This window comes from Oryza brachyantha, chromosome 2 (genome assembly GCF_000231095.2).
Source record: "Oryza brachyantha chromosome 2, ObraRS2, whole genome shotgun sequence".
Lineage (NCBI taxonomy): Eukaryota > Viridiplantae > Streptophyta > Magnoliopsida > Poales > Poaceae > Oryza > Oryza brachyantha.
The window spans coordinates 18,284,307-18,344,485 of NC_023164.2; the positions used below are offsets into that span (position 1 = coordinate 18,284,307).

Genomic DNA, 60,179 nt, shown 5'->3' on the forward strand with positions numbered 1-60,179 from the left:
CAATCTAAAATATATAATGCATGAATACAAGGGTACACCACCCTGAAACGCACGCGGCTTATACCATTACCGGTGGACGAACTCACGATGATGGCGGGAAGAAACTGATGAGCACTAATCTAATTACTACCTCCGTCCTTGCTTCAATAAAGTCCTTCATGTCGCGCGCAATATAATTACTACCTCCATCCTTGGTTGCCATTGACTTTTTAATACACGTTTAACCATTCGTCTTATTTAAAAAATTTACATAATTACTAATTATTTTTATATCATTTTATTTATTGTTAAGTATACTTTTATGCGTATATATAACTCTACATTATTTTACAAAATTTTTTAAATAAGACGAATGGTCAGGTATATATAAAAAAATTAACGGCGTCAAAACGGGGGAGTATACCCCAGCGCATCTAGGACTACATCCATGACTACTGTCATCGGTGGTGTTGCATTCTCTGCGTCCATGTGTCTAAGCCCATCGCAGTCACGGCGTCCTCCAGATCCATTGCTTCGATGGCTTTTCTTTAGTTCACGAGTAATCTCATCAAATCCTAGAGCATTTAGGACGATCGTCTCATCTACGTCTACTCTCACCGCCACCGCGACCAACTCGCCCTGCACGTAAACCAATAAGTCGTTGCTGTCGTCGGGCGGCACTGCCGTCTTTTCGCTTTTGTATGCTAAAAATTCTACATACTTCATTCATCATTCTTAATCCGACGATAGAAATCATCTCCGGATGGCTATTACAGACTCAATTACGTTGTTCAATTACGTTGTGCAACACTGGTTGCATGAATCTATATTACATGAATAAAAAGATATCTAAATCATTTGTCCATAGAGTAAAACTTTGGGAAATTACCATAAGCGCGCTTTCAACTCCGGGTAAGGGCATATCCAAGTGAACACAAGAGTACACCACCCTGGCACGCACGTGGCTTATACCGGTGGACAAACTCATGAACGAAGGCGGGAAGAAACTGACGAGCACTATGCGTCCTTCGGATCCATTGCTTCGATGAAGTCCTTCAGGTCGCGAGTAATATCATTAAATCCCAGAGCATCTAGGACTTCGTCCATGTCTACTGTTGCCAGTGCTGCATTCTCTGCATCCATGTCCATGGCCATCGCAGTCATGGCGTCCTCCCGATCCATTGCTTCGATGAAGTCCTTCAGGTCGCAAGCAATCTCATCAAATGCATTCAGGAATTCGTCTATGTCTGCAGTCGCCGGTGCTGCGTCCATGTCCAAGGCCATCTCCGTCACGGCGTCCTCTAGATCCATTTCTTCGATGGCTTCCTTTAGGTCGTGAGCAATCTCGTTAAACCCCATAGCATTCACCGCGATCTCGACGTCTACATCTACTGTCGCCGCCGCCGCGGCGACCAACTCGCCCTGCGTGTAAACCTCCGGTAGGTTGCTGCCGTCGTTGGGCGACGCTGGCTGCTGATCAGCTTCGTCGACGCCGCCGGCCGTCGCAGCCGTCGCGTGCGTGTAGTAACAGTCGCAGTCACAGAGCATGTCGAGGTGCTCCCGGAAGCTGCCGCCACATTGCTTCGGGTCCAGGGTGGACATGCGCGGGGTGACGCAGCCAGGGGGGAACTCCTCCTCCTCGGAGTCGGAGCTATCCGGACACTGCGGCACATCGAAGGTTGGCGCCTCTTCCCTGTCTCCTTCGGCCATGTTGGCGATCAGGATGTCGGCGAGGAGTTCCTCCGCGGTGAGCGAGTAGTCGGTGTCAAAGTACGCCTGGAGCGTGTCGCGCAGGAGGCCAAAGTAGTCGCAGCGGCTCTCGCCGGCCGCCGAGCCGTGCGCCGGCTCCTGATCGGGTTTCTCCGACGACATGGAGTACGTACAAGGGAGGGTGCGTCTCGATCAGCCTCTCCGGTTGAGCGCGGTGGTAGCACGATCGAGCGGTGTCAGGACTGGAGAGGGCGGGCGCACGGCATGGCAATATATAGCGGGAGACTGGAGGCTGTCAGAAGCGGAGTCGGTGTCCGTCTCCGACTCCGTCACGTAGGGGTACGCAGCCAGAGTCCAGAGACAAGACGAGGCGGTCCGTCTCGTTTCCTGATGGGGAACCAGACAGGGGAGGGGGGCCCAGGCTACAGCCTACAGGAAGCCCGTACCGCCAATTCGACAAAACATCGAAGCGTACGTACCTGGCCGCCTCCTACTAATTCCTCCTCGCGCCCTAGTCACTCCCATCCCCTCGCCCCCTCGGCTTCCACTCCCGTCTCCTCGCCCGCGTGCCGCCGCCGGCGCCGATCTCCACTCCATCCCAGCCGAGCAGGGGGCGGCCGCCGGCCTACGTCCTCGCCCGCCCGGTGAGCCACCCATACGCACATCCCTCCTTCTCATCCCTCTCTACGCACACCTTTTTTTTCTCTCTAAAAAAATTTGGGGTTTTTAAAAGCCCACTCCATGCACCACGTTAGGTCCCGTCCGGGTGCGGGGTTCCATGGCGAGGGTTTATTCGGGCGAATTTCTGCGAATTTTGATGTCCCGTGTTGCCTGATTGCGAATGTGATCGCTCCGAGTTTGAGGAGCTTACTCGTATTTTGGGCGCATGTTGTTCGGTCGCTTTGAGCTGGTCGACTGTTGCTGGGTGATCACAATAACCTAGGGCGGAGCTAGAACGACATACAGAGAGATGCTACTCACTTGTTCTTTTTAGTGTTTTGAATTAGGTTTAGACTACCATGGGTGCCTGAATTTGGATTGAGGGGTGCATATCCGGTAAAAATAAAAATTTTCTGAACTAGGTTCCCGGAACCCCCTTAGCTTCATGTAGCTCCACCCCTGACAATAGCGTTGCTTCTCCTGCTTAGTTTTCTTGTGATAGAACTTGTGAAATCCGGGCTTACCTTTGGCACTGTTGCCCCAAATTTGTGTACATTTCCATGAGCTGGTTGTGCTTGGACTTGTGAGCTGCATGTTATTAGGAGTTGGACTATTGGAGGCGTTCTCCGTAAAGGAATTAAATGCGTCCAACATTGAGTATGTTACAGACAACATTAGTATTTGTTCAAAACATAGGAATATATCATAATGCAACCTTGGGTATTTATTCAAAGGCTAGATCCTGTCTTTGATATAAGAAAAGAAAAGAAAACTTGCTGTGCTGTAGCTTTGGTTGTACTGTGCAAATCTAAGTAGAAGAAAGGTAAGAAATGGAAATAAAATTAGACCCTCTACATTTAAAAAAAAAAATTAGAAGTGCCCGTACTTTTCTTATGCTGCCTTGCACATAAAAGAAAAACTTTCAAATTTTGCTGAAGCCTTTTTGAGCAACTGTTTGGATTAATGCCGTCAAATGCAGAAGGATACAATATATCTAGGAAAGAATTGGCATTCTTATGTTTCGGAACCACAATAGACTTGGTGATGTTAGTGATCTGATTTGAGTACAAATCAATTGACTGTAAGATCATCCTTACATGGCAATTGTAAGGGGACGTTCTAGTATCAACTGGGTGGATTCACCCAGTAGACCGGATTGGATTTCAATATATATCAAATAAGACTGCAATTTTTCTGTGTTTGTTATTTTTTATGAATTAAAAATGATTTTACTTTGTTTGTATTCAAGATTTTAATTGCAAAATGACATTTTTATAATTTTTTGTAGGAAATCCCATCCTCTACAAACCAGATTCATGTGTTTTTGAACTTGCACATTCATTGTTAACAAGGTAACCACATACGGCATACCCATTTTATTGGTTGTTATTAACTCGACGCTAAGGCTTACATTATACTTATATCTAGTAAAATGATCATACCTATTTATGGGCTACTGCAATTCAAACATAGAGATGATTTACTGTAGCTTGAAAATTTATCTGAACAGAAAGTGCTGCTCATTTAACCTAAATTGAAATTTCTGACACAAAAGATCTTATAGCATGACTTCTTAATTTCTTATGATTTTTGTTTCTGTTACTGCATGCTGTTGGCAGAGAAACATGAACAATTGAGCTAAGGTTTTATGTATTCTGCTTCTGTTTATTTATACTCTTGTATTTGCAGGGTCAGAAACTTCCACATCTCAGCTAAGGATTGGAATGGCCAAATCCAATGGCAATGAGGAAAATGATGACACGGGATTGTCGTAAGAGTTGCTTTTTTACCCAACATTTTGGAAGATGATCAATTGTTTTTTTTGGTATCCAAATTGATGATATGATCCAATTCTATACTCTGTTGTACTCAGCAACAATATTATTCACGAATTTATTACATGTCTTACACAAACCTCAGAATTCTTGTTCTAAACCATACAAACATCTTACAGAACATTAGCACCTCATGTAACAAGGAAAAATTGCTTTTTTACTCAGCATTTTGGAAGATGATCAATTGCTGTTCCTTGTTATTTCGCTTCTTTGTATCATGAAAACTAATCGCTTCCCCTGACATATATAACCAATCTGGTTATAGTGCTTACTGGTTTTAAGTTGGAGCAGCAAGATTAGACAGAAAGGTGGGTTCATCGTCTTCTTAGTTGTTATTATGGAGCGAAGTGTGCAAATTCAGTGAGTTCTGCGCTGTTAAGTGGGGTATCGCGAGGGTGGATTTTGGTCTGATGACTTAATTTGGTATTTAGTGTGAGTGTGTGACCTGTCCAAGTTTGGGGAACTTGTTTGTGTAGGTAGTGCTCAGACTAGTTGCTATCACATTTAGTGAGGCCTGCATGGTTACCTTAGTATGCAGCAACATTGTAGTGCTTGGTACTGTCCACAAAAATGTGGGAAGATACAGCACAAAAAGCCTTCTTGTCATCCAAATTGTATGGTTTTGTAAGTATCTTATTCAACTCCTAGGCTAAGTATTAGCCCTTGGAGGACTGGAGGAGTATGGATTTTCTTAGCACAGGTCAAGCTATACCAAAGTTTTGGACTTTGCACTTCTGCGCTCTAGAAATTTTTCAATGTACAGTCCTCTCTCTAGAGATCATATATCCTTACTCCTTATGTTTCTCTTCAAGCTGTACATTCCCTATTTTCACCAGTCACCACACTACTTTTATCACTACGAATCATGATTCACAACATGAATTTTGTAGCCATGATAACCAGATTATCTCCCCTGAAGTTGGATTTCTTCAAAATGCATATACAATGTTTATTTTTTTTCGTATTTTTATTCAATTTGGTGCAATTACATGATTGGTTGTGCTTTGGCATGCCAATTTTGAGTTTGTAGTATCAAGTGCTGCTGGAGTTCATGGAACAGTTGTTTTCTACTTATGTGTTATAACTTATATCTTACAGTTTAGGTATGGCACATCACTTCAATTAGTTGGAAAGTAAAAGAAAAATGGTGAGATAAGATATATTTACATGAAAATTGGTGTAACAACTTGCTTATTCTGTGCAAACCAGGGCCAAAATACGTCATGCAACCAAATTAGCTATATTCTATGCTGATCGAATGCCACATCAGCATACAAGTGAGGATTCTGCACGTAGATATCACTTTTCACACCCGTCTCAATGATCTTTCCTCTGTTGACTCACTACTACACATGTCCTATGACAAACCACTTTGTTGACAACTGCGCCAGCTGAGGGGTAGATCAGTTCATGATGCAATGGGTCATGAATTACTATTATCCGGGTTACAGATTTGAATTGCTGGTGCATAAAACGAAATAGTTTAGTTCAATAACAGTGCTAATTTGATGGTGTGGTCATTTTGGTCTTGGTTTGCACGGACTAAACAATTTGTTGCATCGGAACAAGCGATTTCCATGTTGTTGCACCCACCACACATCCTTTTCATCTTATTCACTGGATTATTGCAGCAGATTATTTGCTCCACGCTTCTAAAAATATGTTTTCTCAAAAAACATTTTTCTATTTCATTGCTTAGTAAGCTACTACTCCCTCCGTTCCAAAATGTAAACATTTATATGATTCGAATCTTGTACCACAATGTAAACTTTTCTAGGATTTGAATCTTGTACCATAATGTAAACATTTCTGGCACAATTTGCAGTACTACATGTCTCATTAATCACTTCCATTCAAAATTCTTTCCATCTTATCCTCCCCTACCCTCCCACACTCATTCATGTCTTTTCTTCTCAACCTTAATCCTTGCTTCCTTGGTAAACAACCTAGAAATGCTTATATTTTAGAACGGATGGAGTATTTCTTAAGTTTATTTCTCAAAATATTTAATTTATCCTTATAATCAAGTAGATAATCCATGGCAATAATTTGGTGAATAATCTGTTTAAATGCTACCTTATGGACAGAATTAGATATCAACATTGATAATAATAGATTGAAAGTTCAAGCGCAGCCCTTCTCCTAGGTTATATAAGTTGCTTGCAAGTTGCAACTGGAGTACTCTTGTGGTTGGTCCCTGTAGCCTATCTTATGTGCTTAGTCCAGAACTTCTCATAATGTATCACAATCTTAAATACATTGTACATTTACAAGATGTTTGTCATACATGCTTAGTATGTGTATGATTTTTATCACTTGCTTTCTGAAGTGATATCATGTGTTGATGTGCCATGCTAATTTGTTCGTTTGCAATCAGGATGGTACCTCCAATTTCCAAGGGAAGATTTGATGCTGCTATCAGAGCCATGGCTGGTATTGGTGTCCTAAAGGAAACTGCTGAGCCCGTGTTGCATAATCTGCTAAAATTATTTCGTTACAATTGGGTGCATATAGAAGCTGATAATTATCTGGCTCTTGCTGATGCTATATTTAATGATTCAGATCCCAAAGTAATCCTTTTACTTTATTCTGGTCTATAATTAAACATTTAGTGCTTTATGTCAGTAGTGTTGATTTATCCTTTATTATATGAGCATCATATATCTTATTATTTCATTAGTTTGCCGTTTTGATTTGATCCAAGTTTTGTTGATGTATCAGGACGGACAGAAAAGGCAAGCTAATGAGACAAATCTTGGTGCAGACCAATGTAACAAGAAGCTTAAGGCAAAACAGTGTTGTCAAAATACTGCATCCAAGATGCATGGCAATGACAAGAGAGAGTTGGTTGAAGCTCCACCACAGCCAGGACGAGGCACACTGAGAGTCGCCAGGGCACACTCACAATTACTGATCAAGGAACCGCATACATGCCCTAGTACTGCAGAGGATACAACATTTGTTGAAAATAATTCTTCTGTATTATGTCATGGTCAAGACCGCCAAACTTTTGAGGCTCCACTAGCAACTAAGCGTCCACAAGTTGTAAGCCCCAGTACTCGCAAAGGTAATAATATCTTTGTAGGCGACATAATGTTGTTAATAGTACATATGAAAATGCGGACCTTTTAATGCTTTCTTAATGGATTCCCACAAACTAATGTTGTTTTATACTTTTTACTGTATAAACTGTTGTGTTGTTTACCTGAGTCTGCTAATCCAATGGTGTTTTTTTTTCACTCCATCCTTTCCAAAACATAGGTCAAATAGGGGAAACGTGCAGTGCATTAAAAACATTTTGAAATGTTGAATGTGTCTAAATTGGCCACATAAAAGCAATATTAGTGTATCCATCATCAAATTACTTTCATAATGCTGTTAGGACTTCAAAAATCAATGATTTTTTTAGCCAGGCTGGCCCAAGGTAGACTAGCCTGATTTCATTAAGCTTTAAAGGAAGGAAAGTTTACAAAGAGGATGTCTACAAAAATCAATGATGACTTATTGTTGGGTATGCATGGGTTAAGTTTAATAAATGCTGGGTTGTATTGTTGTCAACTCAGTGCCATTTTGTCGATATGTTAATACAGCCTTCATCTGATATTAATATTATATACAGCCATCTTCTACATCCATGTCACTGTAGCATGGTCTTTTACTTTTTAAAATTGAATTGCTTATGGTTTAGAGTTGTAAGGAAGACTTTATATAAATACCAGTTAATGGGATGTTGAGGCCTTGAGACCAAGCATGTCCTGTAAAGCGTTTTGCTAGACAGGAGAACAATATTATTTAAAGATATTTTTTCACTGCTACCTTCACAAACAAAAAACATGATCCTCAAACATGAATTTGAAAAGGAACTGCCTATTTAAGTAATATATTGTTGTGGGATTTTTATTAAGTCACTCATTTTGAATTAGGGTTGTCAATATGCAAAACTGTATCAATATAATGTTGTTGCTAGTATATTGCGATCAGAAAAGAAAATCCGGTGTTGTCTATCAAGTTAAATACCATTTATATTTGGACAGATTATTTTGAATTATGCTGTCAATTTTGGTCAGAGTGGATGTACCATTATGATGGTATATATAGAGAGTAAGTTCCAAAGCTATCAGAAGTTGTTGCTTAGAAGTTTGATCTTTTATAGTTTTACGAAAGTTAATGTAGTTTTCATGAAATTTATTCACGTATTATGTACACTTTTGAAAAAAAAGGAAATAATTTTGGCTATCTTTTGCATTTATATACTTTTATGTGTGGATGCCTGAGGTGTTATGTGCTTATCTCTTGTTTTGGGGGATGGGGCAGGTAGATCTAGAGCTCTAGATGCTGATATCTCCTGTCAAATAATTGCTCTAGCATTTGATCTGAAATAACTGTATGAATGCTAGTCCTGTAAAAACCCTGTTTTACTTTGTTACTGATACATGTATCAAAGTATTGTACAGGTTTCCTTTGCTTCCTGCAGAAAGTGTCACCTTGTTGTTGCTGTCACATTAATATCCTATCTCCCTTTTCTTTTGGCTTGTTGTTTGTTGCTAGCTCTGATACTTCATTTCTAAGATTTTTTATTTTTCACGCTCATGAAGATGCACATAGGACTTCTGGTGCTCTCTATGCTGTTGATCAGAAGTATGAAGGTGACTCTGGTGCGCATGAAGGAAACTGGGCTGTTGCATGTAGCAAGGATTCTCCATCCAACACTGAGGTAGTTTTGTCAAATACTGGGGCAGGGAAATTATCATTCATTTACAACTCCTCCCTGGCAAATCATTCTGGTTTTCATCTGCCTGACATTAAATTAATATGCAAGAAAATGGAGGCTAGATGTCTTAGGAAATACAAGAGCCTAGAACGCAATTTCTCTTTTATGAATCTTTTAAAAGATACTTGCCAGTGTATTGTTGACTTGGGTTTTGGATCTAGTGGACCTAGACATGAAGGCATCATGCAAACTCTTCTTGCCCAGGACATTATGTCCAAACCTTCAGTGCCACCAATATTGCAGTCAAAGCAAGCTAATTCCTCTTTTATTCGACCTAATAATCTCATGAGCCTTGGTGGTACTTGCTCCTCTCATGCTGTTGCTGGTGTTGGCCACAATTCTAGTAATATGCCAGTTATTCTGCATAAACTACATATTGGTGCCAACAGACCACCTCATGATGTCAATGACATCACAAAAGGTGAAGAACGTTTAACGATTCCAATTATTAATGAAATCGGCAATGGGATTCTTCCTCCTCCATTTCACTACATACCACACAATATCACACTCCAAGAAGCCTATGTAAACCCCTCCCTTGCTAGAATCGGAGATGACAATTGCTGTTCTGATTGTTTTGGAGATTGTCTGGCACAATCACTTCCTTGTGCATGTGCTGCAGAAACAGGAGGAGAGTTTGCTTATACAACAGATGGCCTTCTTAAGGGAGCATTTCTAGATAGTTGTATCTCGATGCTTCAAGAACCACATAAACATCCACAGTTCTACTGCAAGATTTGCCCAAATGAACGAATGAAGATGGAAGTAAATTCTGATTCACCAAACACAGAAATGAATCCTGGTCCTTGTAAAGGACACCTTACAAGGAAATTCATTAAGGAATGCTGGAAAAAATGTGGCTGCACCAGAAATTGTGGAAACCGTGTGGTGCAGCAAGGCATCACACACCATTTACAGGTTAGTTATAAATCATTTTTTTTACTAGCATGACTATAATCTGTCTATTGCTAAATATGGTTGAATTGTGGTGGTAACTGCAGCAGTTGTTTGTTGTGATAGTACATTCTGTGTATGATCATGTACTCTCACAGCAAACATCTCATTATGTACGTGTCTTTAATTTTTTTCTTGTTCTTTCTAAAAATATTCGAGGTGTTCTTAACCCCCGGAAAAAAGGGATGGGGATTGCGCAGTACTGAAGAACTTCCTCGAGGTGCTTTTGTGTGCGAGTATGTTGGTGAAATATTAACGAACATTGAGCTGTATGACCGTACAATTCAAAAGACTGGTAAAGCAAAACACACATACCCGTTGTTACTTGATGCGGACTGGGGCACTGAAGGTGTTCTTAAGGACGAGGAAGCCCTTTGTCTGGATGCCACGTTTTATGGGAACATCGCAAGATTTATAAACCACAGGTATCCAGTTATATTTTATTGTAATGGATTCTGTTTTTACTAGAACGTGTAATGGTTCTTATGCAGTCCTGTGTAATACATGAAGTTGTTGCTTCTATGCAATAGGTAAAAAAAAGGGACCAGCTGGTTCTTGCCACTTTCTGGTTTTCTCAGTGAGAACCTGGTGATGCATCATTATGGCTTTCTTGCTTGACTTAACGAGGACTCAACAATAGATCTGTTTGAAGTTGAAAGTGTAGGAAATTTCAGTCAAAATTGGCAATTGGTGTTGCCTGGTAAATGGCTACCAGTGGGGTCCCAGCGTAAACCTCCTGGACCAGAAAGTTTAACCCTGGTTTTGTGTACTAGCGAACTAACTTAATGTATGCTTTTTAAGTGTTGTCATTATATATATATTAAAAAAAAGCTGGATATGAAAAGGACTTTCATATCAATGGAATTAAGTAGAAAGTGAGTCTCGAACCCAGCCCGGCTAGCCCGCCAACTTGTGGTGCTAGCCAGTAAGACTACAGGTTCTTTCTCTGTGTTGTCATTATATGATATTTCTCCTTACAATCTTCATGTGAACAAGATCGTGGAGTGGTGATTATTTGGCTGCAGCTTAATATTTTTGTCTTATGTCAGCAGTTAATCAAGATAGCTAAGTGATGATACTCTTGTTTGAGTAAAGTCTTGTCCAAAGTTTGAATTATTAGTACTTTTAGACAATACTGTTTTCGTGCTCTGCTGAATGTACATTTCTTGCTGACTTGGCATATCATTGTGATATGCAGGTGCATTGACGCTAATATTATAGGAATACCTGTTGAGATCGAGACGCCTGACCACCATTATTATCATGTATTTTCAACTCTAGCTTGTTACTGATGTTATATATTAATCCCAGTTAAAACCCACTGAGCTTTATTCTCTGCTTTCCTTTGTTTTTGGTTAGCTGGCGTTCTTCACAACAAGGGTAATAGAGCCTTTTGAGGAACTCACATGGGTAGGATGTACTTTGCAATTTAAGTTTAGCTTCGTTTCCTGTAGACTATAACCAATTTCTGACATTACGGTGGAATTTGGTTTCATCTCATGTTTTGTTCTTTCAGACCTTTTGATGGCCACCTTATGATTTAAGTACTTTCATAGATATCATTCACCCTTTGGTTGGTTGAATCATGCGTGCCATGATCTTGTGTTTACCTGCAGGACTATGGGATTGACTTCGATGATGTCGATCATCCTGTCAAGGCATTCAAATGTCGTTGCGGAAGTGAGTTTTGCCGAGATAAAGCGCGCATATTAAGTAAGTGTCTGATGGCTTATATAACAGTAGCTAGAAATGAGTTTTGCCGAGATAGTGCATTTAACAGTAGCTAGAAGTCGAGGCTCTCCCCTAAGAAAAGATTATCTTAATGCTGATTTTGTACCTTAAGGCTTTCACCTTGCGACATATCTTACTTCTGCACTCGTATGGTTTATCAATGAAGTTACATTAGCTGACAGTAAAAGTTTATATACCGACACAGGATCTAAATCGAGGACTCCGGTGGTACGATGAATTCTCGACTCTGCTGCAAGTATTCAAGGGATATAAATGAGGTCCCCGGTGTTACAGTGAATTCTCTACTGTGCTAGTACTCAAGAAATACAAGTCAATGCATGCTCCAGAGCCTCTTGAAGGTATCGTCCAGAAATATGATATATTTTTTTCTCTGGAATAGGATAAACAATCCATGCAGCTGGTTCAGCAAATATGACATTTTTTCCCCCTCTGGAATAGGATAAACAATCCAGGCAGCTGGTTGAGCATTTAAAATTCCGACAGCTCATTCATGACGTGGCTGCCCTTTTTCCAAGCTTACACAAAGCAGTATGCTTGGTTGCCAGTTCTTCTGTTCCTTTTACCGATACCAACAGATGTAAAGAAATCTGGAATGTGAATTCTCTGCTACGGTATAAGTATTAACTCTCTATAATAATGTATGAGCAATTTTTCCATCCTGAAGAAGTTACTAAGAAATACTACTGTTTTCTATATAAAATTTGTTACTTTAAGGTATCAAGAAATAAAAATACTGTTTTCTATATAAAATTTGTTACCTTAGGGTATCAAAAAATAAAAAGCTCCTGCTGTATTCTATTGGTCAATCACTAATCACTTGTGGTTGGAGCATTCCTGTTTTCGTGAGGTTAAATTACTCTTTATTTTCCGCATGGAAGAAAAAAAATAATGCAATGTATATCGATACATGACTATGAGTTGATAGCCGGGGAATCCACATGCGGATTATTTTCCGCATACAAGAAAGAAATACTACCTACCTCTGTCTGTTTGACGCCGCTATTTTTTCATATGTATTTGACTATTCGTCCTATTTAAAAAAATATCAAATATATAAAACTATATATATGCATAAAAATATATTTAACACTATACAAAATGATATAAAAATAATTAATAATTAAGTAATTTTTAAATAAAACGAATGGTTAAACGTGTATAAAAAGGTTAACGGCGTTAAACTGATGCAACGTAGATCAATACATGACTTGGGAGTTAGTGCAGTGAAAAACGGGTGGTACGGACGATTAATTGTCCGATTATTGTGATTGAATTTGGTTACCAAACTGTTTCGGCTCCGTGAATCGGAGCGTTGTCTACGTCTGTGAATGCTTAATCAATGAAATAGCTGATTAATGGGCCGTATTACGAGCATTCAACCGTAAGTATATGTAGCAGTGAAAATAATACTAGATGTTCTTTGGATTAATCTCTTCGGTTGCTTTACGTAAGAACATAGCGTTTCAATTTTACCATTACTACTATTACTACTGTTCTGCAAAGCTTTGATCATACATATGTCCACGCTAGTTAAAATTTTGAGTTTTTCAGAGTTCATTTTATTAGTTGCACCAAGCAAATGGTGCAAACTCTTACATACACACGTATGTACTTCTTCTGTTTCATATTATAAGATTTTTTAGTTTTGTTTAAATTTATTTTTATTTATGTGCTAATGAATCTAGACATATATACTAAACATATACGTAGATAAATCTAGACAAATCTAAAAAGTGGAACAGAGGGAGTATATGTATCAGCAAAATACCTGTGTGTTGTAGCCCGCTATATATATATATTAAAATTGTTTTATCAATTATATTTATCAAACATCACTTGAAATCAAACTAAATTGTTTTATATAATTCGTATTCACTGTAATACAATGCATACAAAATGTTAAAATAATTAAATTGTATGTACCACTAAATAAACATTGTTAAAAACTGCAGCACTCTTTTACGAAAAGTCTACTCTGCACCAGGCAATGCTGTAGTGCAGCCCCCAATAGGCCATGTTGGTGGCCCACAACGACTAGAAGAGAATGAATTTAGGTTAGGGTTAATTGATTCCATGTCAATTTAAAAAAATACTACTATAATTTAGTTGGATGTCAAAATCAGATTCATGCCACTACCGTAACTTTTCTGTCCATCTGACACTTCCTTCCGTTTTCTTCCGTCGGACTCGTCACCACCTCCGGTAAGACGGCAACTGCGGAGGCACGGCAGCTGCGGAGGCGAAGACGACGACGGAGCCGACGGCTCCAGCAGCGGGGTCGGTGACCGACGGAATGGGCGGGGGGCTTGGACAGGAGCACGAAGAGCGTCGTGAGCGCGGATATCCCGGCCGGCGAGGAGGAAGCTGACGACGATGTCGCGAAGGAACTTGTCCTCCGCGGCGCCATGCGCGTCTCCGGCCGAGGCCATGAACCGGGACAGGAGGTCGTGGCTGCTCCCGACGCCCAGCTTCTGGTGCTCCTGGATCATCGCCGCCGCGAGCCCATTGATGAGCCTGATGGCCTTCTTGATCTCTGTCTCGGACCCGATGTTAAGCAGGCGCTTCATCTTCCACAGCAACGGCGACGCCGCGGCGCCCCGCATGGCGGAGAGCCGCGAGGTGGTCTCGAACGCGTCGGCTAGCTAGCTCCTACACGGGCATGTCCCGGTCAAGGCAGCCCGAGTCCAGGCCAAAGGAGATCTTGCAGATGGTGTCGAAGACGAACCTGTTGGAATCACTCCCTCTCTTCCGTAGTGTTTATCACAAACACTCACGTATTTTTTACTTGAGTCACACACACGAGTGAACAGATGGCACAAGCTAGGAATGCTTTTGGTTGATGCAGCCACCGTGCTCTTGTCGTTTTCCAGTCATTATATAGACTGATGTACATGCAAGAAGTTACAACCAACTAGCCAATCACCTGGCCAAAACTCACGCACCACGATTCCCACTAAGTGCTAATGACCAGGTAAACTAATTACATACATGCAAAATTAACTACCAACTTCTAGCATGCAGCCATGCACACACGTGAAACTTTGCTTGCAAGTTTCTACTCCTCCTGGGCGTTGGACAGCACCGGCATGAGCCGCGTCTCCACCTCCTGGGCGATGATCTTGAACGCGTAGGACCGCACGGAGACGCTGCCGAGCTCGAGGCTGGCCATCTTCCGCTGGTGGCGCCACATGTCGCCGCAGCCGTTGAAGATGCCGCCGCCGAGCAGGTCGCCGAGGAGCGCGGCGAAGGGCTTACCCTTGGGAAGTTGTCGAAGCCTTGAGCATGTACTCGACGTTGGCCGTGACGGTGCAGCCGAGGACGTGGACATCGACGGTGCCCGTCGGCGAGCGGCGGAGCAGGTGAGCGTACCAGTCGCCGAGGTTGGTGAAGTCCCTCCTCCACGGCCCGATCAGGTAGGCCGGCACACATGGCAGCTGCACCACGGCCACCGCCGGAGCAGCAGGAGCACGACGCCGAGCGCCGCCATGCACAGCGCGCACCCAAAGAACGCGAGCCCCGCGCACCGCGCGCCCGACGGCAGCTCCACCAGGGCGTCCATGGTGGATCAGTTACACACATTCCCAGATGGATGGAAAAGCGACGGTAGTGGCATGGATCAAATTTCGAAAAATTGTGGTGGCACCCATCCAAATACCGGATTGTAATGACATTTTTATAAATAGTCATATTTACAATGTCATAGAACTAATTAACCCTTTAGGTTATGTCATCCATATTGCAAAAGAAAAAAAGAACACTGCACCAGCCGGGAATCGAACCCGGGTCTGTACCGTGGCAGGGTACTATTCTACCACTAGACCACTGGTGCTCTACAATTTTTTGGTCGTTTCTTTCCTTTCTGAACGAGAGAATTTCAAACTCATCACATTATGTGCAGAACGTGCTGGACGATTAACAGGGTCGAATCAATCTAGGAAGGCTGAAATGGTAGCGAGTTGAGTCTGCTTGCCTGGTTTTTGTCTCTCCCGTTTCGACGTCAGGTTTTATTTGTGAAGTCTGAACATTGCCTGTTACTGTAATTATTCCCCCACATAATTCAAATTAGAGATAAGCGTAATTTTACAAGACCTGACATAGATTATGAATATTAAACTCGTTCACACTGTGCCACCTCCACGACTCATCAGGACTCTCAGCATTACAACATAGCAAGTAAGATAAGTGATAAAAAGTCTATTTGGTTCACATACTAGACGACGAACTTTGGATAAAGCCCGTTGATCAACATCATCTACCAGCCCCATCCATGGATGCTCCCAAACCTGTCAAGCTTTACTGAGAGGAAGGAACCCATGCCTGATGGCAGCTGACCATGATTTCTCGGCATCCATCATGTCATCCCCACACTCGTGCGTGTTCCATCCTTCTAGGGCGTGAAGTATTCCAGCGATGTGCCAAGCACTCATCACCCTCCTTGGAAGCCAATTCTGACCACAGAGTATTGCTGTCAGGAAGAGGTTCTTGAACGTTTCATATCTTCAGATTAACAGAGCAGATAGCATATCTGTGTTACCTCGCAGGAGTGGACGTTCTTCATTTCCTCCGGGATCCTCATTGCTGGTGTGCTCGCGTAAGTGCAGTCCCTGCGAACTTTCTTAAGGGGAAATTGTGATATAGGAATGAATGTTGTTCCTTTTGGCGCCATCTTTTGCTCGTCGTCGTCGATATTGTCTACTATCCACAGCTGCAATAGTATTATAAATATTAGCATGATTCATGAACATAAGCTACTCTTAAGATTACTAGTAGGTGCATCATGTTGCTTGAGAGTTTGTCATCACTGATTGCAACATTTACCTTTACCTGAGGTATGTCATCGCTGGAGAGTTTCAAATAGATTGCCCTATTCTCTGGAATCTGTAACTTGAGCATGTCGTATTCCTTCTTTTCATTCATGATCACCTGATGCAGGTTAATGTAATTCCATTTAGGGAAAAATTATTAAAAAACGAAATTATATAAGACAACAACGATTTGCAGGTTGATATAGATATACCTGGACACCTCTGCTACATAGTGCCATGGCAATGGCACGAGCTATCTTAGAAGAGCCAGTATGAAGAAAAACTTTCTTTGCATCTGAAGGAATACTTTTCAGTACCACTGCAGTAGCTAAGCCACTTCCGTCAACAATTCGAACTCCTAATTTTGGATACTTCTGTCTAAATAGTTCACCATTTCCATTGAGTTGTTTTGTCTGAAAAGGAAAGAGGAAAACATGGTTCAGTTCTCATGATCCAAAAGGGATTCAAGATTTTGCACACACTAAAATCCAATCTGACTAGTGCAATTTTAGGAGGTACCACTGTTTTCTATATAAAATTTGGTATCTTTTGGTACTAGAAGGTACCAAATTTTACATAGAAAAGAGTGATAACTCATGGTACCTCTTTAAGGATGGGAAAAAGGCTCATCTGACTATTCCTACAGACTTAAGTTTTTGAATTGTTTCACTCCCGCTGTGCGCCTAACTTTTATGAAACTTATTGGGTTCAAAAGTTCGTAGTTTCTTCTTCAATTAATCACATCTTTAACATGGAACAACGGAAAAAAAATATAACAGATCATAAAATTATCGATAGATTTCTTACGATGTATCTCTTCAATATGACATATAAATGAGCATTTCTTGTTACTGTTTATTTTTGGCGTGTTTTCTTATGCTATAATCAACCTTTACCATGTCAACAAAACCATTACTCGATTCTCATTACGGAGCTTTAAAGTAAGAATACCACACCTGATTTAGTAGTCCTAGACTAACCACTTTAACCCCTCTCATATCAGCATCTAATATTGCTTTTTCAATCAAGTCATTGATTGGTTCCCTCTCCCATGTAAGGCCATACTGCAGAGTGCAGAAAGAAAACAGTTAGTATCTTAATTATTAAAAAAAGAAAAAACAGTTAGTATCTTCCAAATCGTTAGATTTAGGAATGTGTAAGCAAGGGGAAGTGATTACTTGGAAGTTGTATCTTGGTATTGCCCATGTTTGCATCTTCATCTTGTTCAGTTTAATTCTCTCAACGACAAATGCTGAGGACCCATAAATCCACGCAAGTACCATCGACAGCCATGCCAAGGGCCATAACGCCCACATATACCACGCAGAGTTGCTGTACGGTTTGGAGGCTATGGAGGCAATTCCTATCCTTAGATGATAAGCTGATTCCAAGCTGGTCATATGCGTGAGATGAACAAGGTCAGGTGTTTCTTCCGTTCCTTTCAGTGAGCTCTCATACAACTCGTCAGACGACTTGTCCATGGTGTTGTATATGTAGTCATAAAATGGCATGAACAGCGAGTAGTTTGTGCGGAACTGCGTATGATGAAGAGAATGAAACCTGCAGGAGAAAATATCACAGTGAACTCATGAGGCTGGACTTCAAGTTATGTGAATTCAGGGACCCCATCTGTCATAATTTTGTGGTTAACACATTTCAATGATAGACACATGAGAGAAGAGCGTCCCACTTACGACGGGGTGTAGATCATATACTTGAGGGGTGGAAAGATTTGGAAAATCCAGCTTGGCACCAACTCAAAATTGCAGTGTCCCATGTTGTTCATGAAGTCAATGTAGGCAATGTACGCCACAATGCCCATTGCCGAAACATTTCCCACGTATATTGTTGACAGTATGGGGATTGCAAACAGTATGAAATAGACCACATGTTCAGCAAAAGGATGGATAACAGCTGCAATGCATAAATTGCTTTAGTGCCAAGAGTAATTGTGCATTAACAGGGTAGATATATACTCTTACCTACATGCTTTCTAAAAAAAATAACAGTACCTACGGATGAAAAGAGCACTGATATTTTTATTGGGATGAATGTAGTACTTAGAGAGCAACTATAGTAATCATCAGTCATTTTTCAATTGCTCTACTTGTAGAACCAGAATAGATGAAGCATAATGGAATGCCTGTCAGATTACCTCTATTTGTCATCCTTCCATAGAAACTACTCCTTCCGTCTCAAACGAGTTTATCTTTCGAGTTCAAATTTTAACACAGAAAGATAACTTATTTTGGGACAGAGGAATTAGTACCCCATATTCAGTACTCCAATTGATGTATCACACCGCCCCTTGTATCTTTGAACCTAGCTCTAGTTTGCCTATGCTAATTTGTTTGTTTTCAGGTTTGCATTAAGTATCAGTGATAGCAACAGGAAAATCTAAACAGTTGAGCAGAAGATTGCCGCAGGTGGTCCAAACTGCATTTTCTGCATGCCGCAATATTTATGTTGCGTTTTATTGGGCACTCTCTGTACTGTAAAACTGCAGGCTCTGTGCTGTAAACTGCAGACTGTTCACCCTCTCTCTCTCTCTCTCTCTCTCTCTCTCTCTCTCTCTCTCTCATCACTGAAGCTCTGCAAGTGCCATGTGAAATGTCAATTGGAGTCTCTAGCTACCTTCCTTTCCAGCATTTATCGGTCAAATTGGTAAGGAAATACTACTAACTATGGGTTTACACCGGTGGTGGTCCTAAACTGAACCGAACACATCAGCACTGAGATTCAGGCAGTCACATGCATTTCTCATTTCTTGCAGGTACAGCCAATTTATTCCGTTTACTCTACGACAGTGTGAATCTCAGGCTGGACATATCAAGTCATGTACGTGTTCTTTTTTTTTTCTTCTTTTGTTCTGAAAAAGGGTTCATTGCCAACCAAAGAAAAAAAGATACTGTGGCCCTATTTAGTTCACGAAAAGAATTTTTTTTTATTACATCGGACGTTTGATCTGATGTCGGAAGAGATTTTCGGACACGAATGAAAAAACGAATTGCATAGTTCAGCTGGAAAATGTGAGATGGATCTTTTGAGCCTAATTAATTTATCATTAGTACGTGTGAGTTACTGTAGCACTTATAGCTAATCATAGACTAGTTAGGCTCAAAAGTTTCGTCTCACGATTTCTTCTATAACTATGCAATTAGTATTTTATTCCATCTACGTTTAATGCTCCATTTAGATGTCCAAAGATTCGATCGGATGTTTTTGGAAAAGAAAAAGGAACTAAACAGGGCCTGCATGTTCGTAGATCAGTGAACATAAATGTTGTTGGCGGGACATTTCTGATCTTTCTGGTAGTAGATGAGCTGTTCATCTGAAATTAATACTGAAGGGTTGTAAAAGGGCCATACTCCGTACAGCGTCTTTAAGTTGATTCCTGCTGGTCATTCTTTACTTTCATGTGTTGTTGTTGTTAGCTACTATACCGAATTCTTTATCTAAGAATGCGTTATCATGAGAAGTGCAACTTTATTTAACTCGAGAACATACTAGGAATGTAGGGCATGGCGTTTCTGGCAAGTGGCAAAACTTTTTTCATGGAATTAACAAGCCAGGGGTGCCCATGTTGGGCAATTTATGCTTACTACTTATGATTTGTACTTCATAGACTGGTTTATTATTGATCTAAGAACGCAACCATCAACTTAATTATCATAAGTAGTAAGACATGGTACTTTCAACTTAATTGAACACCCACGAGTGGTGCATGACCTCGAACGGGAAAAAAAGACGTGACATGAGCTGCAAGCCTGCAACTATCGTGGCCACTTGTAATGCCACTCTATTCCTTTCATATGGGCGATAGACGTTGCAATGGAAATTTATTAAAAAAAATCATTATCATGTTATCAGAGTAGAGTTAAAAAAGTGTTTTGATACATAGATCTAATTTATTTTTTCTTTCAAAAAATAGAAATAAGCTTATGGTAGAGTAGGCGGCAAATTCACCACCTCTCACCATAACCACTATTTATAGGAGCATGGATAAATTACTTTAGATTTATTGTAAATTAAATATTTTTAAGTTTGATCAAGTTTATAAAAAAGATAGTAACGTCTTAACACAAAATAAATATGTTATAAACATATATTAAATGAAACTAATTTCGTGTTTTGGATGTTAGTATAGTTTTTATAAACTTAGTCAAATCTAAAAAGGTTTACTTATAACAATGATTTTTTAAGGTACTCTTAAATGATTAAAGACGTCCATTGCTTTGGATCTGACAGATCTGATTTTGTTATACTACACCGCTAGTATGTGTAGTAGAAATTCTATTTAAACTAAAAAATATAACTCTACAATAAAATTGTGTGTCATATATTATTTTAAAATAGATAAATTGGTAAAATATATCTTATCCAAATAAAATATTTAATATACTTAAAAAATATATAATTAGATATAAATTTACTACATTACTATAAAAGGTACGGTAGTATTGCCCAACAAAAAAATTATACCAAATCCAAAGCAACTTTTGGAGCGACAAAAAAGTTATACCAAATCACATTAAATCACATTAAAAAGATTTAATGTGATGTTTTCGTGAAAAAAAATTAGGAACTAAACTGACCCTAAATATTTTTAAGTTTGATCAAATTTTAAAAAAACATAGTAACATCTTTTAACACAAAATAAATATGATATAAAAACATATTAAATGAAACTAATTTCGTGTGTTACGGATGTTAGTATAGTTTTTTATATAAACTTAGTAAAATCTAAAAAGGTTTACTTATACAGCAAAGTTATAACAAATCCAAAGTAACTTTTGGAGCGAGCAGCGGTACTGGCTTACAGGTGATGGGCTCGGTGACGATGGAGGCGTGGTGGTGCGAGTGGTAGCGCGAGTAGAGGAAGTGGTGGTGCAGCGCGCGGTGGAACCAGTAGTAGAGGAACTCGACGGGGCCCGTGTGCACCAGCGCCGTCATCACCGCGCCGTCCGTCCTCCACAGCGGCATCCGCCTCACGCTCGGCATCGCCAGGTACCCCACGTAGAACAGCAGCCCGTTGAACAGGATCTGGTCGTCCCTGCATCCATGTCAATTCACCCAGACGCCATGAACAAACGCAAAGATGCATGCATGGTGGTGGTGGTGGCAGTTTGATTGTTTGTTTGTTTGTTGCAGTGACCGAGACTGACCAGCCTCGCTCGCGGTCGACCTGGTCGAACTCGATGCCGCGGTCGACGATGCGGTGCTTGCTGCGGGCCGTCTGGTAGCGGGACAGGCTGATCCAGATCTGGTTGTGGATCATCCGCAGCAGCAGCGACGGCAGGATGAGCGAGTAGGCCAGGTCGATGTCGCCCCACCCCTTGCTCACCACCCGGTGCGCCCCGTGCACCACCACGGGGGCCATCACCACGTACTGCGTGCAGTCATTCACAAACCCCCCCCCCCCCCCCCCCCCCCGAATGCATGTCAAACAAGCTGATGCACTATTATATGTTTGTAAACTCTACTGTATTCAGCAAATGAAGAGAAAACGAACGGGCAGTAAAGCAGAGAGAGCTCGCAAGGAAATAAGGATGAACATGGTATATTTCACTCATCAGAGGTCAGAATTAGGATGATGAGCATTGGTTGCGCACCTTGAAGTTTCCCAGCCTTTGCCACGGCCACTCGGTCAAAGGGCCCGGCCTAGTTGCCATGGCTACGCAGCGCTTGCTGCCTCACCACGCTCTTTCTACTCTCGACTCGAGCAATACTGCTACTGTGCCAAGCCAAGCATCCCCACACACCAGCGCCTAGATGAACTGCTACCCCTGCTTCGCCTTTTATACAACCCGTGGGGGAGGGAGATGAGACGCATACGGCATACTACTAGTACTGTAATACACAGTACCGTCGCTCTCTCTCTCTCTCGATGTGTGCGAGTCAGTGAGTGGGTGTCTGTGTCGAGTTGTCAATGAATCGGCACAGTCAGAACCAGCCCCAGCACAGGGTCATCGTCTGTGCCACTGCCACTACTGAAGCCAGAGCTGGCAGAGGACGCATTGAAGATGGGCCAAAAAAAACACACAGAGAGAAAAAAAAAAGCAGGGTGACTCTACACGGTCACCACGGTTGTTGTTCTTCCATGCAGCATACTATGCGCAACGCAAGCGCGGGTGCGGTTACGCAATAATAATGCTGGCGGGGCGCGGCGGCGGCGGCATGCGGGGGTGAGCGGTTGCAACAAGAAGGAAAGGTTGGTTTCGGTTCATGCGGGAAATGCCTTTGCCGCCGCCCGGTGCCTTGTCCGGTGTACACGGCGTCGGCGAGAGCAAGACGCACGGGCGTTTTAGTGCGTGTTGGCATCAATGGCATGGGACTCGGGACTCGGGACCGAGCAGCGGATATCAGGTTCGTCTGCTGCGCGGCTGCGCCTGATAAAATCGATGAATCTTGTAGTAGTCAAGCTCACGGTGCGCCGATACACCGGCCAGTAGCCGCAACCAACCGGCAAGTGGGGGCAGCAAACGGACATGCTGGGCTGGTTGTGATGCCATAGAGTGGAAGAGAGATGCGTTAGACGTTGGTATGGTTGCGGCTCAAATATCATGCTAGCGTATAAACTTGGACCGATGAAAAGGCCGCTGCTCCTTCAGTTTCCTTTCGTATTATTACATATTTTGATCGGATATACGTTTATCTATAAATTAATCAATATGTTTACGATGTGTCCAGATTCATTACCTTACATAAATGAACAAAATATTTTATAATATAAAACAAAAATAATATAAAAAGCATTTTCTTCCAAACCACCACACTTATATCAAGTCGACTTGATTTTAAACCGTGCATATTAAATTTAGCCTACCCACCTAAAAAAACAACAATTACATATGTGCTTCCAAATGTTATAACCTCCATCCTATAATAAAAAAAGTACTTGACACTCAAATATTATTATTTATATTGTGTGCTTTGACTACTCATCTCCTTTTTTAAAAAAATAGTTTGTATTATTGTATACAATTAAAACAGCACCGTGTTGTCAAAGTTTGTTGCACGCTAGAATGACCAAACAAAACTTTTCCTGGGTCATCACTTCACTTTTTCGTGGAAAAAATACGAAATTGCATATTGACAAACAAAAAATAATTTATAAATAAAACTTCATATATATATATATATATATATATATATATATATATATATTCTTGGCGATCTAACAAAGTGTGAAAAATAAAATATAATAAAAAATTTGAAGCAACTCTAAATTTAATGCCGAAAACTTAAATGGCTTATAACTAAGCAAAAAGATAGGGACCAAGGGCCAACATTTTAAAATTACTATCGAAATTATAGACAAACATAGATTCTATTGCGCTGTTCTGGTTTCAGACTCAGTACATCACCATTTTTTTAAATTGTTTTGGGTTCTGTTTTTTTAATTGTTTTGGGTTCCGTTATTCTCAGTCCATAGGAGAAACCAGGGTTAAAAATTTTACGGAAAATCCTAACCGTACCGGTTACCGTTTCCGCTTTCTTATGATCGTTTTAGCCGGTAATGAAAATTCCTAGAAACGGAAATGGTAAAGTTGTCCGGAAACAATAATACATTTTTTGACCGTTTTATTCGAACTCTGTACTAGGCTGAAAATTTTTGACATTTTCTAGAAAATTTCTGAAATCCCAAAAAACTTCAAGCCAGCCCAAGTTGACAAGAAAATTTCCAAAAGTACATGTACAATCCATAACTCTCTTACCGTAACATTTCCTCGGCCCCTCTCCCATCGACTGTCCACTGTAAAGAATCCATGCCGCTGCGGCACCACGTGTGTATGTCGATACGGTCACACACTATCACTGGCTATGGATAAACATTTTTTATATTGATTGATAAATTTATTGTCAATTTGTTATATAATTGTCTATACTTTAGTATTGTATTGATTAATAAGATATGAGTATAAAGTGGTACAATCAATTTGTCATGCCATTATATTTATTACGTAATGCTATATATTGTTGATTTTAACATGTATTTCCGTATACCGACCGATATCGATGAATTTCCGTTCTGATGGTCCCGTTCTTGGAATTCTGACGATGTTAATATCATTTTCGTTTCTACCTCTGCCGTTTTGTTCTTGTTTATTTTAAAAAATATATGAAAATGAAAATGGAAGAGATGTTTTTTCGACGTTTTCATTTCAATAGAAACAGAGTGGCAGATCTCCGGATCTCCCCGGCGCGGTGACATCACCCGCGGGCCGCAGTAACGGGCCGGTCGGCCGGCCAATCTGCCTCTCCCCTCCATCAATTCCATATTCCAGTCCTAAAAACTGGCGCAACCGCCGGAGAAAGTTGCAGGCGGCTGCGTCCCGTTAACGCTCTCTCTCCCCGACTCTCCCCCGGCGGCCCGGCCTCATCATTCACCCACTTCGCGTGCACACCTCCATCCACGCGCCGCGGTCGCGGACGCCGAGCGAATTGCAGGCACCGAGAGAGCGGAGCTACGGGAAGGCCACCACGAGCTTCACCTTTGGGCTTATTTTAGCAATAAACCAAACGGTATATTTATAAATAAAAAATAAATAATATGTATGTATTCTTATCCATGTGTATGTCAAAGTCAATCAAAAAAATAAACTACGATAAGAAAATATTAAAATTACCTCTAAATTTAAATTGAAAAATTATTTTTTTGATTATAACGAGCGGGACTTCTACGCGCTCGACAGCTTTCCCACCAGCGTGGCGCGAGTCGACCAGCTGAGCTGACGGGCTGGAGCAAAACCCGCCCAAGCTTAGGATTTCTCCTGAAATCCAAACACGATCCGATTAAGTTCTAACCGTGCCCCCAACAGCATTGATCTAGAGAAACCCCGTGTCATGCAGCCGGAGACGGAGACGGAGTCGGAGTCGGAGTCTCGCGCACCAGCACGCGCAGATGGCGTAGGCTCCTTCCTGTGTATAAAGCTCGGGGCTCGCGCGTTCTCGACGACTCGCCGTACGTCTCAGCGTCTGCGAGATCGGTGAGCGCGCGCGGTGGATCACCATGAAGGCCAGCGGCGGAAAGTCGAAGCGGCTCCAGCTCCAAGAAGCCGCGGCCGGCGGCCACTTGGGCCACGCGGCTCCGTGCCGCCACCACGACGCGGCGGCGCAGGGGGTCAAGGGGTGCGCGGCGTTCCTGGTGGGCGAGGAGGGGGAGGTGCTGCAGCAGCACTTCGCCGTGCCGGTGGCGCTCCTGGGTCACCCCGCGATCCTGGAGCTGCTGGCGGAGGCGAGGGAGGAGTACGGGTACACGCACGACGGCGCCGTCGCCGTCCCCTGCAGCGCCGAGCGGTTCCGGAGGGCGGTGGACGCCGCGAGACGCGAGGACGGGCGGCGCCATCACCACCACCACTTCCGCCTGCCTGGCCTTGCCGGGTGCTTCAGGCCTTCGCATGCCGTTGCTTAGCATTCTGGATTGAAAAAATCGAAGATTCTCTATCTGTTGTTGATACTAGCCAGTATTTTGTAGCCAAAATTAGTTCATTCATCGATATAAATGCACTGACAAAGCATCAGCCACCTCCATCTTTATTAGAAGCTAAAATTTAAATTTTTAATTTTAAATTCAAAGTTAATTTTAGTTTTTTTTATCGTAATTTGCTTTTCAGTATTGGCTTTTATATTATTAAGAACATGTATAAAGTTATATTCATAAATTATTTTTTATTTGTAAATATGATATTTGATTTTTTTCTCCTTCCAAAAAGGAAAAGATGGCCAGTTGAAGTTCAGGTGCACCGTGCACGGGGATTTAAACCCCTTTGCCGGAAAAATTGTCACTTCGGCAGGAAAGGAACGAAATCACAATAATGTTCAATAGCAGATACACGGAAGGACCTTCCCCATCTGGCGGGCACACGAGAGGGGCCATGTGTTCTGTAAACGTTGATCAGCGCAGTGCGCGTTACGCGATCAGCAGCAGCACATTGACCTACCCCCATGTTTGCCGTAATTGATCGCTTCTACCACATCAGACGTCACCCCATGCGGTAAAAGAAATTGGGCCTGCGCAATTGGAATGATGCCCTCGAATTACTTCTCAGTTCTCACTGACTAGTTGTTGGCTTATTAACCGTAATCAAAGCTTAAATTAGACCATTGGATTTTAAAACAACAAACAAAACATACATAGAAGTTTTACATAAAGTGTACCTGCTCTGCTCCTTTTGACAACGTCTATCTGTTCAGCCTCCTCGAAGCTTGAATTAGCACATAGTGCCCATAACTATGCCTTCCAATGGACTAAAATCCAATCCATATCCAACCCACCACTCCACAGCTTTTAGAAGTAGCAATCAGTCCAACCCAGGCCATCCTGTCATCTCTAAGATCCAAACTGAACCAATTCGCAGAAATTTTAGACCAAACAAATTCAACCCATTCTTTTCAAGTGGACTCAAATGCACGTAGGCTTCCGGTGTTAGGCCACCATCTCTACAGCTTTGCTTCGCACAGGGCTAGGGCTATCTACTGCCGGAGCAGGAAATTCATCTATTCCTGCAGTGATTGGAGCTAATAATGCTACTCCTAGGCTTGAGATGGAAATATTAGAGGCAGACAAGAATTGAAACGAGTAGTGCTATACGTATGATCGTCGTAAGTACGATCAAACGGCAGCTGTTATGGCGTATCGAATCTGTGCTAGCGGCGCGTATCGGTGCTAGCGGCGTGGCAAACAATCGCAGCGACGGCAGCAGAAAATCGTAGGAGAATCATACAATTTTGTCTTACGTAAAGCAGTTTCCAATTGAAACGACAGAAGTTCATCAAATCGAACAACAGGGTCTTCACAAATTGTGACCCTGTCGTGTTGATGTTCAGAACCAGAGCCTATCATTGGTTCAGACTGCAGAAGCAGGGTCTATTCCCAGTTTTTGTCTCAAGAATCCATCAAATCAACCAAAGAACAAATAAATTCAGAAATCAAATTCTCGGTACCACAACAACCAAGGGAATCAATCCAATAAACTCCTAAAAATAAAAAAAAATGATATGCATTTTTCTCTCCCGTCCATGCAAAGGCAAACTTAGAATGAAAAGAATCAGGTCTGAAACCCATAGCTTCCAACTTGTTTGCTCAGTTTGTTTAGGACCTCAGAAGAGACTTTAGAGAAATCAACAAAGCACCGAATCAGACAGGTAAGAGAAGGGGAATCATAGGGCTTGTTAAGAAAATAAAGGCACAACCGAGACATATACATATTTAACAGGGTAAAAGTGGTGGCACGAACCATAAGAGCTCTGATTCACTACCTAGAAGAGCAGATCTCAACACCTCACCATGGAGAGGCATTGGAGCTGATTCACCATGAAGTTGGTAGTGGAGGAAATCGGAGAGCGCGCGGGTGGGGGGTGGGGGTGGAAGTAGGATAAACTTGATAATTTAATATTTTCTTCATTGTCAAATTATTTATACTGATATTGCTGAGTATAACATATATGACCATTTGAGCAAGTGACAGTGGGACATGATGTCAAATAATCAACATCAATATTAGGAGTGTCAAGAAACCAAATCTCAATGTGGAAGTTGGCAGCCCATTTTAACCCAAAAATTATCTACCCTTTTCAACCCCAACCAATCCCCCATCTTAGTAAAAACAAACCAATCCAACCTGATAGTCAGTAGAATCAGTTCCCAGTTCCCACCCGCCCAAACCAAATCCAAATGACAATCCAACCCAACATATCCATTTGAACCCACCTAATAACAAATTAACAAGCATACCCATAACATATGCTTTGCACACAATGACATGAAATAGGTTGTGTTTTCTTCTCTTCACCTAAATCATTGAACTTGCTTAGCACTTAATTTCATTAGTGTCTACGATCTATCCCTACTTTGGCACGTACCTAGTACCTACTCATATCATCGAGGTGTGAAATTGTCAAATAGGCGTAAAATTTAATTCTAGGTGGATAGTCGTTCATGGCAACGACTGTTGGATGAAGGTGGTGACAATAAGTGGTGGGGAGGCTATAGGCTTTAGGGATGGATAGCTAAACGTTGGGGTGAAGAAAAAGATCTAGGGAGTGTTAGAATTGATCTCCAGTCTTTTAGCCCAACGGCTAAAGGGGCCTTGATCGCGCCTTGATCGAGCCCAATAGGCTGGTGGGCCCCTGTCACACTGCGCCATATAAAAGGGGGTGGAGGCTGGCATGGCACAACAACACACGAAGTGCGTCGCCGCCGCACTCCACCCCACAAACCCTAACCCTAACCGATCGAGGGGGCGCAGCTAGTGACGGGATCGCCACCGCCGCGCCACTGCCTCCCCTGGACTACACGGACCGTCACTGCGACCTCGCCGGAAGCTGCCCCGACCACATTCATCGCCGTCGGCCAAAAGCCGAACACTGTCACGTCCAGAAATTTCTCACACGAATTTCTGAACTTAATTGTGTATTAAATCCCTGTTCAGGACCAGCCAGGGTACAAAAAAGACAATGTTGATTACATAACCATCGTTCTTAGAAACAACTGAAAATAACACTTATTCTAACGAAAATGCAGCGGAAAGAAAGGTAGACTAGCTCCAGCGGGTACGGCTCCAGTCCATAGGCAAAGCTTCGACGGTAGACCAGCTCACTCCTGAGAGTCTTCTCCACCAGACTCAACTTCTAACTCTGAAGAGGGAAATTGAGCAAGACAGAGTACAAACCACCGTACTCAACAAGTAACATGGAAAAGAGGGTAATAAATGATGCATAGGGATTATCAAGGGCAGGCTAGGGTTAGTTGCAATAAAGCAGCGGTTAAACAAATAACAGAGATCAAAATGAATAAAGGTAATTGAATACATTAAAGGATAAGTAAATAACAGTTGTAAAATACCACAACACTGTCCAACGTTACACCACGTTGCAACAGGCCCAACCACTACTCAACGTTACACCACGTTGCAGTAGTCCCGAGTGAAAACCAGTTTACTCAAGTTATTAAAGGTTCATTAATCACAGTGAAGCTGAGAGTTCGCCCGTAACCGTGGGCACGGCTATTCGAATAGATTATACTCTGATCAGAGGTATACTACTGTACCCACAAGACACGATTCCACTACAATTGAACGTGCGTCGACATACCACCATGGTATACAGGAAAGGAGACCGTGATAGGACTCGTCACATAACCCTCCCTATTTAATCGCACCGTACTTCAGGTTTCACCCCCTCCTTTACACCAAGTCGGGCAGTCCCCTCTTGTGCCTTGGTAGATCCGAAAGCAGCAGAGGCTTTCGTTACACCACGATTGCCCGTCCATACTCCATCACGCCTGCCCTTGCCTTGGTACGTCAAATAGTTCGAAGCCAAGCTTCAAATCCCACCTTACCCATTTCGGCATGTGGTTAGCACTTAATTACTTCCAGGGTTTCCCGTGAACCGGTCCTTAATTGCCATGGGTGCGACTCTCAAAACCATGCACCCACAGCCCATCATTATCAATATTTTAGTTGACATTAACCCGAACCGGGTGATGAATCATTATTACAGCTATTCAGAACTAAGCATGATTAAATGTGATCCCATGAGCTACTTGTTCTAAGCACGGCTAAGCATTAACCTAGGCCTAACTCTAATCAAGTTACCCCTGGTCCAGCAATGAATAAAGTTGGATAATCAACGGCATAATAATAAGGATTACCCGAAGAAAATAAATACAATAAATACTTTAATTAAAACAATGCATATTTGAATAAAGAAAGCGGGGAATTTGCAATAATGGGTTCAATATGATCAAAGATGAGTGCCACTTGCCTTGCTCTGGCCCCTGGGGAACTTCGGCGACGATCTCGAAGTAAACCGGCTCTTCGGTGGGGTCCGAATCTAAGCGACAAAGCACAAAAATAAATAAAACAGGCACAAACTCTACTAAAACAGCAAAAGAAAGTATTTTTAATGGATTCTTGACAATTTTATGAATTTAATGAAATTTGAATGGACCAAAACGGAGACTAGATGAATTACTTATGAATTTTAGAAATTTTCTAGGTTTTTTAACTAAACAGAAAAGTCCTAAATCAATAATTGCGCAATCAATGGGACTGCTGACGTCAACGAGGAGAGAGGAGGCGCTGACGGGTGGGGGCCACCTGTCGGTGGGAGAGAGGGGAGAGGAGAGGCTGACAGGTGGGTCCCATGGGAGGAGAAAGGGAGGAGGGCCGGCGGGCGGCTGACGGGTGGGACCCGTCGGTCAGAGGGAGAGAGAACAGGGGAGCGGGGAGATCAGCTCGGCCGACGGCGGCAGCCGGCGGCGCACGGCGACGGCGTGCGGCACGGTGGCGACGGCGCGACGGCGACGACCGGTGTCACGCCCAGAAATTTCTCACACGAATTTCTGAACTTAATTGTGTATTAAATCCCTGTCCAGGACCAGCCAGGGTACACAAAAAGACAATGTTGATTACATAACCATCGTTCTTAGAAACAACTGAAAATTACACTTATTCTAGCGGAAATGCAGCGGAAAAAAAACAAAGGGGTAGACTAGCTCCAGCGGGTACGGCTCCAGTCCACAGGCAACACTTCGACGGCGGAACAGCTCACTCCTGAGAGGCACCTCCATCGGACTCTGCTTCTAGCTCTGGGTTGGGAAAGTTAAGCAAGGCTGAGTACAAACCACCGTACTCAACAAGTAACACGGACAAGGGGGAAACAAATGATGCATAGGGATTAACAAGGACAGGCTCGGGTTAGTTGCGACAAAGCAGCAATTTAAATAAATAACAGAGATTGAAAGAATAAAGGTAATTTAAATACAGTGAAGCATAAATAAATAAACAGTTGTAAAATACCACAACACTGTCCAAGGTTACACCACGTTGTAACAGGCCCAACCACTACTCAACGTTACACCACGTTGCAGTAGTCCCGAGTGATACCAGATTTTACTCAAGTTATTAGGGTTCACTAATCACAGTGAAGCTGGGAGTTCGCCCGTAACCGTGGGCACGGCTATTCGAATAGTTTATACTCTGATCAGAGGTGTACTACTGTACCCACAAGACACGACTCCACTACACTTGAACGTGCGCCGACATACCACCACGGCATACCGGAAAGGAGACCGTGATAGGACCCGTTACACAACCCTCCCTATTTAATCGTACCACACTTCAGGTTTCACCCCCTCCTTTACACCAAGTCGGGCAGTCCCCTCTTGTGCCTCGGTAGATCCGGAAGCAGGAGAAGCTTTCGTTACACCACGATTGCCCGTCCATACTCCATCACGCCTACCCTTGCCTGGGTACGTCAAATAGTTTGAAGTCATGCTCCAAATCCCACCTTACCCATTTCGGCATGTGGTTAGCACTTAACGACTTCCAGGGTTTCCCGTGAACCGGTCCTTAATCGCCATGGGTGCGACTCTCAAAACCATGCACCCATAGCCCACCATTATTAATGTTTTAGTTGACATTAACCCGAACCGGGTAGTGAATCATTATCTCGGCTATTCAGAATTAAGCATAATTATATGTGATCCCATGAGCTATTTGTTCTAAGCATGGCTAAGCATTAACCTAGGCCTGACTCTAATCAAGTTACCCCTGGTCCAGCAACGAATAAAGTTAGATAAACAACGGCATACTAATAAGGTTTACCCGAAAATAGCATAAAGTAAGTACTTTAATTAAAACGATGCATATTTGAAGTAATAAAGTGGGGAATTTGCAATAATGGGTTCAATATGTTCAAGGATGAGTGTCACTTGCCTTGCTCTGGCCCTTGGGGAACTTCGGCGACGATCTCGAAGTAAACCGGCTCTTCGGCGGGGTCCGAATCTAAGCGACAAAGCACAAAAATAAATAAAACAGGCACAAACTCTACTGAAACAGCAAAAGAAACTATTTTTAATGGATTCTTGATAATTTTATGAATTTAATGAAATTTGAATGGACCTAAACGGAGACTAGATGAATTACTTATGAATTTTAGAAGTTTTGTGGGTTTTTTAACTAAACAGAAAAGTCCTAAATCAATTATTGCGCAATTAATGGGGCTGCTGACGTCAGCGAGGAGAGAGGAAGCTGACGGCTGACAGGTGGGGACCACCTGTCGGTGAGAGAGAGAGGGAGAGAGGCGCTGACAGCTGGGCCCGGGAGGAGAGAGAAGGCGGGCGCGGGGAGCGACTGACGAGTGGGACCCACTCGTCAGCGAGAGGGAACAGAGAGCTGGGGACCGAACGCGCGGCTCGGCGGACGGCGGCGACCGGCGGGAGCGGCGGGCGACGCGGCGGCGGCGGCGCTCGGCGACGGCGACGCGACGGCGACGGCGCGACGGCGACGACCGGCGAGCGGCGACGGCGCGATGGCGACGACGGCCGGGGCGGCGACGCACGGGCGCAACCCGGCAGAACAGCGGCGACGGCGACTGGCGAGCGGCGGCAGCGCGGCACGCGCGGGCGCTAGAGACGGCGGCCAGACGTCGGCGACGCGGAGGCGACGACGACCACGGTGGCCGACGGGAGCGGCGGACTTCAGCCTCGTCCGGCGACGGCACGCGACTCGGCGGCGGTCGACCGGAAAGGGGGAGAAAGAGGGGAGGTGGGTGCGGAGGCTCACCGGCGGCGGCGAGGGCGCGGACGGGTCGGCGAGACCGAGGCGAAGGTGGCGACGCGGGCGGGTGCGGGAGATCGGCGGTGGCGGCGGAGATCGCTCGACGGCGGCGAGGCGACCGAGCGCGACGGCGACGACGCGACGGAGGAAAGCGCGGCGCGGGGACGCTCACTAGCGGCGACGAGGGTGGCAACCGGTCGGCGACAGCGGGACGGAGGTGGTGACGCAACAAAGCGGCGGCGACTGGCGCCCGACGGCGAAGTTGCGCGGCGGCGGCGAGAGGCGGCAGCGCGGCGGCGACGACGGAAAGCGAGCGACGGCGCGCGGCGGCTCGGGATTTATAGGGTGGCGGCACCGGCTAGGGCGGGCGGACGTTGGAGACCGAGTCGGCGACGGCGCGGTCTCGGCGGCGGCGGTTGCGGCGGCGGCGGTTGCGGCGCGGCGGCGGAGTTCGGCTCGGACGCGGCGCGGCGCGGGCGCGGGCGCGAAACAGTCACTGACAGGTGGGCCCCACCTGTCAGTGGCGCGGGAGAGAGGAGGGAGGCGACGCGGACTCGCGGCGCGGGCGAGCGGCTAGCTGGGCCGAGCGGCGGCCCAGGCGGAGCGCGCGGCGGCGGGCGGAGGGAGGCCGGTCGGCTGGGCCGGCCGAGGAGGAGGATGGGCCGGCTCGGCTGGGCCGGCCCGGGAAGGAAAAGAAAAAGAAAAAGAAAAAGGAAAAAGAGAGAGGGAGGAAAATTGGACTTCGGCCCAATTTGAGATGGAAGGGAAAAAGAGAGGAAAAAGGAGGGAAAAAGGAAAACCCCACTTTTGCCGAGTTTTAAATTAATTTGTTTGGCCAAATTTTATACTTCTGCAATTTGAATTTAAATCCTGTTAGTCGATTTGCGAGCCTCGATTTAATTGAATTAATTCCTTTTAGAGGGATTTTTCCTGAGTTAATTAAGCCAATTGTTATTTACGAATTCCTTTTTACGATTTAGGCTTAGGACGAAACTCCGGGTGTGACAACCGGCGTCCGGCGACGGCGCGCGGCGCACGACCGAGACGACGGCGCACGCGGCGCAGCCGGGCAAAGCGGCGGCGACGGACTGGCGCGGCGACGACGACCGGGCGACGAGCGTGAGCGCGTACGGGCGCGGGTGGCGGCGGCTTGATGACGGCGTCGCGAAGGCGACGACCACAGCGGCGGGCGGCGGCGACGACGAGCACCGCACACGTCCGGCGACGGCGTGCGGCTCGATGGCAGTCGGCAGGGAAGGAAAAGAGAGAGGGGAGGAGGAAGGAGACGCTCACCGGCGGCGGCGACCGTGCGGGTGAGTCGACGAGGTCGAGGCGGAGGTGGTGACGCAGGTAGGCGCGGTCGATCGGCGATGGCGGCGGAGATCAATCGGCTGCGGTGAGGAGGTCGGGCGCAGCGGCGACCGGGCGGCGAGAGGATGCGCGGGCGCTGGGGATGCTCACCGGCGACGACAGGGGCGGCAACCAGTCGGCGACGGCGGGGCGAAGGTGTTGACAGCGCTCCGCGGTGGCAACCGGCGACGAGACGCGAGATCGATCGGCGGCGGAGGAGGACAGCGTGGTGGCGGCGAGAGCTTCGGGCGGAGAGGGAAAAGATGAGCGGCGGCGCGGCGGCGGTGGGGATTTATAACGCGGGGAGGCCGGCTAGGGCGGGGTGGCAGGTGGAGACCGAGTCGGGCGCAGCGAGGACTCGGCGGCGGAGGTTGCGACGCGACGGCAGGGCGGCACGACGCGGGCTCGGACTCGGCCGGCGCGAGCGCAGTCGCTGGCGCGGCCGCTGACAGGTGGGCCCCGCCTGTCAGCGGCGCAAAGGCGGAGGGAGGCGGCGCGGACTTCGCGGGCGAGCGCGGGCGCGTGAGCTGGGCCGGCGACGGCGGCCCAGGCGGAGAAAGGAGGCGCGGGAAGAGGCCGGCTCGGCTAGGCCGGCCTGGAGGGGAAGATGGGCAGGCTCGGCTGGGCCGGCCCGGGAAGGAGGAGAGGAGAAAGGAAAAAGAAAAGGAAGGGGGAGGAAAATTGGACTTCGGTCCAATTTGAGAAGGAAGGAAAAAAGAGAGGAAAAAGGAGGGAAAAAAGAAAGCCCCACTTTTGCCGAGTTTTAAATTAATTTGTTTGGCCAAATTTTATACTTCTGCAATTTGAGTTTAAATCCAGTTAGTCGATTTGCGAGCCTTGATTTAATTAAATTAATTTCTTTTAGAGGAATTTTTCTTGAGTTAATTAAGCCAATTGTTATTTACGGATTTCTTTTTACGATTTTAGGCTTAGGACAAAACTCCGGGTGTGACAAACACCAACGAAGATGACGGGATCATCTTCTTCCTCCGCGAGCGGCTCTACCGGTCGGTAACACCGAACCCTAGTCCATGTTTACTACTCCTGCAATCCATTTCATCCATACAATAGAATACCCCGATCAATGCTAGACCTAGGTGATCCCAAACAAAATGCTAACAATGGTAGCAGAGCCATCTAGGGTTCTAGATTGGTTCGGGGAGAAATCACAAGGGGATTCGATCCCAAAAGAAAAACAAAAAAAGAAAAACAAAGAAAAGAGATGGATGGGAGGGGCGAAGCCCTAACCTCCATCGTTCACCGCCGGTCGTCGTCGACGCCGCGTGGGAAGTCCCCTCCATGGCCACCATCGGGTGTCGTCGCCGTCGCGCGAGGCTTGCCGTCCGGGGAGGGGGAAAAGGGCTCGGGCCGCGCCGAGCTCCGGTCGGGAGTCACCGTGAGGCCGCTCGACGGCGGCGCGTTCACCCATAGGCGAGCGCGCGCGCCGGCGAGAGGGCCCGCGGCGGCGCCGCCTTCACCATCACCGTCGGTCTCTGGACATGGTCGGGACAGGAAAGAGACGATGGGGGAGGAGAAGGGAAAAGAGGGTCGGCTGCCGGTGAGCACCGGTCACAGCGCGGCGGTGCGAAAGCAACCGACCGAGCCGAAAGAGGAGCTCGAATGAGTTAGGGTTAGGGTTTTGGATCTGGCGGCGGCTGACTGGCGGTTTTGATCTGCCGACCTCTCCGCCCGGCCGTCCGATCGAAACCCTAGCAGATCGGACGGTCGGCGTCGTCCGGACCGAGATTTGGCCCATGAGGGCACCGCACGGCTGGCGGCTTTCCCGGCCCAGGCCCAGGTTGGGGCCTGGGTAGGGCGGAGCACTCGCCCGCGAGAAAAAAAAAAGCCGACGGGCCGATCGGTTTCGACCGGGAAAAAGTCCATTTTTGGTCCCTCGGACCGTTTTAAAAGGAAAGAAGTCTATTTTATGCCCCGGTTTATAGTATATCTCAAATTAAAAGTTATTGAATTGTTTCTTTGAATTTTTCTAAGCAATTTGAACCAACGTAAGAATTGTTTAGAGAATATTTAAATGTTTCTTCCGCTGCAAATAGATTTAATTATTGAAATTTGATGTTTCTAAAATTAAATTTCGAACCAACGTGACAAATTTAATTTTAGTGACATTAAATGTGCTATGATATTGGATTTTTGACCAAAGTTTTAATCACAATATCACAGTTATAGTCCTATGTGTTATGTCTATTTTACCCAACGGTAATTTTTGGCCTAGTGCATAATAATGTTATGGTTAAATTTTTATCGTTGATTTTGTTTTCACCATACATGATTGTTACTGATGGCTACTCCTTGATGGGTTGTATTAAAGATATCCCGACCCTGAAAGGAGATGACTACCTTGAATGGAAAAGAAAACTCGACCTTGCTTTTATCTTGGGAGAGGTGGACTGGGTAGTGACTACCCCATGTCTTATAGAGCCTGCTGCACTAGTCAGAGACGCAGATGAGTCAGATGCTGGCTGGTAAAAGAGAGAGAGAACATGCTCCCCTCGTCATGTCATATGACAGAACACAAAAGTGGGCCTTAGCCAACAAGAAATTTTGGCTGTGGTAAAGAATACGATTGAGCCCATAATATTGGGCTCAATCCCAGAGTGTGAGACTGTCACAACCAGTTTACCGGTTTCTCAAAGACTGATGCGACGCAGTTGATCAAATAGCTCACTTCGCAAAAGTACCCTGAAGGTGGTATAAGAGACCACATCCTAAGGATGAGTGACATGGCTTCCAAGCTGAAGCCAATGGTTTTGGATAGATATCATTGCCATTTTGGAAATGACAAATGTAAGCTATGGTGTAATAATGAACGTATTGGCCTTGTTGTTTGCAAGATGAGCTTTAGGGTGTGTTTGGTTGCTCGCACCACCTTACCCTGGCCCATCTCTCTCATTCAGGCCAAACTTGGCCTGGCTACAAGGATACACGTACAGCTGTTTGGTTGCTTGTTTCAGTTTAGACTGGCTAGTATGAGATTGTGTTTGGTTGCCTGTATGAGAAATAGGGTTGAGAAGAGATTTTGTTTGGTGATTGTATGTATAGTGTGTATGGGTACCTACATTTTTTTGGTTGAGATGATCAATTTATGAATTAATATTAGTAATATAGATAAATTAAAAATTTTCACACACTAAATTAACCTATTTATAAAGCATCATTGAGATAATAACATTCTAGTAAATTCATCCATTTTAAAGGAAAACTGAAAACAAATATCAGAGGCACAATAGATCACATCGTCTTTACAAAAAAATTAACAATTACGTGGTGATGGTGTTCATTTATCTCTCCAGAGCAACCGGTTAGGGAAAGGATAAAACAAATAAAATGGCGTCAGTTTCCTCGCCTGCTGCTTCTCTCTGCTCGCTGCCGAATCAATCCGTCCCCGCGACACAGCAGCCCACGCGATGCCGTCCGCTGCAGATCTGGGGCAGCGATAGGGAGCGGTGCAGGCGCGGCGGCTGACGGCGTCGAGCGGTGGACGGGGCCGCAGCAGCCCCTGCGATGCTTTGCGCTGCAGATCTGGGGCGACGGGGCTGCAGCAGTGCGGTCGAGCAGGCGGACGGGGGCTGTGGCGGACAGCGTTGCACGAGCGGACTGGGGCGGCGGCGGATGGCGTTGCACGGGCAGACGAGGTCGGCGAACAACGTTGCGCAGGGGTGGCAGACGGTGGAGAGGACGAAGAATGCAGGGGCTTGTGCCCGCGCTTGCATCCGCGCGCACGCGCTTGCTTCCGCGCCTGCACGCGCCGAACCTGGCCCGAGAGCGACGCTCCCTCGCTGCGTTTCTCGCAGCCGGGCTGCGGTGGCTACTTTTGCACCAGTTCAGCCTGGCTCAATAAAGCATGCAGGCTACCAAACAACAACTAGTTGCGTCCACTCATGCGAGCCAACCGGCATACAGGCAACCAAACACCCCCTTATTTGTTATCTCTATCTGAAAGTGTGAATGTTGTGTCCTCGTCGACAACAGAAAATAAGAAAAGACAGAGAACTCCCAATGTCTCATCGAAATTATGGCACTGCCGTTTAGGCCATATTTCGAGGGGGAGAATTGAGAGACTAGTTAAGAATGAGATTCTTCCTCCATTGGAGTTCTCAGACTTAGAACAATGCATAGATTGCATTAAAAAGGGTGTAACTCGTTCCACGGGAAACTTAGAGATCATTCATACAGATATTTGTGGTCCATTTCCTGTGAAAAGCGTGGATGGCTATGACTCATTCATAACATTCACAGATGATTACTCCCGCTATGGTTATATTTATCCAATTAAAGAAAGATCAGAAGCTTTGGATAAACTTAAGATCTTTAAGGCTGAAGTTGAAAATCAGCATGACAAAAAAATTAAAGTAGTAAGTTCTGACCGTGGGGGGAGTACTATGGTCGACACACGCCATATGGGCAAGTCCCTAGAACTTTTGCAAGGTTCTTATTAGAAAATGGAATAGTAGCCCAGTATTCTACACCGGACGAACCTCAACAGAATGGAGTAGCTGAAAGGCGTAACCGTACCCTTATGGATATGGTGCGCAGTATGATGAGTTACTCCACCTACCATTGGGGTTATGGATGGAGGCGTTAAAAACCGCCATTCATATTCTCAACAGAGTTCCAAGCAAGTCGGTGCCCAAAACACCGTATGAGCTATGGACAGGAAGAGTACCCTTGCTATCTCACCTCCGTATGTGGGGAGTCCTGCAGAGGCTAAAGTATTTAACCCAACTATTGGGAAATTGGATCCCAAAATAGTGAGCTGCCATTTTATTGGCTATCTTGAAAGATCAAAGGGTTATCGTTTCTATTGTCCCAAAAATTATACAAAGTTTGTAGAAACGAGACACGTCGTCTTCTTGGAAGACGAGATGATTAGGGAGAGCTCGGTAGTTCGAGAGTTTGATCTTGAGGAGAGGCGGGTGTCAAAACCCGCTCTATCAACTCAAGAACCTTTCTTCTCTCTACCTGCTGATGTCGGGCCAACACCGTCAATTCCTTTTGACATTATGGTACCAACTCCTGTTGTGACCCCTCCTGTGGCAACAATGAATGAACGTGGGGATCTTGTCATACAGGATCCAACAGAAACTAATGGCACACAAGAGGAGGAGCCTCAACAGCCTCAAACAGATAATGTGCCAGAACAGGAGGCCCCTAGAAGGTCTGAAAGAGTCAGAAGATCGGCTATCCGTGATGACTATGAAGTTTATAATATAGAAGAGTCTCATATGCAGGATGATCCCACCTCATATGAAGAGGCCATGAGAAGCGCCCGCTTATCTGAATGGTCGGAAGCCATGAAAGATGAAATGAAATCAATGAAATTAAATGATGTTTGGGATTTACAACAAATTCCTAAAGGAGCCAAAACAGTAGGCTGTAAATGGGTCTACAAAACCAAATATGACTCTAGAGGGAATATAAAAAAGTTTAAGACGCGACTTGTGGCAAAGGGTTTCACCCAAAGAGAAGGAATTGATTACAACGAGACATTTTCTCCAGTCTTGTGTAAAGATTCCTTTGGAATTATAATGGCATTGGTGGCACATTATGATTTGGAATTACATCAGATGGATGTAAAAACAGCATTCCTAAATGGTTATTTGGAGAAAAAAGTATATATGGCACAACCGAAAGGTTTTGTCATAAAAGAAAATGAAAATATGGGATGCCGATTGAAGAGATCGATTTATGGATTAAAGCAAGCTTCGAGACAGTGGTACTTGAAGTTTGATAGGACAATAAAGAAATTTGGGTTCCAAGAGAATGTTGAGAACAACTGTATTTATTCAAAGTTTAAGAATGGGAGATTTATTTTCCTAATTCTGTATGTGGATGACATTTTACTAGCTAGTAATGATGTCAGTCTACTGCAGGAAACAAAGAAATTCTTGTCATCAAATTTTGACATGAAAGACCTCGGTGAGGCTTCGTATGTTTTGGGCATAGAGATTCACCGAGATAGAAGAAAGTATGCATTGGGATTTTCCCAAAAGACATATATAGAAAAGGTGTTGAAGAAATTCAACATGTCCAACTGTAGTTCTTCACCTGCTCCTATAGTAAAAGGCAAAAAGTATGGAGCATCGCAGTGTCCCAGAAATCAATATGAGCTCAATGAAATGAAAACAAAGCCTTATGCGTCAGCTGTAGGAAGCCTACAGTACACGCAAGTGTGCACACGACCTGACTTGGCATTTGTTACCGGGTTACTTGGCAGATTTCAGAGTAATCCAGGCCCAGAGCACTAGAAATTGGTAAAGAAAGTCTTGCGTTATTTGCAAGGAACAAAATGCCTCATGTTGTCTTACAAAAGATCAGAATCGCTCCAGGTAGTGGGGTACTCTGATTCTGACTTTGCAACAGACAACACAAAGTCAACGTCGGAATACGTGTTTACTCTTGTGGGAGGAGCTATTTCATGGAAAAGCTCAAAACAAACGATCACCGCAGGGTCTACAATGTATGCCAAGTTTATAGCATGCTATGAGGCAACAGGGCAGGTGAACTGGCTTAAAAAATTCATACCCGGTTTAAAGGTGGTTGACAGTATTGAGAAACCACTAAAGTTATACTGCAACAATGAACCCGCAGTAATGTATGCTCACAACAATCAGTCAAGTGGTGCTGCCAAACACATTGACATAAAACACTATGTTGTGAAAGACAAAGTCCGGGATCAAACAATCAGTCTCGAGCACATTAGAACAGATAAGATGCTCGCGGATCCGCTCACGAAAGGCCTACCACCCAACGTGTTCAAGGAACATGTAGCCGGCATGGGTTTATGGAAAGCCTTATGATTCCTGGACTATATGGCCCAAAAGTAAAGTATCTGTTTCTGAATAGAGATGTGCATAGTGGCTGTGGAATCCATTGGTGATTAACTGAGACGATGAAATATGCTCTATGTGCAGACCTATGATGAAATAGAAAAAGCCTAAAAGAAATAGTGAGATCAAAGGGGAGAATGTTAGAATTGATCTCCAACCTTTTAGCCCAACGGCTAAAGGGGCCTTGATCGCGCCCTGATCGGGAGCGTCCAGCCCAATAGGCTGGGGGCCCCTGTCGCACTGCGCCATATAAAGGGGGTGGAGGTTGGCATGGCACAACAACACACGAAGTTCGTCGCCGCCGCACTCCACCCCACAAACCCTAACCCTAACCGATCGAGGGGGCGCAGCCAGTGATGGGATCGCCACCGCCGCGCCACTGCCTCGCCTGGACTACACCGACTGTCACTGTGACCTCGCCGGAAGCTGCCCCGACCACCTTCATCGCCGCCGGCCAAAAGCCGAACACCGACGAAGATGACGGGATCATCTTCTTCCTCCGCGAGCGGCTCTACCGGTCGGTAACACCGAACCCTAATCCATATTTACTACTCAGCAATCCATTTCGTCCATACAATAGAATACCCCGATCAATGCTAGACCTAGGTGATCTCAAACAGAATGCTAACAGGGAGGACTCGATTGACGAAGGTTGATGAGGAGATATGGGAAGTGTAATTTTTATATCCACGACAATGAGTCGTAATGTGAGAGGAGGACAGAAGAAGAGCTGAACCATATGAAAATCACCATCATCCGCAGTGTCGAGTGCCAAGAGGCATGTTCAGTACCAAAGTACCTATGGAAGTGTCATAGCTATCGTAACCTATGCTGCAATTATAAGAATTCAGATTGGTACCATTCAAAATTGCAAAAATTCTTACATGTCAATAGTGACGATGGAAACCAAGGTTCTACCTACAGGACATGTATGGGAAACACATCTGATGAGACAAGGCCGGACTTTTATTGGCCTTTCTAGGCCGAAAAAAATCCGGCTAAACCAATTTAAACCAGGTACCATTTAGAGCAGAAATTCGAAAGCAAGTTAACATGGATCATTTTCTAAAACTATAGCCAAAAAGAAGTTTAATCTTTTTGCGACTAAAAATGAGCTTAGTGACATGGGCCTACCTCTAGAAGTGACAAGCTACAAGAAATATTATCTATTGACCCCTTTGTTCTAAAATAGAAAGGTTACGATAAATATTATCTACTCTGCGTTACAAAATATAAATGTTACTGCAAATATTTTCTACTATCCCTCCGTTACAAAATATAATTATTTTCAGTATTTAAATACTAGGCTAAAATATAATTATTTATAACATTATTTATATTATTACTTATTTCATCAATTACGTGTCACTTTAAATTATTCTCATTTTTATCCCAATCTAGCCCCTTATGTCTATCTCTCACTTATATTATTAGGGAGCATTATAATATTTCTTTTTATTCTTAATTCTCGCTTAATAATTTATAAATACTTACATTCCAAGGAGTCTGATAAAGTGATAAGAAGGTTAAGGAGTTATTTGGATCCATGGATTTTTTTTTAGTTTTTGTCACATCGGATATTTGAATGTTAATTAGTAGCATTAAATATAGACGGGTAACGGAACTAATTGTATAAATAAAGGTTATTCCATTAGACATTTTTAAGCCTAATTAATCCACAGTTAGCAAATGTTTACCGTAGAAGGTAATCATGAATTAATTAGGCTCAATAGATACATCTTGCGAAATAATCTAGTGTATGAGATAGATTTTATTAATAATTTATATTTAATATATAACAAAAGTACCTGTAAAGGAAACACAAGGGACAAATCATTTGTACAGTTCGTACAAAGGACGGATAGCCTGCAGGAAACAGGGCCCCTGATGATTTGTCAGAAGGTGCAATAGTTTTTGTTTTCACCAGCAACCTTGAAACACAGGGGGAAAATTCATTTGTACAGTTCGTATATCCTCATTTGGAATTCCATTAATAAGAATATAAATACAAATTTCCAAAAGGAGAAATATGCTGCTGTTGCCCTTAGATTGAAGGGGCTATGAGCGTTAGACCCTTAAAAGCTTTGTTCAATCCATCTAATACATACAGTACCCCTTCATTCGTGTAGCATCCTCAGCATTAAGGTTAGGTATAAACGCTCAAAATTCAGGTTTAATACAACTGCTTCGTTTCTAGAGCAACTGATCTTCCTCGCCCATATCCTCCAATTCCTCAAGATCGTCTGGTATTACATGCACCACAGCGCCGGGAGCAACAAACTCTCCTATGATTACCCCTCCTGGACCTTCCTCGTGTATCCCTTGTAGCCTCATGATCCTATGTAAGAGTGCCGAGTTATCAAGTTCCATCCTGTGGTCAGGGGTATGATGCTGATTAAACCGGCCTGGAAGTTTTGACTTTGTATTGTAGCATTCTTCGCAGAGGTCAAATCCAATTAACTCGGTGCAGTCCTTACACCTGTACCTCTTCCCTCGTATTGGATACACCTGCAATGCATTCGTCAATTTCATATTAGCAGAGTGAGAAATAGTCAGACATGATACGATTGTTTCTTGTAAAATATTTAGGGTTCCTTTTTGTGCAAAACAATGTATTAGAAGGTTTAAAACCGCAAAGGCTAGAGAACAGTAAACAACTGGACATGGAAAAATTACTCATATTGCAAATTCAAACTTGAATTAAGTACTCCCTCCATGTGCAAATATATGGTGTTGGTTAGGTTTAAATTAAACTAACCAATGTCAAACAAAAAAAATGGGAGAGTACTAGAGATTAAATAGGCCTTTTGGACAGAGGTAGTAAATAAAATATGAAAATGTGTTCCAGTCAAAGTGATCACAAGAGAGTATGGATATTGGCATATTGCAACAACTTGAAGTGAACAATTTAAGATGTTTCTTGTATTGAGTGAGTCTAAGGTAACCAGTCACTATTGCAGGTCTGCACAGTGCATACTCGTAGGAAAATAGAATTCCTTCTGTTTCAGGTTATAATATGTTTTGGTTTTTCTTAGATTAATACCGAAACTAACAAATCTCTCTCTCTCTATATACATATATACACACACATATACATATATATATACATACATATACATAAATATGTGTGTGTGTGTGTGTGTGTTCATAAATAAATCTAGGGAAAACCAAAATATTTTATAACCTAAAACATTACAACCTGAAACAGAGGGAGTACAGTTTATCCATTGGATGTATGTTAGCAAAACCCTATAAAGTTTACAATTGTGCATACCCCGCATGAGTCACATCCAACCCCAATATGAACATCAGACAAGTCATCATCCTTCAGCGCAAAATTTTCCTTTTTTGATGCTCTACCCCCGCCTTCTTTTGTGGATGAAGTACCTAAAGCACACCACAGAAAAGAAATTAAGCCAGGAATGAAGAAATCAGTGATGTGATTCATTTCAAAAGCTATATGTGTTTTACAAAGATCTTATCTTGTATAACTCATGCACTAACTTTTTGTAACAAAATAAAAACAAGGGAAAATCATCCATAGCCCAGTCCCACATAGAATTAATACTAGAGTGAAACCACTGTCCCAGAAAGCAGCAAGGTGATTCCTCCCCCTTCCAGTGTTGTGCTTACTGCAACAGGTGGCAGGTGTGCCATACTGGGCTATAATAGTGTGGCCTACTGGCCAGTCTTGGGGGTTGTATCAAATCTTGTGGTTAATTTCTGCGATCTACTGCCAATATCCCTGTACGCATTTTACATCATAGGATAAACAATAGTGGCCATTGGCATATCATTCATATCTATCACTTACCACTTTACCAGTAACTCCCTTTGGACTCCGGTCAAAAATATGACATTTTATTTTACTCTCTTTTTTCACGGTCTTAAAAGACAATCTTATATTACAAGTTTATAAAATCTAATAGTACATGATATTATGACTTTTTCTTTTTGGGTTTCCAAACCAGCCAATTTAGAAGTTATTGATTGTCAAAGTTTCAAAAGTTTGACTAAATCTTGTCCTAAATGCCAAATACATACCAGAGGGAGTGACATACTATATCAAACTCTTTGTGCACAACATAATGCTATCCCCTATGCTAATAAGCCATAAGCAACATTGTTGTATGGTTAGAAAATTACTAGCTGCCAAACAACCAAATTTAATTTGAACATTAACATGGATTAAACCAAGAACAAACAGAACAGCAAAATAAAAACCCTATCCTTAATTTTAATTTGCTATCCATATGGTATAGAAGAAAATGCAGCATGTGAGATAATCTTACCTGAAGATGATCCTTTAATATTGCATTCACCCTTCAAAAGCTGAATCTTCTCTCGTTTTAAGTCATATTCTACTGGAAAATATTCTTCAATAAAATGGTCTAAATCCAAGCAAACATTAGGAACATCTCCTGGATGAAGACCTCCACAAACTTTGCATTCAAGTGCACCATCATCCAAGGACGACAAACAGGACATGCAGTACACTTTTCATAAATATAGATCAGTCAGTATGTGAAACAATTAGTGCAATATGTGACCTTTTCTATTCTAGCTTTACAGCTTACCATGACCACAATTAAGAACAGCAGGTTGATACAGCAACTCCTTACAAAGAGCACATGACACGTCCTCCAGCTTAACTTTCTTCAGATGCTCGGCAGAGGATTGACTATTACTTTCTTCAGGTCTATTCTCCCCATCAATTTCTTGCAGAATGTAGAACATATCAGAAATACAATCAATCTTGCGAGCTGAGACAAATATCATTGCAACTATATGACACAATTCTTACCACAATTATTGCTTCTGAAGTTCAAAAACTCAATGATTTGCGGAGAGTATGTATCCACGCGCTTCTCATCCTCTGAGTCGACACCAGGAAGAGAACATCAGTAAGAACTTGCAGAAACATAAGGCATGCTAATTACTGAAATCAGACAAACAGCTATTGGAAGAGGAAGACATATTTGATTTGTTACGTGTACTGTAATTCTTGGAACTCCGATTCTGTAAGAAATAAAACAAAACTTACAAACCAGCTTGACTCATCCAAATAGTGGAAGTTGTGAAATCTAAGAGCCACCATGGTAGTTTCCAAGCAAATAGCTCAGCTTAAGATCATGAACCTTCTCTAAACCTTCAATGTCCATTAGACTCAAACCCTAAGGCAATGTATTCACCTATATCCCCCTCACCTAATAATCTCACATAAATCTTACCAATCCCTATCCCCATATAGCCAGCAACATCCTCTGCCGTCCACGTTTGCACAGCCAACTACGAACATGTATGGTTGATGCTATAGCATCCCGGCCCTCTACACAAATGCATCATCACATTTCACCCACCCTGATGACCCCTGGCAATTTGGATATGATGTGAATTCAAATTATGAAATCACATTATTGCTCAGTAGAACCGGTTGTATTCAAGCACTTCAGATGGCAGTTGCCAATCTGCTTTGAAACATACATCCTTATCTTTTGGCTTTTGCTTATAAGCCAAATTTTGATTTTTCAACCTTAAATTTGGGGTTGATTTTGAGGGTTTTTTTCAACATAATTTATTTTTCAGCCTTAGCTTTTAGATCGCTATTAACACGTATATAAAAGTTTTACTCCCAAATTATTTTTCGTTTGCAAACTTGCCGTTTTGCTTTTTCCTTGAAAAAGCAAAAAGATGACCCCAATACTTTGTACAACACCCCAAACATGCCCCCCCCCCCCCCCCCCCCCCCCCACACACACACACAAAAAAAAAAGAAAAAAGAAAGAGCATAAAAAATTGGCAGTGTATTCATATAAAATAACACGGTACATGCAGCGTCCATACAGCATTGTTTGTATTATGAAAGATGCTTAATGCTTTGGACTTTGGACACTCACCTAGTACCTCTTTCTCCCTTCTCTTGTATTCCACAGGTTCAAGCTTTATAAGCAAGTGATGGAGGAGTTGACAGATACTAGGAAAATGTTTATAAGGCTGCCTGCAGACAGCACAGTGGGACTCCCTGATGACATGCATAGCTTTGTGGACGCACCAGAAACATGACATATGTCCACATGCTGCACCAGTAACTGATAAATGAGATCCAAAAAGTAGTACACAACCGAGTTGCTCTTCATGTTACCACGAACATCAAACTCTTACCGATAACAACTGGTTTGTACAGAAGATCCCTACAAGAAAGATTGAACAAGTACATTAGATCATTTGTGATTTATTTTAGTGGTGTCATTAGTACATTTTCAAGATTGACACAAGCGATTCAAAACCAGACAAAGTAAAACAAAAAAAAAAGTAAGATGATATGCCTTTTCAGTATTCAAAAGAGAAGGGCAGTGCCAAAAAGGAAGTTTAGACAAATGCAAACAAAGCAGACTACAGACTAGTATACCCTTCACCATCAAACGTCTAGAGCTAAATCAATTGGGGGAGTTTAGGGGACTGTATCCCGTTCAAACCATATATACCTGGTACCGGTATTAGGTCTGATAACTACGAGCATCAAACCTGATTGATAGTCAGGTAGCAGGTCTGGTACCAGGTCTATACTGTTGGAACAGGATGCCATTCCCTATTATTTCTGAAATCTATTTACATATTTACCTGGATGTTGCAAGGTATCGAACTCTAATATTGTTTTCCGTCACCTAGAACAAATCATGGCTACAATTTGTTACTGTTATTCCTAGATGGAGATCTTATACTAACATATCTAAGCTTAATACTCCTTCCTATCTCTATGTCGTCGCATTGCGGAGCATAAAACTGATGCAAAAAGGAATTATGGACGACGAATAAACGCCGAATTGCATGGTATCAAGAGCGAGGGCGCATGAATCACACAGCGCGTGCTTCCACGATCAACAGATCAACAAAGAGGATTGTCTACCAGCGCGGCAAGGTCAGTAAAGAGGGAGGGGGGAGGGGGTGGAGCGTAACTCACAGGCAGACGCAGCACTGGAATTGGGGGTCCTCCTCCACATCACCGCAGCCAGATCCGGCGGCGGGGGCGGGGTTCCACTCCGGCGGCGCGGGCGCCGCCTGCCCCGGCGAGTTCCCGCCGCTGCCGTCCTCGGAGGCCATCCTCTCCCCCTCGCGGGTCGCCCGCCACCCTCCAACGGAACGGGCGGTGTCGCGAGGAGGCAGGCGGACGCGCCGCTAGGCCGCGAGACGGCGAGAAGAGAGAGAGAGAGGGAGAGAGGAGAGCGGTGGTGGCGGAAGCGCCGGTGGTTTGGAGGCGAAGGAAGGGCCGAATCGAAATCGAAGCTACGGGAAGGTGGGGAGAAGCAGATAGGTGGTGCGCGAGGGACTTTTTTTTTTCAACTTTTTAATTTTTTTTAACTTTATAAATAAATCCAAAAATTATTGTTAAATATTTACCCCGCTGCCTCATCGCATGAGCGGCCAAATAACAATTCCAACCTAATTGGCATGGCAGATACCGTCATGACACTCATGCATGGTCAAATAATTCAGATTTAAAATAAATTTAAAAATTAAAAGAAAAGGAAAATGTTTTAAAAAATAAAAAATCATGAGAGGGTGATAGGAGGATATGGACTCTTATTTTCACTTATGCTTATAATTTATAGGTAAAAAATCAAATTTTTCATCTTAGATTTAGAGTTAATTTTAATTTTCTTTATTGAATTTTATCCTTTTAGCCTCGGTTTCATGTCACAAGAACAAGGCTATATAAGTTTAAATTATTTTTGGTTTGTAAATACTACCTCCGTCCCGAAATAAAATTATTTTTCAGTTTTCTGATACAATGTTTTGACTATTCATCTTATTTGAAATTTTTTGTGATTAATATTTTTGTTCTTAGTAGATGAACATGAATAGTATTTTATGCATGACTAATTTTTTAATTTTTATATATATTTTTAAATAAAATAAATAATTAAATATTGGACACAGAAAACGAAAAATAAAGTTATTATGGGAGAGGTAGTACATCAGAGAAGGTAGAATAGCAGGCTATAAGCCAGCTATAAGCATATTTTAAAGAGATAAGAGAGAAGAGAGAAGGGACGTGGGCTACTAATTTATAGCCAACTGCACAAGGACTTGAAGACAAAACGTGTATATAACATGTGGGACCATATATTGATGTTTGGTAGGTAACTATTGTATGAATTGACTATTAAATTGATTATAGATGAATTAGAGTCAGTAGTTGGCTATACTATTTATACTATTGAACTTTCACCAGCTTGACGAGGCGGTGGTGCTAGCCGACATAGGGAGCGCCGAAAAATAATATTTCCTGGCGTTGCCTGATACGCCTGTCCTGCGTGGCGTGCGGCGTGCCACAGAATAATGTTGCACCAGCCGCCACCGCCAGCAAACGTGTCGTTAATTAATCATCTTAAACATTCTTTACGTTAGTATTTAGAACTAAAAAAAAAGGGCAACTAGCAGCTAAACTTTGACAAACAAAACGACGTGCTACGGGAGCCCATACATACTTGAACCCGGCGTAGCAAATGGCCCGGGATGGGCCGGTTTCGGCCTGCATCCGGGCGCTTTTGCACGGCCCCGATCGGTTTTCCCTTTTTCCCGTGCCACGCGACTACGTGAGGCGACGCGGCGCGCGCCGAGCAGCGGGTAGCCGCACCGCGGCAGCACGCATCGCGTCGTCGAAACTCTCGATCAAATCATCACGGCCTCGCGGCTCACGATGCTTCTTGATCTCGATACGAGCCTAGTTCAGAGATCACTGGATTAGAATATATTAATCTTACTTAATTTTTAGTTATTATTTTAGCTGTCTAAACAATATAATTATGGATTTTGTTGAAGATCATCGGAATTGACTGACCCGCGACACATGTATTGTAGCTCCGCCCCTGCTCCAAGTGTCCCCTGGTTGAATCGCCGATGCATCTACGTGCAGGGGCAGCTTTCTTTATCCGCTTTCTGCCGTGTTGATCGACCTCTGTCCGACTAGACGGACACCGGTCGTCGCCGTTCTTCCACCGGATGAAGAGGAATCGGAGGAGGGCGATTGTACGGTATTTTATAAACAAAAAATAATATATAAAGAAAACCGTATTATTAGCAATTAAAATGTTAAAGATAGAAAATAAAATTCATAAAAAATTTTAAAATCACTATGAATTTAAGGTTAAAATTTTAAATTTTAGCTTATAAATATAAATGAAAATACAGGGGTGTCGATCCTCGCATCAGGAAGGGGCAAGGGGAATACCGAAAGGAGGGCCGGATTGATTGATTGATTTTGGCTTTCCAGTTAAAGGATGGGCCACGCACTCAAAGCAGCAGAAGCTGACCGGTGAACTGCTTGGGTGGATAAGCGCCGTAAACGTGAAACGAGACAAGTACTTTACCGGCCAAACGACCTACCAGCGGGCGGGCGTAGAACCATGCATGCGTCTTGCACGAAATGCACAGGCTCGAGTCTTGCACCAAATGCACAGGTTCTCTCCGTCCGGTGGGCCTGGCTGAACAGGTCGGGGTCGACCACTGTAAACAAATTATTGGACCACTTATGACGTATCAGTGGTGTTTAGATTGACAAAATTTTTAAGAGAAGCGTCACGTTAATGTTTGACCGAATGTCGGAAGAGGTTTTTGGACACAAATGAAAAAACGAATTTCACGGCTAGCCTGGAAACCGCGAGACGAATCTTTTGAGCTTAATTAATCTGTCATTAGTACATGTTGGTTACTGTAGCACTTATGTCTAATCATGGATTAATTAGGCTCAAAAGATTCCTCTTAACATTTCTTCCGTAACTGTGCAATTAGTTTTTTGGTTCATCTATGTTTAATGTTTTATTTAGGTGTTAAAAATTCAATATGATGTTTTTGAAAAAAAAATTTAGAAACTAAACAAGTCCTCAGTATCACTAGATAGCCACAAACTCGAGACGGTTTTTTTTTTCGGATGACTACTCCCTGGATATGGCCACTCCTTCCAACCAACTGGTGTATACGGTACATAAATTTTTAAAAACTTTATATTTACATACATACACATATATATGCATATAAATTCATCTAAAAAATATAGATAATTTGATTTCTAAATTTTGGGACAAATTTTTGACAAAAATAATTAGTTATTCTGAGACGAAAAGAGTAATATGTTTTTGTGCCATTAATCAAGTTCAGGTCATGAAACCTCCAACCGCTTTTGTAGCATTTTTATGTGCATATATAGGCATAGGGGTGATTGTTACAACGTATTTATAAACCAAAAATATTTTATGAATGGAACATTTATATGTGTATTCTTAGCGATCTAAAAACTATAATAAAAAATAAAATACGGTGAAAAAAACCATAAAATCATCTAAATTTAGTCCCTACTATCACTGATGTTATGCCCGAGTCTCCCTTATGTGCTCTCTTCTACCATGCGGGAGTGGTGATGCCCTGTTTTAATGATGATGGAGCGATTAGTTGCTTGGTTTGTCAGAGAAGACCCTTCAATGAATTAAATATTAACTATTACAAGCATTAAAAATATTTTTATTTTGTTTTTTTATATAGAGTTTTGTATTACATTATTTGGTGCCTATCTCATGATGATTTATTAGCTACGTTGGTTAAACTCCTCGTGGTGAAACCCACCAACCCGTGTTCCAGTGCTATACTTGGGATGGGTGTTCTTATTCGTGGCTAATTATTGTTTTAGTGGTAGACAGCATATACATAGACAGTCAGGCGCTTGCTGTGACTTCGAGTCTTAGAGCAGGTACAATAGCAGGCTATAAGCAACTATAAACATATTTTAAAGAGATAAGAGGAGAGAAAAGAGAAGTAGACTACTAATTTGTAGTCAGTTGCAGCACGGGCTCCAAGACATAATGTGTGTATGACAGGTGGGGTCGGATATTAATTATGTAGTATATGTCTATTGTATGTATTGGCTACTAAGTTGACTATAGACCATTTATAGCCAGCAGCTGGCTATACTATTGAACTTGCTCATCGGACATTTCAACCCAGACTTTTGAATGTCTTATAGGGCAGTGTGCGCATGTATTCATATATGTAAATGTAAATGCATGTATATAAACACATGCATTTATATTGTGTTTTAGGGGGAAATGAAATTAAGGGGCCAAAGTCCCCTAAATTCAAACTAGAAAACCTCTTCCTTAGAGTATCTTCAAGAGCCAAGCTTAAATCTTACTAGTCAAGTACTCTTATGGCTACTTGTCCGGACAAAATTGACTATTATATTTCACATATACTACGAGAGACTAACCAAATTTCACTATCCAAAGTTCATATCTTTTGGTGGACCACCATACCGAGTGAGTGAAGGTGGAGGAGAAATTTTTTATTAAATAAATCTTTTTAGCAAGTAATTTTATTAGTACACCATCAGGCAATTTTTTTCAGAACTGAACCTTTTGGCCACGCCAATGTTGGTGGTGTGACAAGACAATCCCATTAAATCGACATGGCATGGCGTGGCAAGACACGCCATTGTCAGTGGTGTGGCAAGACAATGCTGCCACGTCACCCAATGGCGTGGCAAGCTGTTTCGTCATGTCAATATTGGTGGTGTGGCCAAAAGGTTCATAGGGTGGAAATATTTTCCCCGAAGGTTTAGTAATAAAATTATTTATTAAAAAAGTTTTAAAAAAATTCTCTAGAGGATGGCTAGCTAGTTTGTCTAGCCAAACTCATAGCACCTCTAGTAGACTTGGCAAATGTCTCCCATGCCCAGATTTGGCAAACTTGAGAAAAATAATGCCTCCATCAGACTTGCCAAACTAATCATCTTATCATCCAACTTGCCTATTTTCTTCCCTCACTAGCCAAACTTGGCAAGCCAAATTGACTTGTCAAAGCATAGGATCCACACCTTCTCTATTTTCCCCATTGTCCCTGCGAGATTCACCAGGAAAACAAGAGAGATGGAGAGAAGGGTCACACTATAGAGATGCATTAGTGCCCAACAAAGGGCGTCGTATGGTCCTCTCACTAGACAACAAAAGCATCGTCGTCATCCATCTAGAGCGCCACCCTCCCCTCTCTCCTCGCACCGACATTCACCTACTGCACTAAGTCCGCCATCGGTCAAGATCAATCTAGAGGCAAGGAGTATGTAGGGCCAACAACGACATCGCTAGGTCCGGGTTATGCTTCCCTTCCGCCTCTCTCGCCAGTGCCCCCTTCCACCCCTTCATAGCCACTCTGCCCCCTTTTGTCGCTCCCTTCCACCTCTCTTGTTGTTGCTCCTTTTGCACTTATGTCACCGATCTACCCACTCTTGCCACTTCCACCATAGCTTTATCCCTTCCACCCCTCTCGTCATCGCTATTAGCCTTCATGAGTGGTGGTGAGCTTGCTAGAGGATGGAAGGAGTGGATGGTTAGAAAGGAAGTTATGGGATACCCAGATAAGAGGTGTATCTGTGTAATGTACATATTCATATAGGGAAGATGGTTTCAAATTATAAAATAATATGTAAAAATAAATATCAGGTTGTAACCAACTAGATATATGGAAAGGATTAGTATTATGCGTTCGGGTATCCATACCCAGTTAGGAACAAATCGATTAGTCTTACTTGTATAAGAGGAGGCAGGGGATCCTTCAAGGATCACGGCATAAAAGAGTATGTAACATATTCATTGTGCATTGTTTCAACAAGCATTCCACATATAGCAGTACTCTATTATTTCATCTTAAGAGACTGAACCTAGGTAACCTATGTCTCTTGCATACCATTAATATTCGCATCTCGCTTGCCACCCCGTGTATTTACTACCGACCTAGAACATCGACAGAAGTGAAGAGGAAGGAGTGAGAGTCTAGAGTATGAATCACATCCATAGACTCATAGTGGAGAGTGTAAATAAAGATATTGTTGGAGCACATATGAAATATGGAGAGAAATCTTTTGACCAACTTGCCAAATAGGTAAATGGAGTGAAATTTGGATAGGCTATTAGAGATGCTCTTAGCTAGCTAGCAAGCGCATTTGGCTAGTGGTATGGGTAGTCTCTTTGAGTATTTCTTTTGCTATACTAGCCAAAATCTTCGATGGTTAACATAATGGATAATCTCCTGGGGATGCTCTTAGAGGACACCAAATGGCCCATGGGGACATTGCCTATCAACTAGGATAGATATTACTTGCAGGTGTCACTCATATAATTCCCTTGTGTTTGGATGCCCTCACTAACATAACGCCACCATCACATGTACGAAGAATAACATCACAATAGGAATAGAGACATGCATCCTCTACAATACTGAGGGGTACTATTAAGGGCTTGAGCCAATAACACGTAGAGGCATAGCTAGCAACACTGTCGAGCCAAAGCGACTAATCGTGTTTTTCAGTGGTCAAACATTTTTTTAGCGTCACGGATGATTTATAGTGAAGATAGCAATAACAGGGTCCAAGTGGTTGCCCAACCTGCCCATGAGGTGGTCCACCGCTGGTAACACGCGGTCCTATATGCATAGTAGGAATAAGGGTATTCAAGCTTATTGTAGCAACGCTTTACCACAAAGGGAAAAAAATGTGCAGTTGGGCTCAAGTAGAGCACACATATGAATAGAGACATGTATCTTTAGTCATACTGATGGATACTATTAAGGATTTGAGACAATAAAACATGTAGAAGCGGAGCTAGCAATACTATTGAGCCAAAGCGACTAATAGTGTTTTTCAATGATTAGTTATTTTTTAAGTAAAAATAGTAGTGAGAGTCCAGATGGTCACCTGACCTACTCAGGAGGTGGATCCGCTGTTGGTAACGTGTGGGCCCATATTCATAGTGGGAATAGGGTATTCAAGCTTATTGCAGCCACACCTTACCCCAAAGTAAAAAAGGTGCAGACGGGCTCAAGCAGGACACACAAATTTTTACTTTTGATAAGCATACAGTAAAACTTCTTTTTACTATCAATAATACTAGAATTCAAAATTCGAAGGACATAATCATGTATTACGGCTCCACACCATATCAAAGTGGGACCTCTAGTTTTTGAAATGGAGGGAGTACAGTAATTTTTTACTGTTACCGTTTGTTGGTTTGCATATTAATCGTTGTGTTGGGATTTTTTTGGACTGTCGGATGAAAATTCAATGGTTCAGACTTTCTGGTACTGCAGTACGGTTCTGTTTAACTGTTACATTACTTTCCGGTACTATTTTGAAATGCACCTGTGCTATCCGACAACCTGTTTCAACTTTCAATAGCCTGTTTTGAATTTGACAAGACTTGGTCAGATTTTTTCCACGAGTACATTACAGGTTGGTATAGATATATTTACGTGCCGAAGTGTCACTTTGGATCACTCCCTAATAAATGTTTTTTTACTATTTTACTTAAGGTCAGTATTGTTACCAATCTTCTGCACGTACGTATGAGGCCATCCTGAGGCTGAGCTCCATCATATCTCTTGCTCGTCTTGAAGCCGAACTCGGTCTTTCAATGTGCGTCCTCTGCTTTTGGCTATTGCCTTGCCTTGAGATTTGTCCAACGGTATTTCTGGCTAAGACAAAGGAGGCACAAGAGAGAGTTTGCGGCGTAGAAGAAGATGAGCTCTCTCCTATTTTATCTCCTAGTCTTGCTGGCACATAGGCTATTAGTCCATAGTGCAAAAGATTTGTATAAATACTTGGCCTTAAGTAAAAATATATACTCTCTATTACGTATGATAAAGAATTTTGGACCTGTATGAATCAATATATATGTTCTCTACACATATTTGGATTTATTAGCATCTATATAAAGAATCTTAACATGATCATAAAGTCTTATAATATATTCCTTCGTTTCAGGTTATAAGACTTTATGTCCTTATTTAGATTCATATGTGTTAATGAATCTAGACATATATATAGAATATATACATTATGACATAGATAAATCTAGGGAAAGCCAGAATATCTTATAACCTGAAACACGGAGGGAATAGAATAGTTGAAGTATTAGGAGATGTAAAAAAGCGATTCTTTACCAAAAGTATTGGGCATATATCACACCAAAAGTATTGTATGATGGTGCCAATTCTTGCTATCCTTGTCTCTCTAGCTTTACCCTCAATTGCACCAATGTCGCGCATATATCACACCAAAAACACTGTATCCTCCGATGGTGCCAATTCTTGCCTCTCTAGCTTTGTCACCAGTTTGGGTCCCCTTACTGTTAACAGCAGCTATCAGTCGCCTGGTGTGCTGTACCTGTACGCGTATTGTAGTAGTAACGGCCGGCTTCCACGGTTACATACGATTATAAATCAAAATTTAAATTCCAAATCTTAATATTAAAGTCGTATTTATGATTTTCTTAGCATGGTGTATTTTACAATATTTGTTTTGTAATCATTACCGACACGTATATATAAAGGTTTTACATGTAAATTATTATTCTTCGCTTGCACGTAATCCTATTTGTTTTTTCAGAAAAAAATGCGATGGAGCCATCATCTCTGTCGCTGTCGAACCAGCAGGGGCCAACCACTTCCGTGCAACGGTCGTCACTCATGTGGAATGGTGGTTGATTATGATCAGATCGCAAGGCCGGTGCGGGAAAAGACTGCAATCCGCCCAATGGACAGTGCTCAACTTTGGGTATAGCTGTTGTAATCGTCTAACCACTAGGAATCTGCAGTTTGCTATAACGAGAATAGCTAGTGGTGCTAAGGTTGATCTCACAATGAAATGTTCCCAGTTCTCACTTTGCGTATCAAATTGAGCTTGAGATTGTACGTACCACAGAACAAGCCGTGTACTGTATGAACCAAGCGCGTAATTTCGAGATCGATCCTTGAAAACGTACATGGCAGCTGAGATCAAAGAAGTTTATAAAAAAAAGGGGTCAAAAGTACCATGGTCCTCCGATTGTCCATGCACGTTGATTTGACCAAAACCAAGAACCAGCGTGCTGAACGGGAACAAAGACTTCCCTAGAGAAAACAAAAAACTATAATCATATCACTATTGATGTTTAATCTTAGTTTTCCCTCAAATAAAATGCATAATGGCGTCGTCTAACTCCTAACCAAATAATAAACACATCAATAATTCGCCGCTTATCAACCGTGCGCAACAAAACGGCAAAAAATATTCCAAGACGAATCATTGTTACCTTTTGCAAATACAGACATACAGTACTTATGAACCAGATCGATGGACGGCAGCCACAGATTTAGATTCTTCGATTCATTCAAATCTAATCACTTGGACTGAAACAATAGCACTGGAACAGTAGAACAAGTAGTATACTGATGAAATCGAACTCATGAAACAGAGAAAAGCTTCACGCGATGTCACAATCACAACACGTAGCAAACATGGCAGGTTTGGCATTAACGGGACTAATTAACATCTCGTTCAATTCTGTACATATATGTGTATCCGTTAAGCACAACAAATCGTGCGTGTTTGATGGGTCATTCGACGACGATCATTTGCTACACTTTTGAGATACAGGGTTGAGAGAGTAACGCATCCGAAGCTAAGCTAGCGCCTCCAGTTTCAAATTCAAACCTACAGGATTCATCTTATCCATCTTAACATGAAAAATTTTGGAAGGGAAAAAAAAGACGAAGGGGAAGTAACCACTTGCCATGTAGTGCCATGTCCGAAGCATCCCTTCTTCTTCGCGACGATCGCCTCGGGAAGGCGTGCACGCGGGCACAGAGGCGACCCACCGGCCAAATGCCGCGACGGCGACCCATGGCCGGCGGTTCTACTCCTTTATCCGGAGCCACTGGCCGAGCTGCGTCGGGTTGACGACGCCGGGGACGCGGGCCCCGCCGGCCATCAGCAGCAACGACGCCTCGGCGTACCGCGCCCGGGGATCGGGCGCGGGCGGCGCGGTCCCCGCGGCGGCGACGGGGCACTTGCTGCCGCTGGACTCCGGTCGCTCACCGAGGAGCGTGCCGGACCTGAGGAACTCGTGCGCCAGGTACCCCGCCAGGAGCTTGGAGCTGCTCCCGGCGCCACCCTTGGGAAATGGCGGCGGCGGCATCGCCGGCTTTACGAACCGAGCGGGGTGAGCCGCCCTGGGCGGCTGGGGCTTAGCGCCGGCAGCCACCGCCGCGAGCAGCGACGGCGGCTCGCGCTCCTTCCGCTTGCCGAGCGTCCCCCCGCCACGTGGCGGCTCCACCCTGCCGCAGATCGACATCTCGACGGCCCCCCGATGCGCGCCTCCCCCCGCCACGCGCCAGCAAAGCAAAAGCAAAAGCAGCAGCGAGACGAGACGGAATCGCCGATACCGATCGGGGAATAAATAATAATAATAATAAACAAATCGGGAGAGAGGAAGTCGTGGGTGTGTGGGAACCACCCGAGACGGTGGGGCCGGGGGGCAATTTCGTAAATCGCACGGGAAGCGGGGACAAGTGGATGGGACCCACGAGGGAGGCGTCGACGAGACGCCCAGGCGGAAGAGGGAGGAGGAGAAGGGGGGGTAGGGGGGGGGGGAATGAAGCGGCGGGCGAGGAGGAGGGGGACTGGGTGGTCTATTTATGCAGGGGCGTGTTCGTGTTTGCCCTTGGGGTTTGCGTGAAATTTCGGTTCTGCCATCGCGTGGGTTTGTGGGTTGTGCGGCGATAGGGCGGCCGTGTAAAGACTGGTTGGTCGGGTCTGGGTAGGGTGCGAGGGTTATATCGTCATTTGGCTTTTTTGTGGGGGGGGGGGGGGCTCGCCGTGGTTTGGGTTTTGGGCCTTTTGTGGGCCGTGCGGACGTGGCAGGGACTTTAGAGACGGTGTCCCATCGTTTGCCAAAATTGATTTCTGGTTTAAACTTTTAAATTTGTATTCGAATTAAACGTTAATATTAAAAAAATAAAAAAAAACCTAAGAAACAATTTCAAAAATAAGGTTTAAAACTTTTTTTTTGGTAAGATATGTGCGTTTTAGGCCAACAATGAGAACGGTTTACCCGCCAGATGGTAGGATCACGTGGATTTGCTTGTGGACTTTCTTGCAAGGAATGGTGTGATCGTGGCCATGCCAACTCTAGAATTCGACCAGTACTCGGGGTGAAGCAGACAGCATGATTGTTTTATTAAAATTAAATATAAACGAAACGACTTATTTATAATTAAAAATTATGTATATGTGTTCTTAGTGATTTAAATCAAATGTAAAAAATAACATTTGATAAAATCAATTCCAAATTTACTTTTAAAATTCAAATAGTCGCTTATAAGCCTAAGAAAAAGATAATGGTTAGGAACATTGTCACGAGTGAAGTTCATCCCAATTACTAGTAGTAGTTACAGTTTATCTTAAGTAAAATTCCACGTATTTTCTTCCCTGCTTTCTTCATCAAGTCAGTGGAGTTGAAAACGAATCACAAACACCGTAGTTCTAGGTCGTCGCCTTCGCTCACCACAAACCCCGAGCATATCAAAGACGACCACGGCTGCATTTTTTTTCTAGATCTTTTCTCTTCGGATTTCTCTTTAGATTTTGTGTCCATATTTTTAAACTGCTAAATGGTAACATTCCATATTATATTATACCCTCTTCATTTCATAATATAAGGCATAACCTTCTTTTTTTCTTTTTTTGTCTCATAATATAAGACGTGCATGCAAGTATGTATTAACTATCACATTTTTCATTATCAAATGATCCAATCATGTTACATGCATACATACATGTACATAGGTAATCTAAACGAGAAGATAGTTATAATTGTTACTTGGTCTTTAGGTTAGTGGTGGTTATACATTATATTATGGAACGGATGGATCAAGACTTTCTATATTGGTCTATATTCATATACATATATATGTGTTAGATCCATTAGCACACAACTAAGTTTAGTCAAAAGCAGAAAGTTTTATAATACGAAACAAAAGTAATATGTTTTTGTAAAAGTTTTCATTTAAAAGTTCTATCATCTTGCACGTATAGCATAATTTCTCAACTTTTCAATAGTTAATCTCATCATTCATATAATTATATATAT

General features: G+C 43.2%; 5 protein-coding genes, 1 non-coding gene and 1 pseudogene across 9 annotated transcripts; 2 read left to right on the forward strand and 5 right to left on the reverse strand.

Moving 5' to 3' along the window:
* Positions 1-3,642: 3,642 nt before the first annotated feature.
* LOC102714151 (probable inactive histone-lysine N-methyltransferase SUVR2) lies at positions 3,643-12,326 on the forward strand. 3 transcript variants are annotated; one of them, XM_006647467.2, is made up of 11 exons: positions 3,643-3,701; positions 4,039-4,120; positions 6,562-6,754; positions 6,906-7,251; positions 8,780-9,873; positions 10,069-10,334; positions 11,108-11,174; positions 11,269-11,319; positions 11,526-11,622; positions 11,846-11,999; positions 12,100-12,326. In XM_006647467.2, exons 2-10 carry the CDS (start codon positions 4,074-4,076, stop codon positions 11,875-11,877), a joined length of 2,193 nt encoding a protein of 730 aa, XP_006647530.1. In that variant the 5' UTR covers positions 3,643-3,701; positions 4,039-4,073; the 3' UTR covers positions 11,878-11,999; positions 12,100-12,326. The 3 variants fall into 3 exon arrangements, with proteins under 3 accessions (XP_006647530.1, XP_040377012.1, XP_040377013.1); XM_040521078.1 differs by lacking the exons at positions 11,108-11,174; positions 11,269-11,319; XM_040521079.1 differs by lacking the exons at positions 11,108-11,174; positions 11,269-11,319; positions 11,526-11,622; positions 11,846-11,999; positions 12,100-12,326 and adding an exon at positions 10,440-10,923.
* Positions 12,327-13,521: 1,195 nt separating this feature from the next.
* Positions 13,522-15,560, reverse strand: LOC107303690 (annotated as a pseudogene).
* Positions 15,420-15,490, reverse strand: TRNAG-GCC. Its single transcript has one exon. It is a non-coding gene; the product is annotated as a tRNA-Gly (tRNA).
* Positions 15,561-15,692: 132 nt separating the features above from the next.
* Positions 15,693-22,250, reverse strand: LOC102714431 (very-long-chain aldehyde decarbonylase GL1-4). Of its 2 annotated transcripts, none has more exons than XM_015833882.2 (10): positions 22,079-22,250; positions 21,632-21,855; positions 21,287-21,519; positions 18,161-18,380; positions 17,645-18,026; positions 17,423-17,530; positions 16,679-16,879; positions 16,480-16,584; positions 16,196-16,366; positions 15,693-16,109 (listed from the first exon to the last, which is right to left on the reverse strand). In XM_015833882.2, exons 1-10 carry the CDS (start codon positions 22,136-22,138, stop codon positions 15,948-15,950), a joined length of 1,866 nt encoding a protein of 621 aa, XP_015689368.1. In that variant the 5' UTR covers positions 22,139-22,250; the 3' UTR covers positions 15,693-15,947. The 2 variants fall into 2 exon arrangements, with proteins under 2 accessions (XP_015689368.1, XP_006647531.1); XM_006647468.3 differs by having other exon boundaries at positions 16,486-16,584; positions 22,079-22,248.
* A 3,229-nt stretch (positions 22,251-25,479) lies between these two features.
* Positions 25,480-25,881, forward strand: LOC102712700 (auxin-responsive protein SAUR32-like). Its single transcript, XM_006648781.1, has one exon. It carries the CDS (start codon positions 25,480-25,482, stop codon positions 25,879-25,881), a length of 402 nt encoding a protein of 133 aa, XP_006648844.1.
* A 17,318-nt stretch (positions 25,882-43,199) lies between these two features.
* LOC102714704 (E3 ubiquitin-protein ligase PRT1-like) lies at positions 43,200-48,469 on the reverse strand. The gene is made up of 8 exons (XM_006647469.3): positions 48,191-48,469; positions 47,392-47,420; positions 47,127-47,306; positions 46,034-46,105; positions 45,807-45,947; positions 45,522-45,725; positions 44,504-44,616; positions 43,200-43,737 (listed from the first exon to the last, which is right to left on the reverse strand). The coding sequence occupies exons 1-8, from the start codon at positions 48,328-48,330 to the stop codon at positions 43,423-43,425; spliced, it is 1,194 nt and encodes a 397-aa protein (XP_006647532.1). The 5' UTR covers positions 48,331-48,469; the 3' UTR covers positions 43,200-43,422.
* Positions 48,470-57,205: 8,736 nt separating this feature from the next.
* Positions 57,206-58,671, reverse strand: LOC121053551. Its single transcript, XM_040520954.1, has one exon. The coding sequence runs from the start codon at positions 58,380-58,382 to the stop codon at positions 57,945-57,947; it is 438 nt and encodes a 145-aa protein (XP_040376888.1). The 5' UTR covers positions 58,383-58,671; the 3' UTR covers positions 57,206-57,944.
* Between the last annotated feature and the right edge of the window lie 1,508 nt (positions 58,672-60,179).

Excerpts from the sequence above, each read along its gene's own strand:
- LOC102714151 (XM_006647467.2), top strand. The coding sequence starts at position 4,074 with ATGGCCAAATCCAATGGCAATGAGGAAAATGATGACACGGGATTGTC. Across the intron at positions 10,335-11,107 it reads GCAAGATTTATAAACCACAG|GTGCATTGACGCTAATATTA; the intron begins GTATCCAGTTAT and ends TGTGATATGCAG. Across the intron at positions 11,623-11,845 it reads AGATAAAGCGCGCATATTAA|GATCTAAATCGAGGACTCCG; the intron begins GTAAGTGTCTGA and ends ATACCGACACAG.
- LOC102714431 (XM_015833882.2), bottom strand. The coding sequence starts at position 22,138 with ATGGCAACTAGGCCGGGCCCTTTGACCGAGTGGCCGTGGCAAAGGCTG. Across the intron at positions 18,381-21,286 it reads CGTCACCGAGCCCATCACCT|CTGTTATCCATCCTTTTGCT; the intron begins GTAAGCCAGTAC and ends TATGCATTGCAG. Across the intron at positions 18,027-18,160 it reads TATATGATCTACACCCCGTC|GTTTCATTCTCTTCATCATA; the intron begins GTAAGTGGGACG and ends TTTCTCCTGCAG.
- LOC102712700 (XM_006648781.1), top strand. The coding sequence starts at position 25,480 with ATGAAGGCCAGCGGCGGAAAGTCGAAGCGGCTCCAGCTCCAAGAAGCC.
- LOC102714704 (XM_006647469.3), bottom strand. The coding sequence starts at position 48,330 with ATGGCCTCCGAGGACGGCAGCGGCGGGAACTCGCCGGGGCAGGCGGCG. Across the intron at positions 47,421-48,190 it reads TTCCAGTGCTGCGTCTGCCT|GGATCTTCTGTACAAACCAG; the intron begins GTGAGTTACGCT and ends TCTTTCTTGTAG. Across the intron at positions 43,738-44,503 it reads TTGGATGTGACTCATGCGGG|GTGTATCCAATACGAGGGAA; the intron begins GTATGCACAATT and ends AATGCATTGCAG.
- LOC121053551 (XM_040520954.1), bottom strand. The coding sequence starts at position 58,382 with ATGTCGATCTGCGGCAGGGTGGAGCCGCCACGTGGCGGGGGGACGCTC.